Consider the following 71,016-nt stretch of genomic DNA (forward strand, 5'->3'; position numbering starts at 1 on the left):
TTCCTGTAGTTTGTGCCTTCTCGTGTCAAGGCGTTCTTGGTGGATTTCAGGTGTTTTCTGCACAAGGTAAAGCAGGCTTTCCAGTCAAGCCACTCAAATTTTGACTTCCCAGAATCCAAAAGCAACGGTCCATCCTAGTTGTTCAGTGTGCTCACCGGGCATTTCCCATGTCTGCAATGAGAAATGTTCCTATGACAAAGGCATAAGGTGAGGAGAAATAACTGGACTCCAGACGATCCAATGTGAATCAACAGGAGCCGTTTATTAAGCACAGATCATCATCTTTTATACCCTGTGTTGTAGCCGTACACGCAACTCGCTCATTTCTGATTAGCTAGTTACGCTGTCCACGCGCTGTGCATGCAGTTCATTCACAGATCAGATTGGTTACAAGAATTCGCATAGTAAATTGCTTAGTCATTAGCGCAACATGTTTTCTACCTTCTCAGTTCCTGTTTTTCCCATGTACTAATTCCATCTTCTACCACCTGTTTTGCCCTTAATCTGATCTCTCACAGTAGGGAGGCTGGCTCACATGGCCATTTTCTCTCAGATACATTCCTACAATAAGGCACCGGATAATGTCGTGCATGGGTAGAGATAAAATCAAGAAACCGCGGACACAAAATGAATTTTCCTTAGAGCCCCTAATAATTCTTTTGCATTTTAAAAGTAAAAGCCAGGAAGGAAAAGAGAGAAGAAATAGTGGTTGAAACAGTAGTGGCAAATACATTTTTCCTTAGTCTTCACCAGAAAAGGTTGATTGAAACCAGCTTCAGGGAAATTTAGGTCAGTAAAATACCAGGATCATGGGCCAGAGAAAAGAGCATGTTAAACAATGTTTCGGATAAAACTACTGCTTGACTAGTAAGGGTACGAGCCAAAGGGCCTTTTTTAAACCGAGGGATGGTGTTACAGCTCCAGCGACTGAAGAGCAATCCTTGTACCTACCTTCAAAGGGGAAAAGAACTGGAGCGTGTTTACATATTTGTTGTGATATCGCTCCAAATGTGACTGATATTTTATAGTGTATAAACACACAGGAGATAATAGGAGGAGGAACAGTCACGCTCAAACTGAAGAACAAGAGTCAGACCTGGCCCTGTCTCTGCAAACTCTGGCTGTGAGAGCACGGTGTGGAAACCTGAGCGCTGCTGCAGATGAGAACAATGTGTATTTCCATGTTTGTTGGAGTCCTCTGCACAAGAAGGACGTGGATCTGTTGGAAGGGGTCCAGAGGAGGGCCATGAAGGTGCTCAGAGGGCTGGAGCCCCTCTGCTGTGAGGACAGGCTGAGAGAATTGGGGTTGTTCCACATGGAGAAGAGAAGGCGCCGGGGAGACCTTAGAGCCCTTTCCAGTCCCTAAAGGGGGCCTACAGGCAAGGTGCGGAGGGACCCCTGATCAGGGAGTGGAGCCGTAGGACGACAAGAGCCATCAGTGAACAGAGCACACTGTTTCTCATTATCAGAGAGTTTGTTATATGGTGGGGCTTCCTCAGCACGAGACACCGCCTCCTCTGGTGGCATTCCGGAGTCTTTGCCTTCAGGCCAGTTTGTGATCACTTCTACAATTCCTGGACGATCGGGGTTTCCTATTCGAGCTCACTGCGTGATTAAGGCAACCCGCTTACTCCAGGCAGCATCGGTGGCGTGATGAGTAAATGGAACTTTGCCTTGGAACATCCAGCCCAGCACTGGCCATCGGGGCACCAGGAGGAGCTGTGCTCGGGTACCAATTACCTCTAAAGCAGCTCCAACTCCTTCACATGCTGCCAGAATTTCTTCCTCAGCTGGGGCAAGGTTGGCCTCAGAGCCTTTGTATCCTCGACCTCAGACTCCTGGGGGTCGACCTCGACTCTCCCCTGGTGCCTTCTGCCAGAGGCTCCAGGTAGGTCCATTGTCCCCGGCTGCAGTGGAGAGCGCATTTCTAATGCACCATCCTGTTCCGACTGCTCTAAGAGCTACTGCATGCACGGTCTCTTGTTGACTTTCCTCAAAGGCCTGTCGTTGCTCAGGACCCCACCTAAAATCATTTTTCTTTCCAGTCCCTTCATAGAGAGGTTTCACAATCTGACTATAACCTGGGCTATGCATTCTCTAGAAACCCACAACGCCTACAATGGCTTGTGTTTCCTTGTTGTTAGGAGGCGGGGACATAGCTGTTCTTTTGTTAATCAAATCCATAGGGATGTGGCAATGACCATCTTGCCACTTGATTCCCAAAATCTGGGTGTCTCCTGCAGGTCCCTTGACCTTACCTCTTTTTATGGCAAAACCCATTTTCAGAAGGATCTTGGTTATTTTCTGATCTTTCTTGAAACCTTCTTCTGCTCTATTACCCCACACAATCATATCATCAGTGTATTGCAGGTGTCCTGCAGCCCCAGCCTTCTCCAGTGCAGTCTGGATCAGCCCATGGCAAATAGCAGGGCTGTCTTTCCACCCCTGGGGCAGTCCATACTGGATGCCTCTCCAGGTGAAAGCAAACTGTGGCCTGCACTCTGCTGCTGAAGGAAGAGAGAAAAATGCATTAGCAGTGTCAATTGGAGCATACCATTGGGCTGCCTTTGACTCCAGTTCCTGTTGCACTTCTAGCAGGTCTGGCACAGCAGCACTCCGTGGTGGTGTGGCTTCCTTCAGGCCATGGTAGTCTACTGTTAATCTCCCGTCTCCGTCAGACTTCCACACTGGCCATATTGGGCTGTTAAAGGGTGAGCGAGTCTTGCTGAGCACTCCTTGGGTCTCCATCTGACGAACCAGGTTCTGGATGGGAATCAGGGAGTCTCAGTTGGTGCAGTACTATCGTCGATGCACCGTGGCAGTAGCAATTGGCACCTGCTGTTCTTTGACCTTCAGCAGTCCCACCACAGAAGGGTCAGCTGAAAGGCCAGGTAAGGCAGACAGCTGTGTAACGTCCTCAGTCTCTACAGCTGCTACACTAAAAGCCCACCAATACCCTTTCAGGCCTTTGAAATACCCTCTCTAGAGGCAGTCTACACCAAGGATGCACGGAGCAACTGGGCCAGTCACAACGGGATACAGTTCCCATTTATTCCCAGTTAGGCTCACTTCAGCCTCCAGTACAGTCAGTTCTCAAGAACCGCCTGTCCCACCAGAAATAGTGACAGATTTTGCCCCTTTATGATTTGAGGGCAATAGGGTACACTGCACACCAGTGCCCACTATTAGCAGAGGAGTTCCTATCTGGACCGGAGAACCGCTTACCATGGACTGGAGCAGCCACCCTCCTGGAAAAATTCTTTCTTCACTCTGCTTTACCTTGCAACTCAAGCACTCGTGCTCGTGGTACCGGGGTAGATTTTCTACCCCGTTTACTCCTGTGCTCTCCATAGTAGCACAGGCAAAGCCACAGGAAATCCCAGAGCGGGTCCTGTTTCTCTTGGATCGGTGTCGTGGGAGGGCGTTTTTTCTTAATGATCGAGACATGGGAGGGTTCAGGGGAAGAGTGGGATTCTTTCTCCACCTCAGAGAGTTGTAACAAACAGTTTATAAATTTTCTTAGCTCTTTCCTCGTCTTGCTTTCCTGTTGTCTTGGTCATTTCCTTGATTTTCTCGGTCATTTTTTCCACACCTGCCACAGGAAGGGGACAAGAGGGATTGCCTTTGTATTGTCGAACGCTGTTAGCCACTTCATTTACAGTTCACGCATCAGGATAAAAGGTAGAGAAAGTGGCAGGGTCCTCCTCAGCCAGGGGCCATTGACGCAGCCCCAAGCCATTGATGCCTCGCCCTTTCCCCTGAGCGTGGGAGCTGGGAGGGAACACCCCATTGGCCAGTTTGGGTCACCTGACCTGCCCAGGCCTTCCCACAGCTGCCAGCCCTGCCCAGGGGAAACACGCCAGTCACCGCCCCTGCTGGCCACAGCAGGCAGCGTGGGCAAGAGGCTCTCCCTGAGCAGAGAGCTGGCTCTGCTGCGCCCCAGCCCAGGGCCGGTGGTTGCTTGCGTGCAGTCCTGAGGCACAGCTCCCTGTTGCAGTGGCCTCCCCAGCCCATCTGCCAGCTCCCCGGGCACTTGAGGGTGCAGCCCAGCAGGGCCCGGCAGGGACTTGGGCATCTGCCGTTTGCTGAAGTGTTGCCTGAGCTCCTCCTCTGCCAGCTGAGCCCAGCAGATCCTCTCGCCCCAAGGGAAGCTCTTCTCTGCTGGGGCCTTTTGCCCAGGTCTGTGGGGCCTGGTAATTCGGTAATTCAGACAGGCAGAGAGAGTTGGGGTTGTTCAGCCTGCAGAAGATAAGGCCCGGAGGAGACCTTATAGCAGTCTTCCAGTCCATGAAGGGGGCGTACAGGAAGGTTGGGGAGGCTGTCTTCATCAAGGCGTGTAATGATAGGACGAGGGGTAACGCTTTCCCCGGGGTAACTCCGGAAAATGGGGTAACCTCTTGTTGGAGGTGTCCCTGCCTAGGGCAGGGACCTTTGAACTAGATGATCTTGAAGGTCCCTTCCAACCCGAACCATTCTATGATTCTATAAACCCCACCCACGGGACACAAAAAACCCTCAATATCCCCCACAGGGAACCCCAAAGGACCCATGGGATCCTCCCAAGTTGTATTGACCTCTACATGTCTTCCTATGTGCTCCTTTGTGCTAGAATTGTGTGTTTTCTAGAGACTGCCAGCGGCATTGCATTCTGTCTTATTGTATGGGGTTGAAAATGCAAATACTAAATGGGAAGACGATTAGGATTCTGTTGCAGTTCATGTATTTCCAACAAAACTTCCAATCCCGTGTATTCGTGGCATTTTTACTGGCGTCGGTGGAAAGAGGTGGTTTGCATTTTGAGGTTCCATTCAGCTTTCTGGCTGGCTTTGCAAAACTGACTTAAGCAGGTGAACTGAGGAGATGTGGGCCTTGAACCTGGTAGCGTTGCTGCTTCCAACCACTAGCTCTTGAGAGAGCTTCTTTAAAACACAAGTGTTTTTCGGGTACCAAGCTTCCAATGCGAGGCTGGCAAGAAGTTTTCTTTTCTAGCTAGGGTAGATGTTCATGGCAATAAAGCGTTACAATGAGCAGTATATGCTGATACTTGTTTGGAAAGCTTGCTTTCTCTGTCTGTTTTCCTGTTTCCCCAATGTCTCTTTCCCCTTCTTTGCTTTCATTTAAAAGCTTGGAGTCTTTTACAGACGGTGCCTAGTGCTGTGTCCATCTTTTATTTCCTCTCCTGTGTGGAAGTCCACAGAGCCCAGGGACGCCACGGCTCCGCCCCACGGCAACATGGACCACGGGGACCCAGACCTCGGCCCCACAGAGGGGCTGTGGAGAGGCTCATGGCCCGGCCTGGTCCCCCCCACCCCTGTGATGTCATTATGGGGCACGTTCCAGAGCCACCGCACAGGCAGGGGTTCCACTATGATGTTGGAGGGAGGGCAAGGACTAAGTGCTGCAAGCACCCCAGAGAGAAGCATCTCCCAGTGCCTCAGGCGTCGAGGTGGGCGACAGCTTGGCTCGCACCGCATACTCCTGCTCACCCAGGGAGAGGAAGATGAGCGCTGTGGCTTGCACCGCCTTCAGTGGGCTTTGCCCGGAAGGGAAGCTGGGCGATGGGCTCATCAGCGTGGACAGCATTGAATTCATTGCTCACAAGATGATCCTCTCTAGCTGCAGTCCGTACTTCAGGTGAGTGCTTGAAGGAGGAGGGGATGGGGCCAAAGAGTATTTCCTGCTCTGTGCCACACTGTGCCTTCGTGTATCTCCAGCGCTTCCCTCGGCACTCCAACTCTCCTCCAGCAGTTCCCCCTAGTCCTGGTACCTCCCCAGACACCCAAATTCATCCATAAGCTAAGATGGAACAGCAGCGCTGGAAGTGGGGTCTGGCAAAGCCCCAGATACGGTGCAGGGCTGGGAGCGTGGCCAGCCTGGCTGGTCTGCTGCCAGGCGGGAGGTTTTTCTTCCCCACACACCGTTATTCTCTGCTCTTCTTGTTGAAGCGAGGTGCCCGCTCGCCCTGTGGCTCCTTATTAAAACAACCGGCTAGTAAAACATTCCTTCATCAAACTCCACGGCCTCCCAGCATGGCTACTGCTAGTGCCCAAATTGGTGCCCGGGGAAGGAGGCACAGGGGATAATGGGGTCAGGGTGTCACACAGCAAGGCCGCTTTCTTCCCCAGCACTGCTTTGTTTTTTTCAGGGCTTTGTTCTCCAGCAACTGGAGCAATGCCGAGAGGAAGGTCTATCAAATCCCCGGCACTTCCTCTGAAATGATGAGGCTCCTTATGGAATACGCCTACACCGGGACAGTGCTGCTCACGGATGACAACGTTGAAAGTTTGCTAATCGCGGCAGACCAGTTCAACGTCCTGGACATCGTCAGACTGTGCTTCGAGTTCTTAAAATCCCAGCTTTGCCTGGAAAATTGCATTGGCATCTGGAGATTCACCGGCTACTACTACTGTCCTGACCTGCGAGAAGCAGCCCATGAGTTCATCCTGCATCACTTCGAGGAGGTGACCAAGGTGTCCACAGAGTTTCTGGCGCTCTCCTTCAATGAGCTGGAACGCCTGCTGGAGAAGGATGAGCTCCCTGTGAAAGAAGAGGCCGTGTTCGAGGCCGTTCTGAAATGGGTTGCTCAGGACCTGCAGAGCAGGAGGCAGCACGTTGTAGTCTTGCTGGGCAAGGAAGGGTGGAAGTGTGGACAGAAGGGATTTTTTTTCTTTAAATAAACTCAGCGTTACTGACAGTTAAGACTTTGCTTAAAACTTTTGAACTCACACGTGCGCACTGGTGTGAATTTGTAGTCCGTGTTCCCTGTACTTCCACGTCCCTCATGCAAATCTGCAGGTGCCATTTCTATCAGTTTCATAGGAACTAGATTTTCATCAGTGTCCCGGAAGGCCCTATTGACCAGCTCTTTGAAGAGCTGGAAGTTTGCTTTCCTGAAATTCAGGGTCCTGACTTTACTCTCCCCCCTGACGCCCACACCCCTCAGGACTGTGAACTCCACCAGCGCCTGACCACCGCAGCCCAGGCTGCCTCCAATCTTGATGTCACCCATTAGCAGCTCATTTGCATTGGTCCCTTCACGTCCAGTATGGCCGCTCCTCTGGTGGGGCTGTCTGTGACCTGGCTTAAGAAGTTATCTTCAAGGCACACGGCTCTGGGAGTCTCTTGGATTGCCTACAGCTCGCCGTGCTGCTTTTCCAGCAGCTGTCGGGGTGGCGGAAGTCCCCCGGCAGGACGAGAACCTGTGAGCGTGATGCCTGCTGCTGTAGCTGGAGCAAGAAGGCTTTGTCAATAGGCTCCCCTTGATCGGGCGGCCTGGAGTAGACACCAACCCCAGGGCTCCCTTTGTTGCCTGGCTCTCTAATTCTTACCCGTAAGCTTCCAACCTGCTCTTGGCTATTCTTCAGAGACAGCTCTTCACACTCTACCCGTTTCTTGACCCAGAGGGCAGCCCCTCTGCCCCCTCTTCCTCCCCTGTTGCTGGCCATGGATAGTCACACTCCAGTCATGGGATTCGTCCCACCAGGTTTCAGTAATGGCAATTAGGTGTCAGCTTTCCAGCAGCACGGCGGCTGCCAGCTCCTCCCGTTTGTTGCCCATGCTGCATGCATTGGTGTCGAGGCACTTTAGCTGGTCTGTCAGCCATGTCAGCTTCTTAGAGGAACACGCCTTAATTCCTTTGAGGTGGTCACTGGTGTTCCTCTATTTTCTCCTCCCCTCCTGACTCCTCCCCTTTTGGCTCCCCCCCATTACCTCAGGAGCCATTCCCTCATCTCTGGAAGACTTCGAGCGTCCTCCAGTGTTCCCAGCACGTGTCAGAGCAACAGGCTGAGGGCCCTCACTAGCACCCCAACCCTCTGCCTTGGTGTGTTGTCCCACCGCCTGTCACGGGGAAGCCTGATATTGTCCCCCTCCCCTTTCAAGCCTAGTTTAAGGCTCTGTCAATGAGCTCTGCTCACTCGTGAGCAAAGACCCTCTTCTCCCTTTCAGAAAGGTGAATCCCATCTGACGCCAGCAAGCCTTGTGCCGTGCAGGCCGCCCCATTCTCGACAACCCCAAAATTGTGTGGGTGACATCAGCCACGGAGCCACGTATGAATAGACTGTGTCCGTCTATTTCTTCCCGTGTTGCTGCCCACAATGGGAAGGAGAGAGGAGAAAATACCCTGTGGTTCAGATTTCCTTACCAACCATCCCGAGGCCTTGAAGTCTCTTTTGGTGTCCCTTGGACTATGCATTGCGGCACTTGGGAAGGTGGGCTGGGCAAGGAGGGGCTTCTCCATCCACCCTGGGCATGGACTTGCCTCCATTCACTCCTTTCCTTGAAGCTACTGTCTTAGCCTGGCAGGGGGAGGCTGCAGGATCCCCTTGGTCTTGTTGGTTTTTTTCTGGTGGCTCTTCCTGTTTCTGTCTCAGGGAGGACAGAGCATGATTCCACCTTGGAATATCTCTTTCTTGGACTCCCTGATGCTCCTTAACCTTTCTACTACCTGTCGTAGCCCTGTCACCAAGGTGAGCAGATCGTCCACCTGGTCACACCTCACGCTGCTGTTCTCACTGCTGCCCTCCGTTACGAGCCAAATTCCCTGGCAAGCCCTGCAGCCCAAGACCTGCATGACTTCACTGGAGCTCTGTCTGGGTTGCCACATCCATTCCGGTGAGTGCAGAGGACGTGGCTTTCTGCCAGGTGGATACGGTAGCTCTGCTCCTTCTGAGACTGTGATGACCACCAATGGAGCTCACCTTTTGAGCTGGTAGAGTGATGATGCCCTGCCATGCAGACGGTGCCACACCTTGCTTGCAGAGCTCCTGGTTGCTTCTAGTCCCCAGGCTGTTTTTTATCGGTGTGTGGTAGCCGCTGTGGCTCTGTCAATGCCCACACCTTGTCAGCGTCTTCCACCAGAGCTGCTGCCTCCTGGTGGGTCTCTCCACTGCCCTGGCTTTTCCCTGCCTCGGGAGACCCCCCTGTGCATCAAGCTCTGCCGCTCCACTGCGGATCGGGCCAGCGCACCTCGACGACTGACTCCAGTAGCTGGCATTTAGCATTCTAGATTAGAGGAATATAATTTATCATAAGCAGATATGACGCTTCCCTATGTGAACTGCATTCAGGACCTTCAGTGAAAACCTGTTTCTGCGTTGATGATACAGGTGACCCCAAACCAGCATGGACAAGACAAACGTTTATTATTTGGAAGCATCATCCTCTGTTCACAGAAACCATTTTGCTCTATGGACATTTATACACTTTCTGCTTTTTACGGCTGAGTCATTTTAGTTAACAAAAAATGAACAGTTTTTAAAAAGTGACAAGTCTTTTTCAAGTTTTATCTATTTTCTGGTAAAGTGTGATTCTCAAGTACTGTGTTAATTAAAACGTAAGCCAAAATGCTGCAGTTCAGAAAAATCACACAAAGTTTATTCTGTAAAATTTCTATAGGCATTGTTTTGGAAATATTAGAATATGCAGTTACGTTAAATAGCTTACAACCAAGATTTATCAGAATCTCTTCTGACGCAAATGTAAAATTCAGAAAATCTGAGGGGCTATTTTATCATTTTTTTCCTCTGTTTCTTAGGCATAAGCTTTATGACTGCTTTCAGGGTAAGTTGTTCATATGGTAATACTACTTCTAGTGCACGTTGCGTAGACAGACAGACAGCCTTCCTTTTCCCAAAGAAAGCTTATCCATGCTTTATGGTTTTATGTGTCGATCAGCAATGGAATGTTTTATTCTTTGGAAGCACTTTACACGCCACAAGGAAGCGAATCATTACTATTCAGGCTGACGTGAGGGCATGTGAAGCATTCGCTGGTTCAGCGCAAAGTCCTCCCCCAGGCACACTGTCGCTGCCTTCAGCTTTATCCTGAACCTCACACCTTCGCTCAGAAAAGGAAGCTCGATTATTTCTACATGCTGCTGTAATTTGGACAGGAATCTACGGAACTAAAACTGGACGAAGACAGTGCCAGTCCTTTAAGACAGAAATACAATTAGTATTCTCATTTCCAGCCAGCCTAGGGTGTATTGCTCAACCTGAAGAGCTGGTGCTTTAAATGAAGTACTGTCTTCAGCGTCTTCAGCTATAAAATCAGTGACATGCATATGAAATTTTGAATTTAACCATTTTCAGTTGATTAACACCAGTTAGTACTGTCTGTTTTTCTCACCCAGACTGGAATTTCAGGAATGACTAACTGGACTCTAAAGAATATGTCCGTTTCAATTAGTCTGAATGAACAGTGTGTTTTAAAATAGTACCTCAAAACAGTGTTGTAAATTGGTTATTTTGATAGAGAATTAATAAAATACCAAGCCTAAGCAATTTGTATCTTGCACCAACAGCACCTGACCTGCTCTGAATTTAGCTTAAACCAAATTAAACAAGATCTCAATTGCTGTTATTGCAAATGGACAAACCTCTGATGCCAAACCTCAAGGCGACATCTCTTCTCTGTAAGCATGTCATCTTTTTTGTGGATACTGCTGTAACTATACCAGCACAATTTATCAAGAGTTGTGACAGATTGACCATCTGAGGAGTTTTAAGCTTGGGAGCGTGTGTTTGTCTCACCCTACATGTATAACAGTCCAGGGAAACAGTCCAGAGCCTCATACAGGAAGACAAAATTGGTAGGTGTGACGGTTTCTTCTTATTTTATTATACTGGTATTTTAAAATAGAAATCCCAATTTTATAATACTGGCAAGAGCATACAAATGATAAACGAAGGCAATAGTTTACCATTTTTCCTGACGCTTGGCTTCATTGGTAATGCTGAACCAAGAGCGTCATGGAAGTACCAGCCTGAGATTCATTCTTGAGCGTGTCTTGAACCACTGACTGCAGGCTGCAAACGGAAACTTGCTGTGAATACAGGATCCTATTTAATTCTTATTTATGGTAAATATCTATCTGATGGCTCCAGAACTCACAGCCTTTAACAGGGATCTAGGAAAAAAGCTGTGCTGGCATTTACCTTGACTTGCTTACCAAGAAGGAGGTTGACCGGAGCCCAGATGAGGACCAGCATGGCAGTAGGAGGAGAAGCCTTGCAGGAAAGGCTGGCATCTGAAGGAGGCAGAGGGTTTCTGTTTAACACCTGCTTTGTGTAAAAGGAAGCCAATTTGGGTTACTCAGTTGCCTTCTTCACCAAGGAGCCATGCAGGTGGAGCTCACTGGAAGAAAGGGCCTTGTTCCTGCCATGCTTCTTCCACTGCTCGTGGAAGAAACAGATGAATCCTCGTTGTTTTCCCTCTGTAAGATGGATGACATTTTCAATGTAAAAAGGTTTCCAGTGCTCTTCGGTGTGTCAAGAGGAGGTATTTGTGTGAAGAAAGGTTCCAAGCTCTTTTTGCCCACCACAAGGCACGAAGCAGCGTGTTTCCCACGAGATGGCACTATTGCCTTATGCACAGACAAAGCAGGTTTCAGCCTCAACTGCAGTTTTAAAAGCAGATTGCCAAAGTGAGGGTTGCAAACAAATGCATCGATTTTACAGATCCGAGCAGTTATCAACAGATCTCAAAGGGAGAATTAGCTTGCCAATTGATCTATTAAAGGTCGCTGCCTGATAAGGAAGTGAAAAATCCTGACATACGGATGATGAGATGAACATCACCATCAATCCATTATTGGAGAAATGGGTTTGGATTTGGGTTTTTTTGGGTCAATTTTTGGAAATCAATGTGGCTCTCTAAAGTGAGTGGTATTTCCCTGGTCATATTCTGACTGATCTTCTCAAAGGACTTTTCCTTTAAAAAAAAAACACCAGCAACCCCCAAACTGAAAATCAAGTTGAAAATTAACTACTTTTCACATTGGTCCGTTTTTTATGGTTCTTACCTCGTTCAAAAAAAATGTCATCTTGCAAAATTGTTGTATTCTGAGTAATTGTTCAGTTGCGATGGCTGGCTGGCCAGTTGCTCCACTATTCCCTTTCTCTGTGACTGAAAAGAGGTGTTTTCCTAACAAATTCTGCAAAGTCTCTCAATCAGAAAGATACTCCCTGCCTTTAGCTGCACCTTCTGTTGATTTTGTGATCAAAGACAGGGTCAATCGCATCGAACCACCAGGGTAGAGCTGGAAGGAGCCCCGGTGCCACAGCAAGTGCTTTGGATAATCACGTTCTTAATCTTACTAATTGCTGTTTGAAAAACAAGTTTCTTTTGTACCACGCTCTGTCTCTTGTCGCAGTCTTGTTCCAGAATTTCACTCCTCCGATGCTTGCAAAAGTTCTTCTGATTCCCAGCCCAAATTTATTGACTTCCAGGCTATATCTCTTTGCTCTTCTGCCAGTATCATTCTTTACCTTCACAAGTCCTTGTTCCCTCCTTTGGTACTTGCCCCACTGAGGACAGCAATCATCTCTTCTCTTAGTTTCTGTTTCTCTAGGCTAAAAAAGCCAAATCTTTCCATCTCCTCTGAAGAGAGAGGCTCTTCATTCCCTTGATTATCCTGTTTGGGTGGCCCTGGGTATATTTCTGTTTCAATCCATCTGTCTTGAGCACAGATGACTAGAAATAGCGCGCAATATTCAGGATAAGGCCCGACAAGAGCTTTGTATCATACATTTCTCAATTTCATCGCACCATCATAGAATCTCTGTGGTAAGTGGCTCAATATCTGTGATCAATTAATAAGCTTTATTATCCTCAGTTGTTTCAACCTGATGAATCTTTTTCCTCTAGAACACCAATTCATCCCAACGCTTTTTTGCGGGCGCTTGATTTTCCCTCTCTAAATGCCTTTCGTACGGGTGGCACGGTTATTTTAGAAATTCTGAACTTTGGAACTCCACTTGCACACCTACCCTGACAGTGGTGTCTGTGCATGCCGTAATGCACCATGGTGTGTTCCTCTATAACTAAAGGTTACCACAGGGTAAGGCAAGGTAGCCTCGCGTTAAGTTGCCGTAGCAGAGCTTAACAACCAATCTTACAGAGTTTTAGTAGCAATAAAAGAAACTGCCTGGAGCTTGATGGTACCCCAAAACCTCCCTGCCTCCCTCCCTGCCGGCGTGCTGCCCGCTCCCTGCCCAGGCTCTGCAGGCAGGGCAGAGGCCATTCCCAGCATGGCGTGGGCGTGCTGGGGAACCTCTCCTGCCCACCCACGGCACACGGCACCACTGCTCACCCGAAAGTGGCAGCGCAGGAGCCAGTGGGCCAGGCGAAGATGAGGGTGGTGCTGTCCTCACGGCTGCCAAGTCTTTTTTTGCAGTGGTTTGAAAGAGTTTACCTTGGATTAAAAGCAATGCAAAGGGTAACAAGGGATGATGTCCACTGCTGCCATGTGCCCAGCCCTGAGAGCTGAACCCCAGCTAGACCGCTCTGGCCAGCCCAGACAAAGCGTTCCTCCCAGACCTCCTGGTATTTTTTAGCCATCTCTTCTCAGAGAGTTTGTCTGCAGTGCATCAGGCTGGTTTACCCCTGGAGAGCTGCAACCGTCTGTAAGCACGCTTGTCATTAGAGAAATTGCTGTGGGTAAAATAAAGGGGAAGGATGCTTGGAGAAAAGTAGAGATGCCCTCACCGCAGAGCTTACTTTCGCTGTGGAAATGTCATCCATTGCCTCTAATGTTCCTGACTCATTTGCTGGACTGTATTAGTTTTCGTTTAGGTGGCTGTTAAAGATGGGATTCTGAGACGTAAATGTATGCATGAATGCTGTTCCAACCACTTTTCCTTGACACTGTGAATTGATATTGCAGGCACCATGAGATGGTTTGTACTCTACTGGGTAGAGAGCTCCGTTAATAAAAATACACTTAATGCACAGCCTTCATGTTAGCCTTTTTCGGCTCATTTGTGATTGTCTTTAGGCCATTGGAGTCTCTGAAAAAGATTCCAAAATATCCATTGCCTTTTCAGCTGATGCAGGAACCTTCTATAAATCAGGTCTCTAAGAAGGAAGAACGACGCCAAGGTAATTATTTCGTTCTACAGTTACCCAGCCATACCAAGCCTGTCTCTGTAAATTTCAGCAGACATCGGCTGAAAGGTCAGTGCTGAAGGGACATAAAGGCCAATAATCTACCCCTTCAGAAAGGAAAGGTGAGCAGCACTGATGGTGCTAAAGGATCGGGCTGCAATTTACGACTCCGAATTTTCAGCTGTTTCATGCTGGGCTTAGTGTAGGTTTTCTGTATGTTATTTAAGATTGGTGGTCAGAAAAATAAGAGCACGTGTGGTCTCTCGAGAGCAAAAATCACAGCAATTACACGACCAGGCCGTGGCGGGGGCAGAGGCTGCAGCCCCCAAAACAAGATGGCCGCCGGGAGCCCCGTGCCGGGACTACAGCTCCCAGCGTGCCCTGGGGCGCCCCTTCCTGCCCTCTGACCCCCACAGGAACCAGGGCCACCTCCCCGGGGCTGCCCCGGCCCAGGCCCAGGGCCAGGCCCCGGAGCCCCGGTGGAGCCGGGAGGAGGAGGGCAGAGATGGAGAGAGCGGCGGAGAGGGGTGGGAAGGCACAGAGGGAGAACAGGGAGAGCCGGGGGGAGCTGGGCAGGGAGTGGAGGGAGGAGAAATCCCGGTGAGGAATGGGCAGGGGGAGAGAACGGGAAAGAGATGGAGGGCAGGGGACAGGGTCAGGACGAGGAGGCCGAGAAGGACAGAAGAGCGACGGCCTCCAGGGCTGAGGTGGGGGAAGAGCAAAAGGGGACGGGGAGCGGGATGGAGGCCCAGAGGGAAGGCTGAGCCAGACAGGCAGGAAAGGGGACGGGCTGCAGGACAGCGAGGAAGATGAGGCCAGGAAGGTGGACAGAGCGATAGAGAAGGACAGGGAGCGGGGGAGAGAGATGCAGAGGAAGAAAAAAATAGCAATGGGCTATAGGAGAGACAGGGAGCCAGAGAGAGAAAGACAAATACAGAAAGACAAAACCAGGCTGTGTGGCAGAGAGGGAGGGAGGAAAAACATAAGGTCAGGGAGCCGTCCAGAGAAAGAAAGAGAAAGAAAAAAATAGTGAAGGGCTAGAGACAGAGAGGGAGGAATTAAAAGATGGGGGCAGGGAGCGAGACAGAGAGTGATGAGGAGGGACCAAAAATAGCAATCACGGGCAACTGACTCCATTTCTTGAGCACCCCCCAGCAGCCTCAAGGAATTACCAGGCGCCTCAAGGAATGCGCTGCCGGCAAAAGCCCTTCCCTGGGCTCAGTCCTGCTGCCTAAAATTGGTGATGAACGTCGCCCTGCAGAGTGGCCAGGACTGGGGGGAAAAAGCCCAGCTCGGGTCGGCGGGGGGAACCACTCAGCCGGTTTTTTTTTGTTTGCTTATTGGTTTTGCTTTTTAAAATAATACCACTTAAGCTCTAAATAAAACCTGTAAGGAGAAAGGAACCAGGCGTACTAGGATGGGCACATTAGAGCCCAAACCCGTCCAACAGCCACACAAACCACCGCTGGCTCCCGCTGCGCACACTCCACCGCCTGCTTGCAGGTACAGGCAGCCGCCCTGGGTCTGGAGCGCTCCCCAGGGGCGGCCCCGCCAGGCAGCTCAAAAAATCGTACTGCCTGCAAAAACTTGAGCACAGCTTAATTCTGGGCAATTTTCCCTCTTTTTAGGCCTGCTGGTTAAAGACTCATCTGTTGAGACATGGCTCAGGACCACGCCAGGACCAACAGCGCTGCTTTCTGCACCCCGTGGCGACGATGGGCAGAGGGACACGTTCCCAGATTGTGGGACGAGGTACATGTGCGGGGTGTCACGGTCACCCCTGCCTGTTTTTTCCCAGCGAAGCCCCAGCCAGTGCCAGCCCCGAGCTGCAGCCCCGGGGCCGAGGCTCAAGGCGCTGGGCGTTTCTGCGGGCGCTGCACCCTGCCGTTGGCTGCCCTGGGCTTCCCCCGTTGTCTCCGGCTCTGCTTTCTGCCAGCGCCAGGGGCAGCGCAGAACAGCTTGCTGCTCCCCAAAGCAGTCCTGGCCCATGTCTGCAGCTCGTGTGTGGTGTCCACGTCACACAGACGATTTGGGGGTGGCACCCTGGGAATGGGGGCCAAGCAAACCCCATCCCTCCCCTTGGGACTTCATCCCCAAGAAGAACTCAGTGCAGATGTACCGTGCGCTGGAGAGCATCCTGCAGGGAGGTGGCAGCTGTTTGCAGAGCAACGCTGAGACCCGCCTGTTAGCAAAGGCACCTGGTGGCTGCAGAGCAGGCCAGGTGAGCTGGTTCTCTTGGAGGTCACCACAGCAGCCTTCCTCTGTCCCTGGTTTTGGTGAGATGTGGAGCAGTGCAGAGATTTTCCCAGTGCCCCTGTGAGAGATCTTGCTCCCAGGAGGCACCTGGGACAGTGTCAAATGCCTTGCCTGAGTCCAGTCAGATGACGTCAGCTGCTCTTCCCTTATCCACCAACACTGTAACCCCGTTGTAGAAGGCCACCAGATTTGTCAGGCACCGTATGCCCTCAGTGAAGCCATGTTGGCTGTCAGCAATCACCTCCCTATTTTCCGTGTGCCTTAGCAGAGTTTCCAGGAAGATCTGCTCCGTGATCTTGCTGGGCACCGAGGTGAGACTGACCAGCCTGTCTGTGGAGGAAAACCGATTGCCTTTAGGCACAGGAACGAATGTATGGAAGGTTTCAGGCGCAGGACTCCCCTTTTCATCTGTATGGCCCTAAGAGCTCTATCGGCATTTCCAGTCCCCAGCCCCTGGAGAGCGTGTGAGCTTGTCAATAGGTTTGCTCTCCAGGCATAGCCAGGGATCTCCTTTAGACTAGTGACAAACCCGTCTTGGTGGAAGGGTGGTATCCTTCCTTTCCTCAGTGAAAATGGGAAACACAGATGCCTGTCCCGGTACCGATGAGAATTCACTGGGACAGATTCCCAGGAGGGTGTTTCTGGCCGAGGATGGGCTTTTAGTGCATATCCAACAGTGGGGCTTGTTTTCCTCTGCTGCTGTAGTTTGGACTGTGGCGACGGGCGGGTTACGGAATGAATACGTCTAATCCATATTCCACCACAGGCTTATGAACAAGGCTACCATATGAAAACTTGGGCTTCCAAATGACTATTAACAGGAAAAACAGGCACCAATAGCAAAATTAATGATCCCTTTTATAGAGAGGACAGCACACGCAAAAGTCATTTAAAGATCTAAAGCAAGCAGTTGTGGAAGCTCCCTCCTTAGCCCGGCCAGACCACAACGAGCCTTTTATATTTATATTTCTGCTCTGCAAAAAGGGAATTGAAAGAATTCCCGTCCCTTTGGTTAATTCAAACTAGATGACCAACTTAAGAGGGGAGGTAGCACTTTAGCTGCAACCGATTCTGCCCTACTTGTGAAGGTAAGCTCAAGTCCCCAGAACGTCTGTGATCCATATTCTAGCACGGCCAGTTTTGTTTCCATTTAAACGGAAAGCCCTGAGCAGCTGAGAAGTCTGGTTGTCGATGCTCCAAGAAATAGACACAGATGGCGGGCTCTCTTCTGTGTTCAGTCACTCTTGAGCACTAGCAGCATCAGGTGAATGGTTTTTAGGTGACAGCTCTGAAAGCCATGGCGCAGAGCGTTCATGCTTTAGCCAAGGGTTTTGTTGCAGGGCAGGCTGCTCTGACTTCAGGATCTGGTTTGAGCAGGTGAGACTTCGCTGTGGTTTGTTTTCTCCAGAGATCTCTTGGTTTTGTAGCCTAACGGAAGCAAACGCAGCTTAAGCTAGATCAGGAGAGAACCTCGTGCGTTAGCAGGCGCTCCTTTAGCGACTTTTGAGACCAATTTGCTGTTGACATTCAACCTTTTTTACAAAAACGAAGAATATTTTGCTGCTTGTGTTTGATTATCAACCTGAAGATTTCTTGAAAAGTCCTGTTAGTATGTTGAGACGATAACAGTGTGCTGTTCCATATAGAATTTTGCATTTCTATCTGCAAAAGCATTCTCTGGAGTGCTATGTAATTACAAATTAATCTCCATTCTTACAAACTGGCTGATTTTTTTTCTGTGTTTATGTTGTTACAGAATACACAGATAACAATGCCCTGATTGCTAAGAACTCTTTGGTACTTGTTAGAAGAATCCCTGTTGGAGGAATTCAAGCTGCCGGCAAAACGTCTGCTGTGTGAGTGTCCATAAAGCATTGAATTCTTTGTTAGGGGTTTCAACGTGTGAACTTTTTAAATGGATATCAGTTTACGGAGGCATTCCGATTGTATCTCTCTTGTGAAAGCTGCAGTAAATGTTTGTCGTCGTGGGGGAGATGTTACTGTATCTGTCCCGAAGTAGGCTGACGTTTTTAGGCCTGCCGGGAGATGGGGTTCCAACTCCATCAACGGTAACTTTTAAGAGGAGTCTACTGGGTTTGTTCTTGGGGTTGGCTCTTCTGAGACCCAAGTTGTCGATCCTGTTTCCTCTCCGTGGAGAGATCCCGTATTATATGCGTTTGCTTTTATTGCTTTCATAGGAACGACGGATAGCCATTGTAGTGTAAACTCATCATTTGTTTCCATCTCAGAGGAGATGCCTTCAGGCACTCCCTCGTAATTCTGGACACGGCAGCGTTGTGCTTATAAACATGGCCTTGCTTTGGGGGTGAACTTATGTATTTAAATACGTGTGCTTACTGCTACCTTGCCACTGCATCCATCCTCCGTTTCTGGCTGGGTGGCACCCTCCCCAGGTATTGTCATGCTGCCCCAAAATGAGAGGACAGATGCTGCTGGCATCAAAGGTCAAATAAAGACCTGTACGTGGGGATAAGGACAGAACAGCACTGCTGTGCTAATTGGCTGAAAATTAACCAGGCAGGTGAGCTTTCTGTTCCTTCAGCTGGACACAGGGCAGAAACCACTGATAGGGGGGCTGATGTTTGGGAATGATGAAAGTGTGCTGCAATGGTGGAGAGGCCTTCGGGCATGCGTTACTTGCCTTGTAGTATGTTCTTCAAGGTAAATGGATGAAGAAACCATTGTGTGGCAATCTAAAGTATTTCCTTGTGCGTCCTCGCCTTCAGGAGTTAGGTGGCTCTAATTGCGAGCCTCTAATTGCGAGGGGTCAGTGGCTCAAAGGCCCAGAAGGTGCTGCCTGGAGCCTGGGCCAGCACTTGTACATGAGGACGGGCTGGGTTTTTCCTTGGCATGTCAGTACATCCAGACTTCTTCGGAAGGACATGCCGCACTTGCCCCAGCGTCCCAAAGACAGTCTGCAATGCTCTGGACAAACCCACTTGTTAAGTGACGGCACGGTTAGGAAGAACCGCTTAAGAGAGGAAGGAAGTCTAATGTGTTGGGATTATTGACTTTGGGGGGTATGTATGGATTGAGCTGCCCCCCTTTAAGGGGGCTTGTCCCCGTCCCCACTGCGCTCCCGTTGCCATGGCCCGTGTTCCAGCTGCAACTGCCGGTGCCTGGCGACGGGCACAACACAGCACTGCTCCCCTGCTCCCCACGCAGCCCTTCTCCCCTGCTCCTGACGCCTCAGACAACAAACCCAGCCCTTCCCTTCTCCCAAGACCTCTACCCGTGTGCTGATACCATGAACGCCCTAAAGGAGAGGACACTTGTGCAGCCAGAGGTAGGGCCCCACTCCAGGGAGGCGGGCACCCCCCTGCCCGGGCAGGCTGGAGCAGGCACCGCGGGGATGGAGTGGGGTGGGCACCCTGCTCTGGGGAGCTCGGGGGGCCAGGAGCTCGGCTCGCCCTCTCCCCCTACCCCTGCAAGGCCAGGGCCTGGGAGAAGCCTTTCTGGGCTGCTCATGCCCTGCTGGGATCGGGCCTCCCTGCACCGGGGGACACGTCCCCCGGGGAGCCCAGGGTCCCTGGGCTGGTGCCGGAGGGATGCTCGCCGGGAGCAGGCAGGTGCTGCCCGCAGCCTGAGCTGGTGCCTCCGCTGCCCCTTTCCAGGCTGGAGCCCTGGGAGATGATCCCTACCCGCGGAGCAGCACTGAGCCCAAAGGCTGCCTGCAAAGAGGAAGGAGCTTCTGGGTGCCCAGGCGGGCGCTGGACCGGGGTCTGCACGTGGGGTCTGGGGTCTGTGCCCGGGGTCCCCCTGCGGGGCAGGGAGCAGGGCCGCTCACCCCTGCCCGCTCGGGTGCCTTTGTGGGTAAAATCCCTGACACTTTTCTTAACTTCTGCCTGCAGTACAGTTTTGGATCTGGGTGTTCTCAGGGTTGGATGCTGCTTTCCTTGCCCAAAGGTTAAGCCTTTCTTCAGTATACCACCACTTTGAATTTACATTGGGAAAAGGGGCAGCATTTTTCTTCAGGTTTGAAAACGCTGTCGTTCTGCTGCTAAAATCTACATCAGTAACCCAGGGAAATACTTGACAGGTAGTGGTCTAGGTCTGGATTCGGCACTTGGCTTGAATACTCTGTGAAACTGTGCGTTTCAAACTAGCCCTTGTAGCGTAAAACTTACTGTGTGGTGGGTCTAGTTTTTCTTCTTTATTTTATGTAGAACTGCTTTTTCTTCACTAGAATGGTGCGAGGCATTACACTAGCGCTGGATCACTGGATCTGATCACTGGGGTTGGAGTTAGTTGAACTGAGCCAGTGACCCTAGCAGTTAATGTACTGCATTTATGTAAGCCACGTTTATAGTAGTTGGTCTAATTCAGATGGGTTTTTATTTCTTGAGAAGAACTATTTTTCTCGTTGTTTGCTAGCATGTGTGTAAACACAAATCACATGTTCATAAATAAAGTTCCCATTCTTTTAGCCTCGTGAGTTCCCTGGCATGTCTGCGTTATATTTCTAAGTATCAACTTAGCACCAGCTGACAGAGGTGTCTCAAAAAAGCCCCCAAAAAACAAAAGGAGGGAGGGCAGAAGCCTTGCATCGCTCGTTACGTGTCCTCTCTCTCACTGTAAATCAGTGCAGCCTCACGTGCTTCTAGTGTTGGGGACACAATTAGGTTTAATCTTAAATCTACCTCAGGTCTTGGTCAAAAGTGTGGGGATTTTGTTTTGTTTTGATTGAAATACACCTGTTTCTGTATGTATTTCAAAGCAGAACCTGGATCTTAGTGTGGTAGGAACAAATCACTGGAAAGCTTGCCAATTGTTGTTGTACCGTAAAGCGACAAACTCAAAATTAGTTAAGGTTTTTTTAAAAAGGATGCACAAAAGCCTATTCTTTGGCTATTTCTTCATCGCCTTGCTCTTACGTTAGCTGTCATTGCCCTCTTGCAAATGTGTGCTGCCTCCTGCTGTTACTACAGCCAAAGCGAGGAAGGGGATCCTTTTAGTGTGGCTGTGCCAGTGACTGCAAGGATCTCTGTCGTGGTGAACACCTTCGTTTCAGTAATTTGAGCAGCTTATTCTTTTTCTAGACAAAGTGGTGGGTTATTTTTATTGGCTGATGGTTTGGATTGCTGTTTTTGTTTGGGCTTTGTGGGGTATGGCGAGCGTGGCATTTTTAAACTTCTTGAGCGCAGGGGCAGAGTTCATGTTCCAGGGCCGATGTGCCGGTGCTTTATTCTGACAGGCAGCTGTACTCTGTTCCTAGAAGCGTAACCATGTGCCTTTATCAATGATGTGAAATTAACGATGAGTTTACAAACCACACCGAAGAGAAGTTTCCCTCAGTGATGCTTCCTTCTCAAATAAATATATTTTTGAAAACCTTTTCAGCTGAAAATTGACCGCCGCCTTACCCCTTCGACTTTTAAGCAGTTGTGAGCATTTGACAAGGGTCCCGCTCTGAGATATTCGGGAGCAAGCAGCTGATCTCAAGCGGGTTTGATTCATTTAGTTTCTTCTCATTAACCACACGGGCACTCCTAAGCTCTCATAGTTTTGGACTTTGTTTTGGACAAATTACACTGGGTTTGAAACGCCTCTTTCAGTGTCGCTCAGAGGATATAGCGCTGCTCTGAGACTAGAGTAGAGGTGAACTATCGCTGTGTTTTGATTGTGGAACTTGAATATGTGTTTCATTTTTTGTGAACAGATTGATGACTCTCCTGCACCTCTTCCTCTGGCCCAGCTTGTGAAGGTAAATATATATGTATATAATCTTGGCAAATACTTACCCCTCCCAAAAAAAACCCCACAACCCAAGAGTGTTTGCTTTGTATTTTCAAATCTTATCCTGTGGTCTATAGCTGGATAGCTGTTGTAATGTGAACAGAACTTTCATTTAATTTTTAATAATTTAAAGTATTTAATTAACTTTAAAATGCGTGTGTATTTCGATCCTCTCCTGTAAAGAGTAGTTCCCAGTTTGGGCAGAGAGAAGGGGAGTGCCTTATCAGCCTCAACGTGGCGTTGCAGGATTACTCATCTTCAAGACACAAAACAGAAGACCTTCACATGCTGTTTCCTGTTTTTCATACATCTCGTTAATCTTGCGTTGGAAACTAAAACATTTTTTACAGAAGAACGTAATTGGCTGCAAGTTGCGGACATTTCAGGGGGCTTTGCCACAGCCAAAATAGAAGCGTTTCTGTAACAGGGCCACTTGCGTGGCTCTTTCTGAATTGCCAGTCATTATAGTCACAGATCCACTCTTTGAGAGCTGCACAGCTTCATAAATTCACAACACAAAATTTGCGTTGTGAACAACACAAACTAATTGGTTTGCACGCAGACTGTGTAAATTCTGAAAAGGTACCTAATCGTTTATCGGAATATGCCAATGTGCACGTGTGGCGTATTAGCAGATGTGACCTCCTGAAACTGTTGTAATACCGTGTTTTGCTATGGAACTGCCTGCATTTTTTGCTCAACAATGTGTAACTTTGTCTGGGAAAGCGCTAGCGGTTGCACCTGGTGAAAAGGCGTAGTGCTAGCCAATTAAAACACTAGTCTTTAAACTTACAAAGATTAGAGAAGGCAGGGCCTAATGCAGCAGAGCCAGTTCTTTCTTCTGAACGTAAAGGCGGGAGTTCATTTCCAAGAAAGAGAAACCTTTTCCCGCTGGGAACTTCTTCCCTCTCTCACTGCAGCGTGAGACACATTTCCTAATGTGCACAACTGGGGGTGGGTGGGGTGGGGGGTGGAATAAAGAAAAAAAGAAAGGGTTTGGAAGGTAGCCGCCAAAAGACATTGGTCTCCATCAGTGCTGTCCCTAAACGTGTCCTGTCTGTGAGGTTCTGTAACCTCACGTGAAGTTTTACTCTAAAATGTGAAAAACTGTCCCCGTGGGGTACACGTTTAAGCTTTTGAGACAATTTAAGTATTTCAGAAAAATACGGCAGCTCAAAGCTGTTACTTTCTCTAACCTCTTTAGTGCAGACTGGCTTAGCATGGAGGCAATGTGTTATCAGTCTTCTGGTTTGTTATTACGATGTATTAAATGCCGTATTTCAATTTTGGTCTATTCCTAGTAATGCTTTGTGGGTTTTGGATGTGCTTTGTAAACCGTTTGAGTTGTTGGAAACAAACGAGTCAAGCACCTGTAAAGTTTTCTCTAAATGTTAGTGGAAATGATTTCAGAGATGTCCATCTGGATTATGTTACTGTTGAGAAAAAACTACGTCTAAGAAACAACCATTTAATAAAACGTAGAAACTAGTTTGTTGCTTTTGTCAATGAATGCATACAAAACCAAAACCATGAGTGGCTGCTCTGAAGGATGGGTACTTGAAGGTCGAAATCATTGACAGTCACTCCCTTAGACCCTGCTTGTGACTGCATTTGTGTCTAATGAAAGCGTTTCAAGAAATGCTGCTTAAATAAATCCAGCCGGCTTCAATAATTTGAAGATCTAGTGGTACACAAGACTTACATTACAATTTGTATGTTAGAAGGACACAGTCAAGTGGAAAAAACCTGCAGGTTTTGCTTACTGTAGTTAAATCGCTTAATATGAAGAACTTAGTAGGGGGAGAACACGCGGTTTGGACTGCCGAGAGCACACGACGGTCAAACTTCTACTGCAAAGAGTCTTTTGTCTTGCTGAAGGGTTATAAAAAGCTTGATTCCTTTTAACGCTTCTGTGTCTGAAGCTGAATTTCAGCAAGCAGAAACAGCTTCCCCAACTCTTGAGTTGAGTGTCCTTTTAAATTGCAAAGCGTAAATAACGATAGATGCCTACATCTTTCTCCATTAAACGTACAGTGGATATCTCCTCCTTCCAGTAGTCTGGAGCTTAAACATCAGTTGAAGAGTAGTGCATAGCGTAATTTTTTCTACACATGGCTTCAGTGCGCTGGGAAGAAAACTGGAGTGGCTACACGAGTCTTTATGTGAGGTGCAAACAGAGCCCAAGGTTTTGAGTGCCCAAGAACGCTCTTCTCCAGGAGGTTAACGGGCACATCAACATCATGTGATGGTGTAAGGGCTCCCCAGAACATCTTCAGGACAACAGTATTTTCTATAAGCAGCTGTTTTCATGCAGCCCCAGCTAGCGTTGTGCTGCTCTTTACAGGATGGGGTGAGTGGTGTCGTCTCTGGCTGTGTGGGCGCAAATGTGTTTCTAACGCGTGTGTCAAATGCTTACCTGTTAAACAGACAGACAATCTGGCTGAAGCCAATGCTTCCGAAGAAGAGAAAATAAAAGCTATGATGATACAGTCTTGCCGTGAATACGATCCAATCAAGTAAGTGTCGATAATGTCAGATCTGTTCTTTGAAGATTCTGGACAAATTGTAGAGATGCTTGTTTTAACGAGAGAGACACATGCATACCTTTTTCTTCTTTTCTCAAAAATCTTTTAGTTACATGAAGAAACCCTGGGGTACACCTCCGCCATCCTACATATGCTTTCGTTGTGGAAAACCTGGCCACTACATAAAGAACTGCCCAACGACTGGGGTAAGACTGCGGGGGACTTCTGGTGTGACTTCGCTGTTCATTTTTCACGTGGTAGTTACGTAACAAATACATGAACAGTCATATTAGGAATTGTTTCTCTTGGGGTGAAATACAGAGGTTATAGGGCAATGTTGCAAACTCCTTCAAAATTCAAGGGAAACCTGGAATTTAAAATGTAAAATGTTCCTTTTTCTTGGTCATAGATATTATGGACATATGTCCATAGATCTTTCTCAGTGAACTTGCATTCACAGAGATGTCATGTGCATTTTTATATATTTCAATACTATCGAAAATCTTTCTGGTTTTAACGCTTTTCAATGACAGTTCACAGTTTTTAGAATTCTGTATAAAAGGAAGATGTTTCTCTTGACCCCACCTATTGAATATTTGCGTGTTTTAATTACACAAGTCTCTGGTTGAGTATTCACGCCATGTAACGTTAGTTGGGGAATGCATGCGCAACCTTCGTACGGATCGATGCTGAACGTAAGTTTCTCCAGTGACTGCTTCAGAGCCCTGAATTGGGCTCTCCCTCCCTGAATTGCGCTGTGGAGGAGGAGCGGGTTTGCGCCTCTTCTCCGAGCGGATGGTGAGCTAAGCGATGTGTAACGCTTACGGAAGCTGAAGTTAAGCAAAAGAATGTGCACTGAGTTCAAAATGCTGCTCAAGTCTTTGAAACGTCCTGGCTATATTCCCGTAGGAAAATAAGTATTTTAGTCGAGTAACCCTTAGGCTAGGTAAAAGGAGAGGATTAAGGGCTTTTGCTGCTTAAATTAATCATCAAAGTGTCATTTTCAGTGTGGGTCTTCAGGTGAGCTATGTCTGCGTTTCTTTTCTGAACAGGACAAAAATTTTAAGCCTGTTCCCAGAATTAAGAAGAGCACGGGAATTCCAAGGAGTTTCATGACGGAGGTGGAAGATCCCAATACAAAGGGTGCTATGCTGACAAAGAGCGGAACATATGCGATACCAATTATTAATGCGTAAGTATGGAACTAACTGGACTGACCAAAAGGTGAAGGAGAGAAACCATGCGTAAATGCAGCCAAGTTGGCCGGCATCTGTAACCACGGGGGAGGAAGCATTGCCATTGTATGTTAACCGCAAAATCCGTGATACTTCCTCGTACTAAAATAGGGCGGTCCTACTGTTCATGCCCCTGGAACTTCAGAGCTTGGAAAAGTTTTCCTGTACCCATCGTTAACTTTTTTCTTTTTCCTTCCCCGCCCTGCCCTCCAGGGAAGCTTATGCTAGAGGAAAGAAGGAGAAGCCTCCCTTCTTACCAGGGGAGCCATCCTCCTCCTCCTCCTCCTCCTCCTCCTCAGAAGACCCTGTTCCAGCTGAGTTGTTATGTCTCATTTGTAAAGAGATAATGACTGATGCAGCCATTATTCCCTGCTGTGGAAACAGTTATTGTGACGAATGTAAGTGTTCCTGCCCTGTTTGTTCATTCCAAACACCACATCTGACTTTCTGAGAGCAGAAACAGAAGATGACAAATTTCTTTGTTACCAGTTCTATTCCATACTTAAGTGTCCGCTGGACAGGAAAGGACTCTTCTTGTATAAAGGACAAAAAAAAAAGACAGAAAGCTTTTTTCCTTTTTTACGTATCTGGTTAAATCCTCTTTACATGCGGACAAGCACGAGGAGAGTGCCTAGCTGCGCAGGTGATTACAGTGTTAGATATTGAATGCATTTAGGTTTTTTCACAGCCCTTTCTCTCACACAAAATCGTGTAGCCAACTCTGGTTGGCTCAGTACAGCCAACCGTACTGTGGTCTGCCACAAACCGATAGCTAGGCATTTAAGCCACATTCTTCTCCACGGGAGAGCTGGTTAAAACCTTCAGAACTCGAGGCTACGGATGTTCTTTTGAGGTGTGTTTTATTCATTAACCTGGAGGGTGGTGCCTGCACCACCACCACATCTAGTGCACCACCACTGCACTAGAGAGTGCCAAAAAGAATAGTCGAAACATCCAGACGCAGCCGTCTTCAAATGTTACGTTAGTGAAATATCAAAACGGCACAGTTTTTTGCTGCGTCCTAGAGATGTGTTACACTATTGAACATTCATCGCTTCGTGCCCTCAATTTAAGACCATATTCCCCCATTAATCATATATGTCTTTTTACAATTGATTGGAACCCCCAAAATTTCCTTACGTTGGCTAAACCTACTTTGATGATTCTAATTACGCACAGGCATCAGAACAGCATTGCTGGAATCTGAGGAACACACATGCCCAACGTGTCATCAGACAGACGTTTCCCCTGATGCTTTAATTGCCAACAAGTTCCTGCGCAAGGTAACAGGATGACTTTTACGTAAACTGTAAGAAAAGTCTGTTTGCAAAAAGCCAAAAGGGGAGAAAATGTTAATTTACATCTCCTCAAAAACCGCTAAGTTAAATAGGCTGCATTTACTTTTCAAACCCTTTATCTGTTGTTAGAGAAGCTGAGAACTCTTTGGAGACAATGGGGCAAATCCAGGTCGCGCTTTTGTTTAACATGATTGCCTTACTTTCCAATTCGGTGTTAACACTGAAGTATTTTAAATACAGGTACTCTGAGTTACCAGTTGTTACTATCAGCGTTTAAGGCGATGTGTTTGTGTATTTCTATGTGGATTCATTTTAGGATTGACAGCGTGTACAGGACTACACAAGTAATTTTGCTCTGTGGAGGCTTTTGTTCACGCATCTACTGAAGTTTCATATTACCTTGTGGTAAATGTTTTTCTGCCTCTAGGCTGTGAACAACTTCAGCAATGGAACGGGCTACACAAAAGGGCTCCACCAGACCATTCAGCAGCAGCAGCAGCAGCCGCCACCACCTCCACCACCACCTCCACCACCACTCATGACTGTTGCACCTCCTGGACCTTTTCAGTAAGTAAATCTGTAGATCAACATGAATGTGAGAGACACCCAGATGCCAAAGTTAGATTCCTCTTCTTGAGCTTCTCCGCCAGCGATTTATGTCTCATTAGTGACAGTTCCAGATAACTGCGGAAGTTCTGTTTTGTGAAAGTCCTCGCTTTGAATGAGGACACTTTGGTAAGTTGGAAGTGTGCCTCCTGCAAGAATGTTCTCACAAGTATTGCTTGTTTGCTTCCCTTATCAGTCATTGCGTACAGGCTTACCCTGAGAGAGGAACGCTTTTTCCCCAGGAGCCCTTTCATTTGAAGCGGCTAGCAATCCCTAAAGAAACCATTTTGTTATGGCAAACCTTCTTGAGTGCGTTGATTTCTCTTTAGTCCTCAGGAAATAATATTTTCATGAAAAGTGTCAAAGCACAATTATGGGTAAAATAGGCCAGGTGTTTTCACAGTACTTCTTTCTACAGTATTTCTATCATCGATCTCATGATAAGTCAGAGTCACCCTCAGTAATACGCTGCGTAGTCAGCGACGCGTACCGATTGGATAATAAACACTGGAGCACTGTAAATGTGAAGTATTTACAAACATGACCGTCTAAGTGTGCAACCCATGAAGTCATCGGAAAATACGTGAAAAACCTGTGCTGTTGTTCAGGGCTTATATCCTTTGACTGTGTGCCTTGGGTGCAAACAGCCACTCTGTCCAGAAGAGTGTCAGGCTCAGCCGTACCGCTGACTACAAAGGATCACAGTCCAAAAGAACCTCTAAGGCAGCCCCTGAAGTAGCACAGAAACATTTCCTAACAGAATTGCAGTGTTTCCATCTTCCACAACTGAGGCTCTCTCTGGGGGTTAAACGTACTCCAATCCTTTCCTGCGCAGCTACCTGAATGAAATATGTTTCCAGTGAGCTTTCTCTTTAACTGACAGCAGTCCGCATGGACTTCTCGACAGCGCTGCATTTGGAATCGGCCAACTTCACTTTTGTAAATCTGGTGAAGACTATTTTGTAAATTTTTTTGTCCGTTTACAGTAGTCAGCCTTTTCTCACCTTGGACTTCCCATTTCAAGTAGCACTTCAAAAGACTGCTTGAACAATAAAAATCTGGGGTTTTTTTGTAGCAATGCCGCTAGCGTATTACCTCCTGCTGCTCTGGTGACTGCTGCTGAGCCTTCTGCATCTTCCTCGCGGTCAGTCAGCAGTTTGTTGAAAGAGAAGGTAAGTTGTATTTCAACATATGCAGTGATTCTTGCATTTAGTGGAGCTTGTTTTCCAACCGTTTGCATTTACTGACAAGGCCCGTCAGGTTCCTGTACGAAGACAACCAGCATTCCCAAGTCTTCCGGGCCCCCAAGGACAATCAGTGCCCACGACTGGTACGTGACTATAACTTCAGAATTTCTTTAAAAAGATTGCCTTCAGATACACTGAATGGGATTTTCCTCTTTTTCCTCTCCCGACTCCAAAAGGTCATCCAACGAGAGCCAGTACACCTCGCTCAGCAGGTGGCGGACCAGGCTGGGAACTGTAAGTATTCCACAGCAATTCCATACATTACTGCTTGTAACGAGGCCATAACACCTAACTTACACAACCGCTGATTTACAATGAAGAAAGTATGGCCAGATAGCTGTGGAGAATACAAGTGGTCATTAATTTTTAAATGGCTTAATTTGAATTGGCTTTGACAGAGGGAGTCTGTGCTTGCCGTGACATTATTTAACATAAAACCCCGGTACATGATTGAAAAGAGGACTCGGAAAAATGAACGGTTTTGGAGGAAACTGTAGTTACATATAAAAAGGAAATAGAATCAAAGGAAAGCCACCCTTTTGATTGCTGGCCGAACAGAGCTGAAAAAATTGATTTTAGCTGCGATGGGAGTTTCCTATGTAGGGTACTAGCTCACATAGGGCAGAAGTTACAGTAGACAGATGGATAGAATTGGGCAGCAGTTGTTAAGGAGCAGGTGTCTCTCTTACTAAAGCTCTCTTACTAAAGGGGAGGAATGATGCTAAGGAACATACACGGAATAATGTGAAATGGTTCTTTAAAAAATAATAAAAGCAAAACTTGTGAAGAGAAAGCTCAGGGTAGCTGACGTCTTCGATCCCCAAAAATCATGCGGGCGGCAGTCTGAATAGCTCTATTAGTGACGCTGCCAGTACCTTTCCTAGAGTAACGGCAATGGATCATAGTACTAGAGGCTGAGTTCAGAAGCCGTCACTATCCTTGGTTAGAGCTATGATGTGCAAAATTTTGCTAGGACATCTGGCTAGAAGTGCCCTGTATGTCGGATTGCCGCACAATCCGTCTTTTGCCGTATTTTGCATCTTGTACAAATTGCCAAATCAGTAGTGAAGTTAAATCGACTGAGCGGGCATTTTAAAATTGACCTTTACTGTCTTCAGGCTGAATCGTGTCTTCTTGATGTTTGATAGTGCACTGTAACCATTAAGACTTGCTCTCTTGGCATCTTACTGCACCAAAAAGGATTTGCACTGCGTGTCGTGCCCGAGTAGTGAAACACGTGTGCCTCCACGTACCAGCAGAAGCCAGTATACGGCACCTTCAATCAATAGCTGCGGTCGTTCATGTGACAGAAATGAGTGGATATAGACTTACCCTTCCTCTATGCTTTTACACTATCAAAGCAGCAGGTGTTCTGTCTTGTAAGCAGAAACTTTTACATGTTATCACGTTCTTCAATCGGCAGTAGCGTTATGTCAGCAGCTGAAAGCAGCTTTGACATAAGCATATGGAGAGGGGAAAAAAAAACCCAAACAACTAATTTTGGGAGGAAAAAAACCAAACGGGAGAGTGACTGGTGTGAATTAACTTCATTTATTGTTTTTGTGTTGTTTTTTTTTCTTAGGTCCAATTCTCCCTATAGGGCTTCATTTCACTCTAGAAGTTCGTATACCCACGCCAAGTCAAGATCAGGTTCTTCCCGTTCTGGCTCCTACTCTCGATCCATTAGTCGTTCCCGTTCTCCTTCCTTCTCACGATCACCACCCTATCCAAGAAGAGGCAAAGAGAAGCGTCGTAACTATTGCTCTAGGTCAAGGTCACACGGTTATCACCGTTCAAGGTCACGGTCACCCCCATACAGAAGATACCATTCACCATCAAGGTCTTCAGCGTTTAGAGGCCAGTCTCCCACTAAACGGACTACACCTCAAGGGGATGGAGAAAGGCAGTACTTTAACAGATACTGAGAAGTTCCCCCCTATGATATGAAAGCTTACCACGGCAGATCTGTTGACCTCAGAGATCCATCTGAAAAGGAGAGTTACAGAGAATGGGGAAGGAACTATAGAGAATGGTACAAAAACTTTTACAAGGGCTTTGCTGTTGGCGCTCAACCTCGACCACCAGTAAATAGAGAGACCATTTCTCCAGATAGGTTTGGTCCACCTGGGACCGGACAAGAGAATTTGCCATATGCTCAGGGACGCAGGGAAGGCTATCCTGGTGGGCAAAGCCACAGAAGTCGTAATGGAGATGGACATGACCCTGAAAAACCTCCTGGAAGAGAGCGCCACGGCATCAAAGATCCACCAAAATCAAATAAGAAGGACATGGAATATCCACTGGAAGATGGCAAAGGAAACGAATGTAAAAAACACCGGAAGAGAAGGAAAGGGGACGAGAATAAAGGATTTCCCAATGCTGAGTTTTTAGAAGGTGCAAGAAAAGCAAGAGAGCCAGTAACAGCAGAAGACGTTAAAACAGGCTCTCTGTTCACACTCCCAGACAGAGATGACACCACCCCTGTGTGAGACGAGCCTTTGGAAGCAGATTCTATTGCTTTCCAATTGGTGTCTGAAAAGGAGAAAAAAGAGAAGGACACGACAAAGATGAAAGTAGAGGTGGCCGTTCCTCCCAAGAAAGACAATAGAGCTAAAGCTTCCCAAGAGAAGCTGGACACCGATCGTGAAGAACCTCCCAGTATTTCACAGGAACCTCCTGTGAAAAAAGTGAAGGAGGGGTTGCCAAGGACAATGAGAAGGCTTTTGTTACCCCATGGAAAGTTCAATCAGAACTGACAAAAATGACCCAGAAACCAGGCCAGCCAAGGAGGAAAAGGCCAAGAAAGACCATCCAAAAGAAACCAAGTCGGACAAGCCCTCCAACAAAGAGCATAAGTCAAAAAACCTGCTGAAAACAGCAAACCTTCTGATGCAAAACCCGAAAAAAGAAGAAGAGAAGTAGATAAAATGTTTGATAAGGACCATCATTGTGTTTTGCCATCAAGACCATGGAGCTGTATAATAATGACATAACAGCCCCCGCTGAAGACGTCTGTTGAAGTAAGGTGTCTGCAAAAGATGAGGAAGCTGCAGGAAAAAATCCTAAAGAGCCAAAAGACAAGGCTGTTGCTAAGGCGAAAGAGGATACAGCGGCACCTCCTGCAGTTGACCAGCCTGATGCAAGCCAAAGTCAAAGTCAAAGCGGTCCCAGCGTTAGCCACAGCCACAGTCAAAGCCCTTCTGAGAGCTGGACTCGAAGCCACAGCGGCAGTGCCAGCTCAGGAGAGAGTCAAGACAGCAAGAAAAAGAAAAGGAAAAAAGAGAAGAAAAAGCACAAGAAGCATAAGAAACACAAGCAGCGTAAGAAACACATTGGACACGGAACAGAATTCGCAAAGAGCCAAAAACACAAACACAAGAAGAAAAAAATCGAAGAAGAGGAAAGACAAGGATGACCAAAAATTGAAATCTGTCACTCCATGGAAGGACAGATAATGAAAAACTGGCTGAATTCTTCAGTCATCTGTATCCCATTTTGTTAAAATGGAAACAAATTCAGGCGTTGCAAGTAACGGCATGAAGGAGACTGTGCTGCCCGTAAAGTATTGCAGCTGGATTATTAGATTTTTACATCGGAGCTTTATAGAAGTGAACATTTGGTACAGAATTGTGAGTTGTGACAATGCAACGTGAAAGGTTTTGCTGGGGCATCTTAGTTTTAACCACCGTTCATTACTTTGGGTGGAGTTTCAGGTGCTCTGAACATTTTCATGGTGCAGTGTGTTTTTTTTAATTGCCTGTCAGAAGAACTGATTTTAAAACATCGTCAGAATGATTTGCAGAATACACAGAGCCCTGTTACGTCACTTTTTGATTACAATAAAATGTTTTCAGTAAACCGTCCAACGTGATGAGATTTCCAGTGACAGCGGGACATTAGCAGAGAAAAGACTAGTGACGGAAAAATGTCAGCAGTAAAAGCTTGCTGGTAGCTAACGTGTGTGAAAAATAACATAGCAACGCGTTTAGTTTTGAAAAGACTGGTAGGACTTTAAATCTTTTGAACTGATGCAACGGGGGGAGGTATTGCCAAGAGGTGCACGTTGTTCACGTGCCAAGTGGACTTGAGTTTATATTGTAAAAGGTAGCATACGGCCCCAAACGTACAGCCAGTAGTAACAGCTGGGACCGACTATTTTAAAATAACGTTATGTGTGAAGCTGTCACATTTCAACATTGTTCCAGTTTGTTTAGAAAGCTGTTGTCATTTGCCAGCAAACATTTACACACATGCTTTAAGATGCCCTGTAGTCTCTGTTTCCTCTCATAACTCTGCTGATCCCCAAGGTGCTTGTGTTTTTGAAATAGAAGCTTTAGTAGTAGCATTTTCACATGGTGGTGCCGTGATACAGAACTAACCCTTCCATTAATAGTGGGGCTCAGCAGATGAGTTTGGCAGAAGAAGAAAGCCCACTAGAAAGTCAGGCTTCTGCTTTAAACTGCTCTGAACAGTGACAATCTGGAAAGCGTAAATTTAATTAGCTCGATCTTTTTAAGGCAGACGTTATTTAAAAAAAAAAATAAAAAGGTGGCAGTTGTGGGTGTTGCTCAACTGCCAGGAAGCCAGCATGGTACGAAATACTTCTCGTTGTGCATTAAGGGCATAACGTCACGGTAACGGTTGAATTCCGTAGGGAAAGCCCTCGGCTGTTTGGCTGCTGGGATTTGCCCCAGAGGAGTTCTGTTTGAAAGTACGATAAATTAAAGCAGCATTTGAGGGCTTCCATTCGCGGAGACTATTTTGTTCAGAAAGTGTCATAGTTTATAGGTACTGTTACTGGGGTATTTAGTAGTACAGGAATAGTAAATAGTAAATAGCAGTAGTGATAATTTTTTCAGTGGGGTGACTATCACATTTTAAATATTGGGTTAGAGACTGGGCATCCTCTACTTCTGGTGGTTAAAACAAGAACAAACCAGAATTAGTCCTGGATTTCACTTCCTGTAGTTTGTGCCTTCTCGTGTCAAGGCGTTCTTGGTGGATTTCAGGTGTTTTCTGCACAAGGTAAAGCAGGCTTTCCAGTCAAGCCACTCAAATTTTGACTTCCCAGAATCCAAAAGCAACGGTCCATCCTAGTTGTTCAGTGTGCTCACCGGGCATTTCCCATGTCTGCAATGAGAAATGTTCCTATGACAAAGGCATAAGGTGAGGAGAAATAACTGGACTCCAGACGATCCAATGTGAATCAACAGGAGCCGTTTATTAAGCACAGATCATCATCTTTTATACCCTGTGTTGTAGCCGTACACGCAACTCGCTCATTTCTGATTAGCTAGTTACACTGTCCACGCGCTGTGCATGCAGTTCATTCACAGATCAGATTGGTTACAAGAATTCGCATAGTAAATTGCTTAGTCATTAGCGCAACATGTTTTCTACCTTCTCAGTTCCCGTTTTTCCCATGTACTAATTCCATCTTCTACCACCTGTTTTGCCCTTAATCTGATCTCTCACAGTAGGGAGGCTGGCTCACATGGCCATTTTCTCTCAGATACATTCCTACAATAAGGCACCGGATAATGTCGTGCATGGGTAGAGATAAAATCAAGAAACCGCGGACACAAAATGAATTTTCCTTAGAGCCCCTAATAATTCTTTTGCATTTTAAAAGTAAAAGCCAGGAAGGAAAAGAGAGAAGAAATAGTGGTTGAAACAGTAGTGGCAAATACATTTTTCCTTAGTCTTCACCAGAAAAGGTTGATTGAAACCAGCTTCAGGGAAATTTAGGTCAGTAAAATACCAGGATCATGGGCCAGAGAAAAGAGCATGTTAAACAATGTTTCGGATAAAACTACTGCTTGACTAGTAAGGGTACGAGCCAAAGGGCCTTTTTTAAACCGAGAGATGGTGTTACAGCTCCAGCGACTGAAGAGCAATCCTTGTACCTACCTTCAAAGGGGAAAAGAACTGGAGCGTGTTTACATATTTGTTGTGATATCGCTCCAAATGTGACTGATATTTTATAGTGTATAAACACACAGGAGATAATAGGAGGAGGAACAGTCACGCTCAAACTGAAGAACAAGAGTCAGACCTGGCCCTGTCTCTGCAAACTCTGGCTGTGAGAGCACGGTGTGGAAACCTGAGCGCTGCTGCAGATGAGAACAATGTGTGTTTCCATGTTTGTTGGAGTCCTCTGCACAAGAAGGACGTGGATCTGTTGGAAGGGGTCCAGAGGAGGGCCATGAAGGTGCTCAGAGGGCTGGAGCCCCTCTGCTGTGAGGACAGGCTGAGAGAATTGGGGTTGTTCCACATGGAGAAGAGAAGGCGCCGGGGAGACCTTAGAGCCCTTTCCAGTCCCTAAAGGGGGCCTACAGGCAAGGTGCGGAGGGACCCCTGATCAGGGAGTGGAGCCGTAGGACGACAAGAGCCATCAGTGAACAGAGCACACTGTTTCTCATTATCAGAGAGTTTGTTATATGGTGGGGCTTCCTCAGCACGAGACACCGCCTCCTCTGGTGGCATTCCGGAGTCTTTGCCTTCAGGCCAGTTTGTGATCACTTCTACAATTCCTGGACGATCGGGGTTTCCTATTCGAGCTCACTGCGTGATTAAGGCAACCCGCTTACTCCAGGCAGCATCGGTGGCGTGATGAGTAAATGGAACTTTGCCTTGGAACATCCAGCCCAGCACTGGCCATCGGGGCACCAGGAGGAGCTGTGCTCGGGTACCAATTACCTCTAAAGCAGCTCCAACTCCTTCACATGCTGCCAGAATTTCTTCCTCAGCTGGGGCAAGGTTGGCCTCAGAGCCTTTGTATCCTCGACCTCAGACTCCTGGGGGTCGACCTCGACTCTCCCCTGGTGCCTTCTGCCAGAGGCTCCAGGTAGGTCCATTGTCCCCGGCTGCAGTGGAGAGCGCATTTCTAATGCACCATCCTGTTCCGACTGCTCTAAGAGCTACTGCATGCACGGTCTCTTGTTGACTTTCCTCAAAGGCCTGTCGTTGCTCAGGACCCCACCTAAAATCATTTTTCTTTCCAGTCCCTTCATAGAGAGGTTTCACAATCTGACTATAACCTGGGCTATGCATTCTCTAGAAACCCACAACGCCTACAATGGCTTGTGTTTCCTTGTTGTTAGGAGGCGGGGACATAGCTGTTCTTTTGTTAATCAAATCCATAGGGATGTGGCAATGACCATCTTGCCACTTGATTCCCAAAATCTGGGTGTCTCCTGCAGGTCCCTTGACCTTACCTCTTTTTATGGCAAAACCCATTTTCAGAAGGATCTTGGTTATTTTCTGATCTTTCTTGAAACCTTCTTCTGCTCTATTACCCCACACAATCATATCATCAGTGTATTGCAGGTGTCCTGCAGCCCCAGCCTTCTCCAGTGCAGTCTGGATCAGCCCATGGCAAATAGCAGGGCTGTCTTTCCACCCCTGGGGCAGTCCATACTGGATGCCTCTCCAGGTGAAAGCAAACTGTGGCCTGCACTCTGCTGCTGAAGGAAGAGAGAAAAATGCATTAGCAGTGTCAATTGGAGCATACCATTGGGCTGCCTTTGACTCCAGTTCCTGTTGCACTTCTAGCAGGTCTGGCACAGCAGCACTCCGTGGTGGTGTGGCTTCCTTCAGGCCATGGTAGTCTACTGTTAATCTCCCGTCTCCGTCAGACTTCCACACTGGCCATATTGGGCTGTTAAAGGGTGAGCGAGTCTTGCTGAGCACTCCTTGGGTCTCCATCTGACGAACCAGGTTCTGGATGGGAATCAGGGAGTCTCAGTTGGTGCAGTACTATCGTCGATGCACCGTGGCAGTAGCAATTGGCACCTGCTGTTCTTTGACCTTCAGCAGTCCCACCACAGAAGGGTCAGCTGAAAGGCCAGGTAAGGCAGACAGCTGTGTAACGTCCTCAGTCTCTACAGCTGCTACACTAAAAGCCCACCAATACCCTTTCAGGCCTTTGAAATACCCTCTCTAGAGGCAGTCTACACCAAGGATGCACGGAGCAACTGGGCCAGTCACAACGGGATACAGTTCCCATTTATTCCCAGTTAGGCTCACTTCAGCCTCCAGTACAGTCAGTTCTCAAGAACCGCCTGTCCCACCAGAAATAGTGACAGATTTTGCCCCTTTATGATTTGAGGGCAATAGGGTACACTGCACACCAGTGCCCACTATTAGCAGAGGAGTTCCTATCTGGACCGGAGAACCGCTTACCATGGACTGGAGCAGCCACCCTCCTGGAAAAATTCTTTCTTCACTCTGCTTTACCTTGCAACTCAAGCACTCGTGCTCGTGGTACCGGGGTAGATTTTCTACCCCGTTTACTCCTGTGCTCTCCATAGTAGCACAGGCAAAGCCACAGGAAATCCCAGAGCGGGTCCTGTTTCTCTTGGATCGGTGTCGTGGGAGGGCGTTTTTTCTTAATGATCGAGACATGGGAGGGTTCAGGGGAAGAGTGGGATTCTTTCTCCACCTCAGAGAGTTGTAACAAACAGTTTATAAATTTTCTTAGCTCTTTCCTCGTCTTGCTTTCCTGTTGTCTTGGTCATTTCCTTGATTTTCTCGGTCATTTTTTCCACACCTGCCACAGGAAGGGGACAAGAGGGATTGCCTTTGTATTGTCGAACGCTGTTAGCCACTTCATTTACAGTTCACGCATCAGGATAAAAGGTAGAGAAAGTGGCAGGGTCCTCCTCAGCCAGGGGCCATTGACGCAGCCCCAAGCCATTGATGCCTCGCCCTTTCCCCTGAGCGTGGGAGCTGGGAGGGAACACCCCATTGGCCAGTTTGGGTCACCTGACCTGCCCAGGCCTTCCCACAGCTGCCAGCCCTGCCCAGGGGAAACACGCCAGTCACCGCCCCTGCTGGCCACAGCAGGCAGCGTGGGCAAGAGGCTCTCCCTGAGCAGAGAGCTGGCTCTGCTGCGCCCCAGCCCAGGGCCGGTGGTTGCTTGCGTGCAGTCCTGAGGCACAGCTCCCTGTTGCAGTGGCCTCCCCAGCCCATCTGCCAGCTCCCCGGGCACTTGAGGGTGCAGCCCAGCAGGGCCCGGCAGGGACTTGGGCATCTGCCGTTTGCTGAAGTGTTGCCTGAGCTCCTCCTCTGCCAGCTGAGCCCAGCAGATCCTCTCGCCCCAAGGGAAGCTCTTCTCTGCTGGGGCCTTTTGCCCAGGTCTGTGGGGCCTGGTAATTCGGTAATTCAGACAGGCAGAGAGAGTTGGGGTTGTTCAGCCTGCAGAAGATAAGGCCCGGAGGAGACCTTATAGCAGTCTTCCAGTCCATGAAGGGGGCGTACAGGAAGGTTGGGGAGGCTGTCTTCATCAAGGCGTGTAATGATAGGACGAGGGGTAACGCTTTCCCCGGGGTAACTCCGGAAAATGGGGTAACCTCTTGTTGGAGGTGTCCCTGCCTAGGGCAGGGACCTTTGAACTAGATGATCTTGAAGGTCCCTTCCAACCCGAACCATTCTATGATTCTATAAACCCCACCCACGGGACACAAAAAACCCTCAATATCCCCCACAGGGAACCCCAAAGGACCCATGGGATCCTCCCAAGTTGTATTGACCTCTACATGTCTTCCTATGTGCTCCTTTGTGCTAGAATTGTGTGTTTTCTAGAGACTGCCAGCGGCATTGCATTCTGTCTTATTGTATGGGGTTGAAAATGCAAATACTAAATGGGAAGACGATTAGGATTCTGTTGCAGTTCATGTATTTCCAACAAAACTTCCAATCCCGTGTATTCGTGGCATTTTTACTGGCGTCGGTGGAAAGAGGTGGTTTGCATTTTGAGGTTCCATTCAGCTTTCTGGCTGGCTTTGCAAAACTGACTTAAGCAGGTGAACTGAGGAGATGTGGGCCTTGAACCTGGTAGCGTTGCTGCTTCCAACCACTAGCTCTTGAGAGAGCTTCTTTAAAACACAAGTGTTTTTCGGGTACCAAGCTTCCAATGCGAGGCTGGCAAGAAGTTTTCTTTTCTAGCTAGGGTAGATGTTCATGGCAATAAAGCGTTACAATGAGCAGTATATGCTGATACTTGTTTGGAAAGCTTGCTTTCTCTGTCTGTTTTCCTGTTTCCCCAATGTCTCTTTCCCCTTCTTTGCTTTCATTTAAAAGCTTGGAGTCTTTTACAGACGGTGCCTAGTGCTGTGTCCATCTTTTATTTCCTCTCCTGTGTGGAAGTCCACAGAGCCCAGGGACGCCACGGCTCCGCCCCACGGCAACATGGACCACGGGGACCCAGACCTCGGCCCCACAGAGGGGCTGTGGAGAGGCTCATGGCCCGGCCTGGTCCCCCCCACCCCTGTGATGTCATTATGGGGCACGTTCCAGAGCCACCGCACAGGCAGGGGTTCCACTATGATGTTGGAGGGAGGGCAAGGACTAAGTGCTGCAAGCACCCCAGAGAGAAGCATCTCCCAGTGCCTCAGGCGTCGAGGTGGGCGACAGCTTGGCTCGCACCGCATACTCCTGCTCACCCAGGGAGAGGAAGATGAGCGCTGTGGCTTGCACCGCCTTCAGTGGGCTTTGCCCGGAAGGGAAGCTGGGCGATGGGCTCATCAGCGTGGACGGCATTGAATTCATTGCTCACAAGATGATCCTCTCTAGCTGCAGTCCGTACTTCAGGTGAGTGCTTGAAGGAGGAGGGGATGGGGCCAAAGAGTATTTCCTGCTCTGTGCCACACTGTGCCTTCGTGTATCTCCAGCGCTTCCCTCGGCACTCCAACTCTCCTCCAGCAGTTCCCCCTAGTCCTGGTACCTCCCCAGACACCCAAATTCATCCATAAGCTAAGATGGAACAGCAGCGCTGGAAGTGGGGTCTGGCAAAGCCCCAGATACGGTGCAGGGCTGGGAGCGTGGCCAGCCTGGCTGGTCTGCTGCCAGGCGGGAGGTTTTTCTTCCCCACACACCGTTATTCTCTGCTCTTCTTGTTGAAGCGAGGTGCCCGCTCGCCCTGTGGCTCCTTATTAAAACAACCGGCTAGTAAAACATTCCTTCATCAAACTCCACGGCCTCCCAGCATGGCTACTGCTAGTGCCCAAATTGGTGCCCGGGGAAGGAGGCACAGGGGATAATGGGGTCAGGGTGTCACACAGCAAGGCCGCTTTCTTCCCCAGCACTGCTTTGTTTTTTTCAGGGCTTTGTTCTCCAGCAACTGGAGCAATGCCGAGAGGAAGGTCTATCAAATCCCCGGCACTTCCTCTGAAATGATGAGGCTCCTTATGGAATACGCCTACACCGGGACAGTGCTGCTCACGGATGACAACGTTGAAAGTTTGCTAATCGCGGCAGACCAGTTCAACGTCCTGGACATCGTCAGACTGTGCTTCGAGTTCTTAAAATCCCAGCTTTGCCTGGAAAATTGCATTGGCATCTGGAGATTCACCGGCTACTACTACTGTCCTGACCTGCGAGAAGCAGCCCATGAGTTCATCCTGCATCACTTCGAGGAGGTGACCAAGGTGTCCACAGAGTTTCTGGCGCTCTCCTTCAATGAGCTGGAACGCCTGCTGGAGAAGGATGAGCTCCCTGTGAAAGAAGAGGCCGTGTTCGAGGCCGTTCTGAAATGGGTTGCTCAGGACCTGCAGAGCAGGAGGCAGCACGTTGTAGTCTTGCTGGGCAAGGAAGGGTGGAAGTGTGGACAGAAGGGATTTTTTTTCTTTAAATAAACTCAGCGTTACTGACAGTTAAGACTTTGCTTAAAACTTTTGAACTCACACGTGCGCACTGGTGTGAATTTGTAGTCCGTGTTCCCTGTACTTCCACGTCCCTCATGCAAATCTGCAGGTGCCATTTCTATCAGTTTCATAGGAACTAGATTTTCATCAGTGTCCCGGAAGGCCCTATTGACCAGCTCTTTGAAGAGCTGGAAGTTTGCTTTCCTGAAATTCAGGGTCCTGACTTTACTCTCCCCCCTGACGCCCACACCCCTCAGGACTGTGAACTCCACCAGCGCCTGACCACCGCAGCCCAGGCTGCCTCCAATCTTGATGTCACCCATTAGCAGCTCATTTGCATTGGTCCCTTCACGTCCAGTATGGCCGCTCCTCTGGTGGGGCTGTCTGTGACCTGGCTTAAGAAGTTATCTTCAAGGCACACGGCTCTGGGAGTCTCTTGGATTGCCTACAGCTCGCCGTGCTGCTTTTCCAGCAGCTGTCGGGGTGGCGGAAGTCCCCCGGCAGGACGAGAACCTGTGAGCGTGATGCCTGCTGCTGTAGCTGGAGCAAGAAGGCTTTGTCAATAGGCTCCCCTTGATCGGGCGGCCTGGAGTAGACACCAACCCCAGGGCTCCCTTTGTTGCCTGGCTCTCTAATTCTTACCCGTAAGCTTCCAACCTGCTCTTGGCTATTCTTCAGAGACAGCTCTTCACACTCTACCCGTTTCTTGACCCAGAGGGCAGCCCCTCTGCCCCCTCTTCCTCCCCTGTTGCTGGCCATGGATAGTCACACTCCAGTCATGGGATTCGTCCCACCAGGTTTCAGTAATGGCAATTAGGTGTCAGCTTTCCAGCAGCACGGCGGCTGCCAGCTCCTCCCGTTTGTTGCCCATGCTGCATGCATTGGTGTCGAGGCACTTTAGCTGGTCTGTCAGCCATGTCAGCTTCTTAGAGGAACACGCCTTAATTCCTTTGAGGTGGTCACTGGTGTTCCTCTATTTTCTCCTCCCCTCCTGACTCCTCCCCTTTTGGCTCCCCCCCATTACCTCAGGAGCCATTCCCTCATCTCTGGAAGACTTCGAGCGTCCTCCAGTGTTCCCAGCACGTGTCAGAGCAACAGGCTGAGGGCCCTCACTAGCACCCCAACCCTCTGCCTTGGTGTGTTGTCCCACCGCCTGTCACGGGGAAGCCTGATATTGTCCCCCTCCCCTTTCAAGCCTAGTTTAAGGCTCTGTCAATGAGCTCTGCTCACTCGTGAGCAAAGACCCTCTTCTCCCTTTCAGAAAGGTGAATCCCATCTGACGCCAGCAAGCCTTGTGCCGTGCAGGCCGCCCCATTCTCGACAACCCCAAAATTGTGTGGGTGACATCAGCCACGGAGCCACGTATGAATAGACTGTGTCCGTCTATTTCTTCCCGTGTTGCTGCCCACAATGGGAAGGAGAGAGGAGAAAATACCCTGTGGTTCAGATTTCCTTACCAACCATCCCGAGGCCTTGAAGTCTCTTTTGGTGTCCCTTGGACTATGCATTGCGGCACTTGGGAAGGTGGGCTGGGCAAGGAGGGGCTTCTCCATCCACCCTGGGCATGGACTTGCCTCCATTCACTCCTTTCCTTGAAGCTACTGTCTTAGCCTGGCAGGGGGAGGCTGCAGGATCCCCTTGGTCTTGTTGGTTTTTTTCTGGTGGCTCTTCCTGTTTCTGTCTCAGGGAGGACAGAGCATGATTCCACCTTGGAATATCTCTTTCTTGGACTCCCTGATGCTCCTTAACCTTTCTACTACCTGTCGTAGCCCTGTCACCAAGGTGAGCAGATCGTCCACCTGGTCACACCTCACGCTGCTGTTCTCACTGCTGCCCTCCGTTACGAGCCAAATTCCCTGGCAAGCCCTGCAGCCCAAGACCTGCATGACTTCACTGGAGCTCTGTCTGGGTTGCCACATCCATTCCGGTGAGTGCAGAGGACGTGGCTTTCTGCCAGGTGGATACGGTAGCTCTGCTCCTTCTGAGACTGTGATGACCACCAATGGAGCTCACCTTTTGAGCTGGTAGAGTGATGATGCCCTGCCATGCAGACGGTGCCACACCTTGCTTGCAGAGCTCCTGGTTGCTTCTAGTCCCCAGGCTGTTTTTTATCGGTGTGTGGTAGCCGCTGTGGCTCTGTCAATGCCCACACCTTGTCAGCGTCTTCCACCAGAGCTGCTGCCTCCTGGTGGGTCTCTCCACTGCCCTGGCTTTTCCCTGCCTCGGGAGACCCCCCTGTGCATCAAGCTCTGCCGCTCCACTGCGGATCGGGCCAGCGCACCTCGACGACTGACTCCAGTAGCTGGCATTTAGCATTCTAGATTAGAGGAATATAATTTATCATAAGCAGATATGACGCTTCCCTATGTGAACTGCATTCAGGACCTTCAGTGAAAACCTGTTTCTGCGTTGATGATACAGGTGACCCCAAACCAGCATGGACAAGACAAACGTTTATTATTTGGAAGCATCATCCTCTGTTCACAGAAACCATTTTGCTCTATGGACATTTATACACTTTCTGCTTTTTACGGCTGAGTCATTTTAGTTAACAAAAAATGAACAGTTTTTAAAAAGTGACAAGTCTTTTTCAAGTTTTATCTATTTTCTGGTAAAGTGTGATTCTCAAGTACTGTGTTAATTAAAACGTAAGCCAAAATGCTGCAGTTCAGAAAAATCACACAAAGTTTATTCTGTAAAATTTCTATAGGCATTGTTTTGGAAATATTAGAATATGCAGTTACGTTAAATAGCTTACAACCAAGATTTATCAGAATCTCTTCTGACGCAAATGTAAAATTCAGAAAATCTGAGGGGCTATTTTATCATTTTTTTCCTCTGTTTCTTAGGCATAAGCTTTATGACTGCTTTCAGGGTAAGTTGTTCATATGGTAATACTACTTCTAGTGCACGTTGCGTAGACAGACAGACAGCCTTCCTTTTCCCAAAGAAAGCTTATCCATGCTTTATGGTTTTATGTGTCGATCAGCAATGGAATGTTTTATTCTTTGGAAGCACTTTACACGCCACAAGGAAGCGAATCATTACTATTCAGGCTGACGTGAGGGCATGTGAAGCATTCGCTGGTTCAGCGCAAAGTCCTCCCCCAGGCACACTGTCGCTGCCTTCAGCTTTATCCTGAACCTCACACCTTCGCTCAGAAAAGGAAGCTCGATTATTTCTACATGCTGCTGTAATTTGGACAGGAATCTACGGAACTAAAACTGGACGAAGACAGTGCCAGTCCTTTAAGACAGAAATACAATTAGTATTCTCATTTCCAGCCAGCCTAGGGTGTATTGCTCAACCTGAAGAGCTGGTGCTTTAAATGAAGTACTGTCTTCAGCGTCTTCAGCTATAAAATCAGTGACATGCATATGAAATTTTGAATTTAACCATTTTCAGTTGATTAACACCAGTTAGTACTGTCTGTTTTTCTCACCCAGACTGGAATTTCAGGAATGACTAACTGGACTCTAAAGAATATGTCCGTTTCAATTAGTCTGAATGAACAGTGTGTTTTAAAATAGTACCTCAAAACAGTGTTGTAAATTGGTTATTTTGATAGAGAATTAATAAAATACCAAGCCTAAGCAATTTGTATCTTGCACCAACAGCACCTGACCTGCTCTGAATTTAGCTTAAACCAAATTAAACAAGATCTCAATTGCTGTTATTGCAAATGGACAAACCTCTGATGCCAAACCTCAAGGCGACATCTCTTCTCTGTAAGCATGTCGTCTTTTTTGTGGATACTGCTGTAACTATACCAGCACAATTTATCAAGAGTTGTGACAGATTGACCATCTGAGGAGTTTTAAGCTTGGGAGCGTGTGTTTGTCTCACCCTACATGTATAACAGTCCAGGGAAACAGTCCAGAGCCTCATACAGGAAGACAAAATTGGTAGGTGTGACGGTTTCTTCTTATTTTATTATACTGGTATTTTAAAATAGAAATCCCAATTTTATAATACTGGCAAGAGCATACAAATGATAAACGAAGGCAATAGTTTACCATTTTTCCTGACGCTTGGCTTCATTGGTAATGCTGAACCAAGAGCGTCATGGAAGTACCAGCCTGAGATTCATTCTTGAGCGTGTCTTGAACCACTGACTGCAGGCTGCAAACGGAAACTTGCTGTGAATACAGGATCCTATTTAATTCTTATTTATGGTAAATATCTATCTGATGGCTCCAGAACTCACAGCCTTTAACAGGGATCTAGGAAAAAAGCTGTGCTGGCATTTACCTTGACTTGCTTACCAAGAAGGAGGTTGACCGGAGCCCAGATGAGGACCAGCATGGCAGTAGGAGGAGAAGCCTTGCAGGAAAGGCTGGCATCTGAAGGAGGCAGAGGGTTTCTGTTTAACACCTGCTTTGTGTAAAAGGAAGCCAATTTGGGTTACTCAGTTGCCTTCTTCACCAAGGAGCCATGCAGGTGGAGCTCACTGGAAGAAAGGGCCTTGTTCCTGCCATGCTTCTTCCACTGCTCGTGGAAGAAACAGATGAATCCTCGTTGTTTTCCCTCTGTAAGATGGATGACATTTTCAATGTAAAAAGGTTTCCAGTGCTCTTCGGTGTGTCAAGAGGAGGTATTTGTGTGAAGAAAGGTTCCAAGCTCTTTTTGCCCACCACAAGGCACGAAGCAGCGTGTTTCCCACGAGATGGCACTATTGCCTTATGCACAGACAAAGCAGGTTTCAGCCTCAACTGCAGTTTTAAAAGCAGATTGCCAAAGTGAGGGTTGCAAACAAATGCATCGATTTTACAGATCCGAGCAGTTATCAACAGATCTCAAAGGGAGAATTAGCTTGCCAATTGATCTATTAAAGGTCGCTGCCTGATAAGGAAGTGAAAAATCCTGACATACGGATGATGAGATGAACATCACCATCAATCCATTATTGGAGAAATGGGTTTGGATTTGGGTTTTTTTGGGTCAATTTTTGGAAATCAATGTGGCTCTCTAAAGTGAGTGGTATTTCCCTGGTCATATTCTGACTGATCTTCTCAAAGGACTTTTCCTTTAAAAAAAAAACACCAGCAACCCCCAAACTGAAAATCAAGTTGAAAATTAACTACTTTTCACATTGGTCCGTTTTTTATGGTTCTTACCTCGTTCAAAAAAAATGTCATCTTGCAAAATTGTTGTATTCTGAGTAATTGTTCAGTTGCGATGGCTGGCTGGCCAGTTGCTCCACTATTCCCTTTCTCTGTGACTGAAAAGAGGTGTTTTCCTAACAAATTCTGCAAAGTCTCTCAATCAGAAAGATACTCCCTGCCTTTAGCTGCACCTTCTGTTGATTTTGTGATCAAAGACAGGGTCAATCGCATCGAACCACCAGGGTAGAGCTGGAAGGAGCCCCGGTGCCACAGCAAGTGCTTTGGATAATCACGTTCTTAATCTTACTAATTGCTGTTTGAAAAACAAGTTTCTTTTGTACCACGCTCTGTCTCTTGTCGCAGTCTTGTTCCAGAATTTCACTCCTCCGATGCTTGCAAAAGTTCTTCTGATTCCCAGCCCAAATTTATTGACTTCCAGGCTATATCTCTTTGCTCTTCTGCCAGTATCATTCTTTACCTTCACAAGTCCTTGTTCCCTCCTTTGGTACTTGCCCCACTGAGGACAGCAATCATCTCTTCTCTTAGTTTCTGTTTCTCTAGGCTAAAAAAGCCAAATCTTTCCATCTCCTCTGAAGAGAGAGGCTCTTCATTCCCTTGATTATCCTGTTTGGGTGGCCCTGGGTATATTTCTGTTTCAATCCATCTGTCTTGAGCACAGATGACTAGAAATAGCGCGCAATATTCAGGATAAGGCCCGACAAGAGCTTTGTATCATACATTTCTCAATTTCATCGCACCATCATAGAATCTCTGTGGTAAGTGGCTCAATATCTGTGATCAATTAATAAGCTTTATTATCCTCAGTTGTTTCAACCTGATGAATCTTTTTCCTCTAGAACACCAATTCATCCCAACGCTTTTTTGCGGGCGCTTGATTTTCCCTCTCTAAATGCCTTTCGTACGGGTGGCACGGTTATTTTAGAAATTCTGAACTTTGGAACTCCACTTGCACACCTACCCTGACAGTGGTGTCTGTGCATGCCGTAATGCACCATGGTGTGTTCCTCTATAACTAAAGGTTACCACAGGGTAAGGCAAGGTAGCCTCGCGTTAAGTTGCCGTAGCAGAGCTTAACAACCAATCTTACAGAGTTTTAGTAGCAATAAAAGAAACTGCCTGGAGCTTGATGGTACCCCAAAACCTCCCTGCCTCCCTCCCTGCCGGCGTGCTGCCCGCTCCCTGCCCAGGCTCTGCAGGCAGGGCAGAGGCCATTCCCAGCATGGCGTGGGCGTGCTGGGGAACCTCTCCTGCCCACCCACGGCACACGGCACCACTGCTCACCCGAAAGTGGCAGCGCAGGAGCCAGTGGGCCAGGCGAAGATGAGGGTGGTGCTGTCCTCACGGCTGCCAAGTCTTTTTTTGCAGTGGTTTGAAAGAGTTTACCTTGGATTAAAAGCAATGCAAAGGGTAACAAGGGATGATGTCCACTGCTGCCATGTGCCCAGCCCTGAGAGCTGAACCCCAGCTAGACCGCTCTGGCCAGCCCAGACAAAGCGTTCCTCCCAGACCTCCTGGTATTTTTTAGCCATCTCTTCTCAGAGAGTTTGTCTGCAGTGCATCAGGCTGGTTTACCCCTGGAGAGCTGCAACCGTCTGTAAGCACGCTTGTCATTAGAGAAATTGCTGTGGGTAAAATAAAGGGGAAGGATGCTTGGAGAAAAGTAGAGATGCCCTCACCGCAGAGCTTACTTTCGCTGTGGAAATGTCATCCATTGCCTCTAATGTTCCTGACTCATTTGCTGGACTGTATTAGTTTTCGTTTAGGTGGCTGTTAAAGATGGGATTCTGAGACGTAAATGTATGCATGAATGCTGTTCCAACCACTTTTCCTTGACACTGTGAATTGATATTGCAGGCACCATGAGATGGTTTGTACTCTACTGGGTAGAGAGCTCCGTTAATAAAAATACACTTAATGCACAGCCTTCATGTTAGCCTTTTTCGGCTCATTTGTGATTGTCTTTAGGCCATTGGAGTCTCTGAAAAAGATTCCAAAATATCCATTGCCTTTTCAGCTGATGCAGGAACCTTCTATAAATCAGGTCTCTAAGAAGGAAGAACGACGCCAAGGTAATTATTTCGTTCTACAGTTACCCAGCCATACCAAGCCTGTCTCTGTAAATTTCAGCAGACATCGGCTGAAAGGTCAGTGCTGAAGGGACATAAAGGCCAATAATCTACCCCTTCAGAAAGGAAAGGTGAGCAGCACTGATGGTGCTAAAGGATCGGGCTGCAATTTACGACTCCGAATTTTCAGCTGTTTCATGCTGGGCTTAGTGTAGGTTTTCTGTATGTTATTTAAGATTGGTGGTCAGAAAAATAAGAGCACGTGTGGTCTCTCGAGAGCAAAAATCACAGCAATTACACGACCAGGCCGTGGCGGGGGCAGAGGCTGCAGCCCCCAAAACAAGATGGCCGCCGGGAGCCCCGTGCCGGGACTACAGCTCCCAGCGTGCCCTGGGGCGCCCCTTCCTGCCCTCTGACCCCCACAGGAACCAGGGCCACCTCCCCGGGGCTGCCCCGGCCCAGGCCCAGGGCCAGGCCCCGGAGCCCCGGTGGAGCCGGGAGGAGGAGGGCAGAGATGGAGAGAGCGGCGGAGAGGGGTGGGAAGGCACAGAGGGAGAACAGGGAGAGCCGGGGGGAGCTGGGCAGGGAGTGGAGGGAGGAGAAATCCCGGTGAGGAATGGGCAGGGGGAGAGAACGGGAAAGAGATGGAGGGCAGGGGACAGGGTCAGGACGAGGAGGCCGAGAAGGACAGAAGAGCGACGGCCTCCAGGGCTGAGGTGGGGGAAGAGCAAAAGGGGACGGGGAGCGGGATGGAGGCCCAGAGGGAAGGCTGAGCCAGACAGGCAGGAAAGGGGACGGGCTGCAGGACAGCGAGGAAGATGAGGCCAGGAAGGTGGACAGAGCGATAGAGAAGGACAGGGAGCGGGGGAGAGAGATGCAGAGGAAGAAAAAAATAGCAATGGGCTATAGGAGAGACAGGGAGCCAGAGAGAGAAAGACAAATACAGAAAGACAAAACCAGGCTGTGTGGCAGAGAGGGAGGGAGGAAAAACATAAGGTCAGGGAGCCGTCCAGAGAAAGAAAGAGAAAGAAAAAAATAGTGAAGGGCTAGAGACAGAGAGGGAGGAATTAAAAGATGGGGGCAGGGAGCGAGACAGAGAGTGATGAGGAGGGACCAAAAATAGCAATCACGGGCAACTGACTCCATTTCTTGAGCACCCCCCAGCAGCCTCAAGGAATTACCAGGCGCCTCAAGGAATGCGCTGCCGGCAAAAGCCCTTCCCTGGGCTCAGTCCTGCTGCCTAAAATTGGTGATGAACGTCGCCCTGCAGAGTGGCCAGGACTGGGGGGAAAAAGCCCAGCTCGGGTCGGCGGGGGGAACCACTCAGCCGGTTTTTTTTTGTTTGCTTATTGGTTTTGCTTTTTAAAATAATACCACTTAAGCTCTAAATAAAACCTGTAAGGAGAAAGGAACCAGGCGTACTAGGATGGGCACATTAGAGCCCAAACCCGTCCAACAGCCACACAAACCACCGCTGGCTCCCGCTGCGCACACTCCACCGCCTGCTTGCAGGTACAGGCAGCCGCCCTGGGTCTGGAGCGCTCCCCAGGGGCGGCCCCGCCAGGCAGCTCAAAAAATCGTACTGCCTGCAAAAACTTGAGCACAGCTTAATTCTGGGCAATTTTCCCTCTTTTTAGGCCTGCTGGTTAAAGACTCATCTGTTGAGACATGGCTCAGGACCACGCCAGGACCAACAGCGCTGCTTTCTGCACCCCGTGGCGACGATGGGCAGAGGGACACGTTCCCAGATTGTGGGACGAGGTACATGTGCGGGGTGTCACGGTCACCCCTGCCTGTTTTTTCCCAGCGAAGCCCCAGCCAGTGCCAGCCCCGAGCTGCAGCCCCGGGGCCGAGGCTCAAGGCGCTGGGCGTTTCTGCGGGCGCTGCACCCTGCCGTTGGCTGCCCTGGGCTTCCCCCGTTGTCTCCGGCTCTGCTTTCTGCCAGCGCCAGGGGCAGCGCAGAACAGCTTGCTGCTCCCCAAAGCAGTCCTGGCCCATGTCTGCAGCTCGTGTGTGGTGTCCACGTCACACAGACGATTTGGGGGTGGCACCCTGGGAATGGGGGCCAAGCAAACCCCATCCCTCCCCTTGGGACTTCATCCCCAAGAAGAACTCAGTGCAGATGTACCGTGCGCTGGAGAGCATCCTGCAGGGAGGTGGCAGCTGTTTGCAGAGCAACGCTGAGACCCGCCTGTTAGCAAAGGCACCTGGTGGCTGCAGAGCAGGCCAGGTGAGCTGGTTCTCTTGGAGGTCACCACAGCAGCCTTCCTCTGTCCCTGGTTTTGGTGAGATGTGGAGCAGTGCAGAGATTTTCCCAGTGCCCCTGTGAGAGATCTTGCTCCCAGGAGGCACCTGGGACAGTGTCAAATGCCTTGCCTGAGTCCAGTCAGATGACGTCAGCTGCTCTTCCCTTATCCACCAACACTGTAACCCCGTTGTAGAAGGCCACCAGATTTGTCAGGCACCGTATGCCCTCAGTGAAGCCATGTTGGCTGTCAGCAATCACCTCCCTATTTTCCGTGTGCCTTAGCAGAGTTTCCAGGAAGATCTGCTCCGTGATCTTGCTGGGCACCGAGGTGAGACTGACCAGCCTGTCTGTGGAGGAAAACCGATTGCCTTTAGGCACAGGAACGAATGTATGGAAGGTTTCAGGCGCAGGACTCCCCTTTTCATCTGTATGGCCCTAAGAGCTCTATCGGCATTTCCAGTCCCCAGCCCCTGGAGAGCGTGTGAGCTTGTCAATAGGTTTGCTCTCCAGGCATAGCCAGGGATCTCCTTTAGACTAGTGACAAACCCGTCTTGGTGGAAGGGTGGTATCCTTCCTTTCCTCAGTGAAAATGGGAAACACAGATGCCTGTCCCGGTACCGATGAGAATTCACTGGGACAGATTCCCAGGAGGGTGTTTCTGGCCGAGGATGGGCTTTTAGTGCATATCCAACAGTGGGGCTTGTTTTCCTCTGCTGCTGTAGTTTGGACTGTGGCGACGGGCGGGTTACGGAATGAATACGTCTAATCCATATTCCACCACAGGCTTATGAACAAGGCTACCATATGAAAACTTGGGCTTCCAAATGACTATTAACAGGAAAAACAGGCACCAATAGCAAAATTAATGATCCCTTTTATAGAGAGGACAGCACACGCAAAAGTCATTTAAAGATCTAAAGCAAGCAGTTGTGGAAGCTCCCTCCTTAGCCCGGCCAGACCACAACGAGCCTTTTATATTTATATTTCTGCTCTGCAAAAAGGGAATTGAAAGAATTCCCGTCCCTTTGGTTAATTCAAACTAGATGACCAACTTAAGAGGGGAGGTAGCACTTTAGCTGCAACCGATTCTGCCCTACTTGTGAAGGTAAGCTCAAGTCCCCAGAACGTCTGTGATCCATATTCTAGCACGGCCAGTTTTGTTTCCATTTAAACGGAAAGCCCTGAGCAGCTGAGAAGTCTGGTTGTCGATGCTCCAAGAAATAGACACAGATGGCGGGCTCTCTTCTGTGTTCAGTCACTCTTGAGCACTAGCAGCATCAGGTGAATGGTTTTTAGGTGACAGCTCTGAAAGCCATGGCGCAGAGCGTTCATGCTTTAGCCAAGGGTTTTGTTGCAGGGCAGGCTGCTCTGACTTCAGGATCTGGTTTGAGCAGGTGAGACTTCGCTGTGGTTTGTTTTCTCCAGAGATCTCTTGGTTTTGTAGCCTAACGGAAGCAAACGCAGCTTAAGCTAGATCAGGAGAGAACCTCGTGCGTTAGCAGGCGCTCCTTTAGCGACTTTTGAGACCAATTTGCTGTTGACATTCAACCTTTTTTACAAAAACGAAGAATATTTTGCTGCTTGTGTTTGATTATCAACCTGAAGATTTCTTGAAAAGTCCTGTTAGTATGTTGAGACGATAACAGTGTGCTGTTCCATATAGAATTTTGCATTTCTATCTGCAAAAGCATTCTCTGGAGTGCTATGTAATTACAAATTAATCTCCATTCTTACAAACTGGCTGATTTTTTTTCTGTGTTTATGTTGTTACAGAATACACAGATAACAATGCCCTGATTGCTAAGAACTCTTTGGTACTTGTTAGAAGAATCCCTGTTGGAGGAATTCAAGCTGCCGGCAAAACGTCTGCTGTGTGAGTGTCCATAAAGCATTGAATTCTTTGTTAGGGGTTTCAACGTGTGAACTTTTTAAATGGATATCAGTTTACGGAGGCATTCCGATTGTATCTCTCTTGTGAAAGCTGCAGTAAATGTTTGTCGTCGTGGGGGAGATGTTACTGTATCTGTCCCGAAGTAGGCTGACGTTTTTAGGCCTGCCGGGAGATGGGGTTCCAACTCCATCAACGGTAACTTTTAAGAGGAGTCTACTGGGTTTGTTCTTGGGGTTGGCTCTTCTGAGACCCAAGTTGTCGATCCTGTTTCCTCTCCGTGGAGAGATCCCGTATTATATGCGTTTGCTTTTATTGCTTTCATAGGAACGACGGATAGCCATTGTAGTGTAAACTCATCATTTGTTTCCATCTCAGAGGAGATGCCTTCAGGCACTCCCTCGTAATTCTGGACACGGCAGCGTTGTGCTTATAAACATGGCCTTGCTTTGGGGGTGAACTTATGTATTTAAATACGTGTGCTTACTGCTACCTTGCCACTGCATCCATCCTCCGTTTCTGGCTGGGTGGCACCCTCCCCAGGTATTGTCATGCTGCCCCAAAATGAGAGGACAGATGCTGCTGGCATCAAAGGTCAAATAAAGACCTGTACGTGGGGATAAGGACAGAACAGCACTGCTGTGCTAATTGGCTGAAAATTAACCAGGCAGGTGAGCTTTCTGTTCCTTCAGCTGGAAACATGGCAGAAACCACGTTTCTGCCACAAGGCGTTACTTGCCTTGTAGTATGTTCTTCAAGGTAAATGGATGAAGAAACCATTGTGTGGCAATCTAAAGTATTTCCTTGTGCGTCCTCGCCTTCAGGAGTTAGGTGGCTCTAATTGCGAGCCTCTAATTGCGAGGGGTCGGTGGCTCAAAGGCCCAGAAGGTGCTGCCTGGAGCCTGGGCCAGCACTTGTACATGAGGACGGGCTGGGTTTTTCCTTGGCATGTCAGTACATCCAGACTTCTTCGGAAGGACGTGCCGCACTTGCCCCAGCGTCCCAAAGACAGTCTGCAATGCTCTGGGCAAACCCACTTGTTAAGTGACGGCACGGTTAGGAAGAACCGCTTAAGAGAGGAAGGAAGTCTAATGTGTTGGGATTATTGACTTTGGGGGGCATGTATGGATTGAGCTGCCCCCCTTTAAGGGGGCTTGTCCCTGTCCCCACTGCGCTCCCGTTGCCATGGCCCGTGTTCCAGCTGCAACTGCCGGTGCCTGGCGACGGGCACAACACAGCACTGCTCCCCTGCTCCTCATGCAGCCCTTCTCCCCTGCTCCCCACGCAGCCCTTCTCCCCTGCTCCTGACGCCTCAGACAACAAACCCAGCCCTTCCCTTCTCCCAAGACCTCTACCCGTGTGCTGATACCATGAACGCCCTAAAGGAGAGGACACTTGTGCAGCCAGAGGTAGGGCCCCACTCCAGGGAGGCGGGCACCCCCCTGCCCGGGCAGGCTGGAGCAGGCACCGCGGGGATGGAGTGGGGTGGGCACCCTGCTCTGGGGAGCTCGGGGGGCCGGGAGCTCGGCTCGCCCTCTCCCCCTACCCCTGCAAGGCCAGGGGCTGGGAGAAGCCTTTCTGCGCTGCTCATGCCCTGCTGGGATCGGGCCTCCCTGCACCGGGGGACACGTCCCCCGGGGAGCCCAGGGTCCCTGGGCTGGTGCCAGAGGGATGCTCGCCGGGAGCAGGCAGGTGCTGCCTGCAGCCTGAGCTGGTGCCTCCGCTGCCCCTTTCCAGGCTGGAGCCCTGGGAGATGATCCCTGCCCGCGGAGCAGCACTGAGCCCAAAGGCTGCCTGTAAAGAGGAAGGAGCTTCTGGGTGCCCAGGCGGGCGTGGGGCCGGGATCTGCACGTGGGGTCTGGGGTCTGTGCCCGGGGTCCCCCTGCGGGGCAGGGAGCAGGGCCGCTCACCCCTGCCCGCTCGGGTGCCTTTGTGGGTAAAATCCCTGACACTTTTCTTAACTTCTGCCTGCAGTACAGTTTTGGATCTGGGTGTTCTCAGGGTTGGATGCTGCTTTCCTTGCCCAAAGGTTAAGCCTTTCTTCAGTATACCACCACGTTGAATTTACATTGGGAAAAATGGCCATACGGCTGGAGATGGGTCCCCCGCCCAAAGAGCCAGCAGGGAAAACTATGCCTTGTTCTAAAGCTCTTTGGGAACCGCTTGCGTAGCCCCACAGACCTGGGGGCTGCGGGCTTTCCTGCTGCCTTCAGCCTCGACACCACCATTTCCCACTTGGCGCCGCGCCAGGCCCAAAAATGGCCATACGGCTGGAGATGGGTCCCCCGCCCAAAGATCCAGCAGGGAAAACTATGCCTTGTTCTAAAGGTCTTTGGGAACCGCTTGCGTAGCCCCACAGACCTGGGGGCTGCGGGCTTTCCTGCTGCCTTCAGCCTCGACACCACCCTTTCCCACTTGGCGCCGCGCCAGGCACGAAAATGGCCATACGGCTGGAGATGGGTCCCCCGCCCAAAGAGCCAGCAGGGAAAACTATGCCTTGTTCTAAAGCTCTTTGGGAACCGCTTGCGTAGCCCCACAGAGCAAGGGGCTGCGGGCTTTCCTGCTGCCTTCAGCCTCAAAACCACCCTTTCCCACTTGGCGCCGCGCCAGGCACAAAAATGGCCATATGGCTGGAGATAGGTCCCCCGCCCAAAGAGCCAGCAGGGAAAACTATGCCTTGTTCTAAAGCTCTTTGGGAACCGCTTGCGTAGCCCCACAGACCTGGGGGCTGCGGGCTTTGCTGCTGCCTTCAGCCTCGACACCACCCTTTCCCACTTGGCGCCGCGCCAGGCACAAAAATGGCCATACGGCTGGAGATGGGTCCCCCGCCCAAAGAGCCAGCAGGGAAAACTATGCCTTGTTCTAAAGGTCTTTGGGAACCGCTTGCGTAGCCCCACAGACCTGGGGGCTGCGGGCTTTCCTGCTGCCTTCAGCCTCGACACCACCCTTTCCCACTTGGCGCCGCGCCAGGCACAAAAATGGCCATACGGCTGGAGATGGGTCCCCCGCCCAAAGAGCCAGCAGGGAAAACTATGCCTTGTTCTAAAGCTCTTTGGGAACCGCTTGCGTAGCCCCACAGACCTGGGGGCTGCGGGCTTTCCTGCTGCCTTCAGCCTCGACACCACCCTTTCCCACTTGGCGCCGCGCCAGGCACAAAAATGGCCATACGGCTGGAGATGGGTCCCCCGCCCAAAGAGCCACCAGGGAAAACTATGCCTTGTTCTAAAGGTCTTTGGGAACCGCTTGCGTAGCCCCACAGACCTGGGGGCTGCGGGCTTTCCTGCTGCCTTCAGCCTCAAAACGACCCTTTCCCACTTGGCGCCGCGACAGGCACAAAAATGGCCATATGGCTGGAGATGGGTCCCACGCCCAAAGAGCCAGCAGGGAAAACTATGCCTTGTTCTAAAGCTCTTTGGGAACCGCTTGCGTAGCCCCACAGACCTGGGGGCTGCGGGCTTTGCTGCTGCCTTCAGCCTCGACACCACCCTTTCCCACTTGGCGCCGCGCCAGGCACAAAAATGGCCATACGGCTGGAGATGGGTCCCCCGCCCAAAGAGCCAGCAGGGAAAACTATGCCTTGTTCTAAAGCTCTTTGGGAACCGCTTGCGTAGCCCCACAGACCTGGGGGCTGCGGGCTTTCCTGCTGCCTTCAGCCTCAAAACCACCCTTTGCCACTTGGCGCCGCGCCAGGCACGAAAATGGCCATACAGCTGGAGATGGGTCCCCCGCCCAAAGAGCCAGCAGGGAAAACTATGCCTTGTTCTAAAGCTCTTTGGGAACCGCTTGCGTAGCCCCACAGACCTGGGGGCTGCGGGCTTTCCTGCTGCCTTCAGCCTCAAAACCACCCTTTCCCACTTGGCGCCGCGCCAGGCACAAAAATGGCCATACGGCTGGAGATGGGTCCCCCGCCCAAAGAGCCAGCAGGGAAAACTATGCCTTGTTCTAAAGCTCTTTGGGAACCGCTTGCGTAGCCCCACAGACCTGGGGGCTGCGGGCTTTCCTGCTGCCTTCAGCCTCGACAACACCCTTTCCCACTTGGCGCCGCGCCAGGCACAAAAATGGCCATATGGCTGCAGATGGGTCCCCCGCCCAAAGAGCCAGCAGGGAAAACTATGCCTTGTTCTAAAGCTCTTTGGGAACCGCTTGCGTAGCCCCACAGACCTGGGGGCTGCGGGCTTTCCTGCTACCTTCAGCCTCGACACCATCCTTTCCCACTTGGCGCCGCGCCAGGCACAAAAATGGCCCATGGCTGGAGATGGGTCCCATACCCAAAGAGGCAGCAGGGAAAACTATGCCTTGTTCTAAAGGTATTTGGGAACCGCTTGCGTAGCCCCACAGACCTGGGGGCTGCGGGCTTTCCTGCTGCCTTCAGCCTCGACACCACCCTTTCCCACTTGGCGCCGTGCCATGCACAAAAATGGCCATACGGCTGGAGATGGGTCCCCCGCCCAAAGAGCCAGCAGGGAAAACTTTTTCTACAGTCAGTCAAGGTCGACGTACACAACACTGATAAGAAAGATCACATGTGTTCTTGTGGTGAGGGATATCAAGTGGAAATCCTTCTCGCGGAGTGATCAAGTGATTTAAGCTTTTATCATAATCCAAAGTCTAACATGCAAAACAATTGTCTAAGCAAAGCACAATACAGTGGGTATTAATAAAACAACAACAGAGTGAAGCATCTTGTTATAAAGTCCTGTAACTTCGGTGACCATCCAAAAAGAGTATCTCCCCATCTATGTCCTCCGCCTTTCTTCACTCTTTCCAACGCTTGGTGTATTTCTTCAACCTGTGATGGACGGTAATCAAAGTTGTCTGTCCATTTCCTTGGGCCTCTTTCAAGAGTCGCTTCAATTCATTGTGTTTTAGCAGCTTCTTCACCAGGGAGAGATTCATTCCGATAGGGGTAGGCAACAATCTCGAATCAACGTATAATTAGGTTGTAGCAATTGAAAAGACGTAACAGGAGCTTAATAATTGAAGTCGCATCCCGTAACTTTGGGTTAGTAAAGTTCAAACAGAAAGATTTGAGTGATTACTGTGTCATCTATGAATACAAGACTACAGGGAGACCTCATGCTAACGCACCCTTTCCCAACATAGTCAAGCACAGTCTCTGGGGTTTCATCGGGATGTGTCTCAAAGTGACAAACGTTCTGGTTGGTGTCAAGACAAAGGTCTTGTGCTTTGAGAGTATTACTCTCACAAATGAATCCTTGTTGGTCTCATGAAACGCATGCGTCAACATCAGCAGTTTGCCATTTAGTCTCATTTTGTCGTGCCCAACCTCTGTGCTGTGTTGGATAGAGTAGAGCTCCTTGGTGATTCAACCCCAGTGCGATGATTGGGTATATGGTGTACACTGAGGCATTGCGTATCGTTAAGACAAAAGCTGTGGCTTTGCTCTCAGTGGGATCGTAGGTGAAATTAACCAGATACCACCTGGACTGAAATTTTTTCTCAAATTCAATTGCGTTATCCCATATTACTTTTCGAATTTCGGTGGGCAAGGTGCCTTCTTCACCTTCCCTTATGATTGCGGCTGTCATAGATTGCATCCACAATTGGGCTTGGATACAACTAAGAGCCAAGGAAACATTGGTTTGGGTTGTACCAAGTGCATCTGTGATCAGCTGATGGTCTTTTTCACCCGTTTCTTCCCATTGAGGCAATATATTCGATAAAAGCCCTTGGTGGTTTCCCAATGCTAATAGAGAGGACCGTAGGGGATGTCTTCATTTGTCCAGATCAGTAGTGGTTGTGACTAGTTTGTTTACAAGTATCTCAGCATCTATACTATTCAAGACTCCCAGGCCTGTTCCTAAGATACCAGTCGCATCCCTCTTCCATCCGTGTGAAGTGGCAAGAGTTCGTTTGCGTAACCATGCTGACCATCCTGCATAAGATGTACTCAGGAACGGTAAGCAGGTGGGTTTGATCGCAGAGATTTTAATCTGCATTGACAATTCTGCTCGTTTGAGGGAATATGTGGGATTAAACAGTACCTGTTGTTGACCTGTGTGTGTTTAATAACGTAAGGGCCAATGTTGAAAATGTAAGGAGTTAGTCTAATGGAGGGCTTAGAAAAGAGAGAGGTGGTTTTTTTTCTCTTAGAAGAGAGAGCCTTTGAGAGTTTGTGGGGTGTAGGTTCTGGATTCATTTCAGCAAGTTCAGGTGTATTTGAGTCAATCATAAATGCAAATAACAATTCTGTGCCCTTGTAGCCCCAAATACAGTACACTACTGTAGGTTTGATGAAAGTGAAATTGTGCCAGCAATCTGAATTTGGCTCCATAATTTTGTAACAATCAGTGTTGTATTTGTCCGCTTTGGTAGAGTCTACATAGATGGTTTTAATTACAGTTGGCCTGTGGTGATTAGACCCGTTGATAAATCGGCAACCAATGTGTGTTCTTGTGGAATAATTACTAAATTGGCCAAGAATACAAAAATACAGCATTGTTCACACATTAAGGAAAGTCATAAAATCAAGAGGCTTCTGAGGTAGAATACAGCCGCAGCTAGCACAGGAAGAATGCAACAGCTGTGATTCCCTGTACAAGGTTGTTTGCGAAACTACACGAGGGATGGAACGGAACGCGCTTGTTCCGTGGCCTTCCCTTGTGACGAATAGCAGATATGGGGACGAGATGGTACTACGGAACTGATAAGCGGCCTACACGCTACCCGAGCCAACATTTCGTCAAATGTTGATGAAATGCTGTCCTTTTGTGCGAACTTTGCTCACCACAATGTACCAAAACACACCTCCATCCCGGAGGCTATCCGCCCCCGAGGTGTGAACACTCCTCCTTGAGTACATTAATCATAATAAAAGTACATATGACTAAAGTCACTCAAACTCCACTTTGAAGATAAAAAAATAATATAAAAATAGCCCAAGAGAGAGGGGATGTCAGGGAAGACACCATCGCGAAGAATCCCACCGCTGTTTTCTGGGATCAGTCGACGGGCTGAGCCTTTCTTCCCCCCCATAAGGACGCCTTTGGGTAAGACTTTGATTACACCGAGTGCTTTCTCGGGGACTCTAGAAATTTCTCTAGAGAATCTCTACCCTACATTTATAGCCAGCCTGTATCGTTTATAATTTTGTCGCGCGTTTGTATACTTAACAATGTCTTTATTTGCACGTGCTTTGCAGACAGTGTATTTATCACCGGCAATCCTAAAGAACCTGTATATCTGTTGTTTAAATAAACTGCACTGTTTCAGTAGCTAGTCGTTTCGCTTTCTCACTGAACGCGACCAAAACTTGAGAGAGGCCGTGCTGGTTCAGGAGCACGACTAGACTGAAGGTGCAGCCCACTATTAGTGTCTCCAAATCGTACTAGTTTAACACATATTAAACGCGATTGGCCTGATAGTGCTGAATTGGGCATCACTCAGAATTGAAACCCAGCCGCACCTGGCCTCCCACCTCGGTGAGGAGTGTTAGAACGCAAGGGGGTTTATCTTCTGCCAAAACCGCTTGGCCCCGTTTCACGCAACAGAATTTGGCGTAGTCGGCAGGATTGCCATGGATAAACTGCTGCAAAAATATGATTGTGCCCCTTCCCAGGCTGGGAAGGAGTGGGCCCAAAAATTTTGGAAGGATGAAGAGAAAGTGGTGGAACGTATTGAAGAGCGTCGGGTTTCACAGAAGCTCAGAGCGGGGAAAGGCAAGGGTGTGATTTGTGCTGTGTTAGGCGCCTGTTTATCTTGTGCACAACAAGAAGCTAGAGAAACCCCTGCTCCTAATCTGATTTCAGCTGTAGAATATGCAACCCTGAAATCGGAGAATGAGGTGCTGAAGTCATCATTAGCCTTGCAAAAGGAGACAGGAGAAAAATTAAGAACTCAAGTCGATAAGCTTGTGAGTGAGAATGAATGTTTAGGAAACCGGAATGCTCAACTTGGGAGTGAAAATCGCCAACTTAAAATGTTATTGAAAGGGTGACCGGGCTCTTAGATAAAATGCAGCCCTCGACCCAGGTCCAACAGATTCGTAAGTTAATGTGTTATCCAAATTCCGGAACCCAGACCGGAGACTTTTTTGTCTAATAGTGAGGATGACGAAGAAGATGAGGAGGAAAGGACTTTTACTTTGAAATCCCAAGTTTTTCCTTTACGTCCTCTGGTTAAAACTGAAACTGCAGTTGATGATGGTGATGAAATTCACACCACTGTGCGTACCGTTCCATGGACACCAACCGAGTTAACAAAAATAAGGGAGAAATATTCGAGGCGACCAGAAGAGTCAGCTGTTGAGGACGTGTGGCGAGTTTCTTCTGAAGGGGGGGACAGAATTATGCTGAGTGAGGAAGAAGCAGGAGACTCTTGGGACCAGGAGTGTTTTTAACCACTATGCCTGGGGATCATAATTATTCCCTAACCGCTCGAGCAGCCTATTGGGCAGGGGGTATGGATCCGCGAGAGAGGGGGGAGCCGTTAGAGATTAGAGCTACAGGCTACTCTGATCTGTTTGCGGCTGTACGGAAAGCAGCTTGTCTGCAAGCCATGTATGACAGAGAGGAATTTTGGAAATCCCCAATGTCAGCCCCTATCGACCCGGATCGATTAGCCCCTCTCATCCGTGGTCTTCCCGATTGCCTGAAACCGTTCCTTGTTTGCACTCAAGATCGTATACGGGATGCTCGGGGTGCTCATGGGCGGGGCCGTCGTCACTACATGCCCACCTGGAATGTACAGGAAATAGATCAATATGGGCGCCGAATGGGCTGGGCCAGCCAAACTAGTGAGAAATCCTCCGAACACACGCGAAAGGTTCGCCAAGTCCAAACTCACACTCAAAACCCTAAATCAGAGGGAAGGTTTAAGCCTGATAAGGACCGAAATGAGTTGTGGCGTAAAGCCCTACAATTAGGGGTGCCCCGACAATTCTTGCACGGTGACCCTACGGGAGATCTCCATACGCTAGTCCAATCTCTACCTAGAAAGAATAATGCGGCTGGGGAGAAAAGTCTAACCAGAGAATCCCCAAGCCGTGAGAAAATTGTGCCTTCTGCACCGGAACGTAACTTGATTGATTTGACAGCGTCCCAGCCAAAACACTCCTATCCCCGGGGAGGGCAGTGAGCCACCCTGTCCGGCAGGTACTAGCAATCCAATGGCGCTCTCATAAAGACTCCGAACCCGTTATTGTCATTCCTGTTGGACCCCCGGAAGATATTGGTAAATTTTATTATTGATACCGGAGCCCAAATGTCTGCAATCACTAACGAAACAGCACAACTTCTAGGTATAAATCCCACCCGACGCAGAGTCAACTTCACAGGAATTGATGGTGTGGTAAAAACATGCCCCACTGCAAAAATTAACCTCTGGTTGCCGGGAGAGCAGCGAATGACTAGGGCAGAAGCGTTAGTGGTGCCTCACGTACTAATCTCCTAGGATTTGACGTACTGCGTGGGCGAATGTGGAAACTCCCAGATGGAGATGGAACTGTGTGGAGTTTTGCAGGACGCAAAAAAGGATTAGACACAGTTAAATTGGGGCTATTAGAAACATCTATACTTTTACCTCCTTCTAAAATTACCAACGTCCGACAGTACCCACTGCCTGCAGCTGCACTTGCAGGAGCAGACAGGGTGGTATCAGATTTAGAAAAAAGGGACATCATTAAGAGGATTCACTCGCCTTATTTTTCACCGGTGTGGCCAGTAAAGAAACCAAAAAGGCAATGGCGTTTCACAGTAGATTACGGAAAATTAAACGCCAACACTGCACCCCTGACCGCTGCGGTTCTGAATATCGCGGAAATTGTGACAATGATAAAAGGAGCTGCCCATCCTTGGATGGCTGCCTTAGATGTTAAAGACATATTTTTTTTTATGATTCTCCTCCTTGAGCAGAACAAAGCGCAGTTTGCGTTCACATGGAAAGGAGTCCAATATACCTTTAACCGCTTTCCACAAGGATACAAACATTCCCCCACTATTGCCCATAATGCTTTGGCTAAAGTGCTATCAGAGATTCCTGTTTCACAGGGATGAACGGTATACCAATATATTGACGACATCTTAATGGGGGAGAGAGCCAAGAAAGTGTACAAGACATGATGGAAAACATCCAAAAAACATTATCAGATTTGGGATTGGAAATTCCCGACTCAAAGTGTCAGGGACCCGCAGAGGAAGTTAAATTCCTGGGGGTCTGGTGGATTAAGGGAGCTGCTTCCGTCCCTCAGGATACCCTGAAAAAATAGAACATGGACAGAATCCATCCAGCGTGAAGGAGTTACAGCAAGTCCTAGGAACTTTAAGTTATTGGCGTAAACACATCCCTGGCTTTTCCATCATTGCTCGCCCCCTTTATTGTTTGCTCAAAAAAGCACTAGAATTGCTAATAAAAGAGCTAAGGTTATTCCAACAACTTGGCCCCATACATCCAACTGACCCTGTCCATGTAGAATGGGGGTTCAGCGAACATGGTTCCCGTTGTAATTTATGGCAAAAGGGACCAGCAGGACCGGAGAGACCATTAGAATTTAGCTCTCACGCCTTTAATGATACTGAGAGCAGATATTCAGACCTGGAGAAGGGTTTACTGTCCCTGGTGCGAGCACTGTAACGAGCAGAGCAGATAAGGAGAGAACAGAGTGTGATCATTCGGGGACCTTTTCGCCTTCTAGATGTGGTCCGTAAAGGGACAGCACCGCCAGCTGGCATTGCCCAGAAGCCCACAGTTTGAAAGTGGTATGCTTATTTAGAAGGCATTAATGATATCATGCCAATCTCTGAAGGTAGTATCAAAGTATGCATGCTCCAGAAGGATATAGATGGTGCCCTAGTGTTCCAATCCCCACCAAACAGACCATCTCCAATCCAAGAAGCACCTCCTCTGAAAGAAGGCAGTGATCTTACAGGAGTGTGGTTTACTGGTGCGTCATCTCACCGTGAGAACAGCAAGTGGAAATACAAGGCCGTAGCACTGGAAGTAGCAACGGGGGAAAGAGCGATTGAAACAGGAGAAGGTAGGGCACAAGTAGGGGAACTCAGAGCCGTCCTACTAGCTGCACAACATGGGGCTACTTACATTTACACTGACTCATATGCTGTTTTTAAAGGAGCCACTGAATGGCTAGGACACTGGGCAGCCAATGATTGGCAGGTGAATAGAGTCCCAATCTGGGAGACAGATAGCTGGAAGCAACTGTTGGAAATAGGAGGACAGAGAACATTGCACATTGCTTGGGTAAAAGGCCACGATCGTTCAAACTCGATGACTGCTCAGTTCAACCAACAGGTAGATGGCCTCACGCGGCTACACCAAATTGACATTGTAGATGATGGTCGGGAATGGGAACGCTTACTTGAATCGTTACATGTTAAACGTGGCCGCACAGGCCGTCCTGACCTGTGTCGGGAAGGTGGGTGGCTTGTGTCGGTTAAGCTGTGCGAACAACTAGTAACTGCCTGGTCACAATGTCGCCTACGACTCAGCAAAGATCATCCGAGTAAGGCGCCTCCCTTACACATGCGGGACAAGAAAGCGTTGTGGCATTCATGGCAGATTGATTATATTGGGCCCTTGAGATCATCAGGTGAGAAAAGCTATGTCCTAGTCGGAGTGGAGATTATCTCCAGCCTCAGTATGGCCACCAGCTTCAAATCAGCTGCTGGGGACAACACAGTGAAAGGCCTAAAAGGGTGGTTCAGCACACTTCCCCTTCCTGAGGAAATCCAAAGTGATAACGTTTCACACTTTACCGCTTCGGTGGTACATACAAGATTGGGCCAAAGAAGAAGGGATTCGATGGGTATTTCATACTCCCTATTATCCCCAGGCTAACGGCATTGTTGAATGCACCAATAGATTGGTTAAGCGTTTTGCAAAAAGTCATGAACCTGGTTGGCATTTGCGATTGGATGATGCCATCTATCAACCAAATAACAGATGAAGTGGAGACGGCTGTCCTAAAATGAAAGCTTTCTGTGTACCTGCCAATATTATCTCTCCAAAGGCTGCCAATGAACCGGGAAAATACCCCGGAAGATTTCACCCTGGACTACCTGTGCTAGTGAAAATGCCTCAAAATGGGACGGTGCCAATGGTGCTAGCTACTCCCAAAAATCCCTATGCATGGGAAGCCAAGGATTGTTCAGGGAAGATACACCGGATCAGCACCCGGTGGATCGCACCTTCTTTTTAACCCCGTCGGTCGAATAAGACCGAGCAGATTTTCTTTTCCTTTATGTCTTACAGGAACCTTGGATGAGCTGTACAGACGGATTGGCCTACGCGACCTTTGAATGTCTCCAGGGAATCCTGACATTGATCCTGGCAATAATACTACTTTTATGATGTATGGCTACCTGGAGGCCCAAATTCTAAAATGACGAATTGGCAGATGGAATTGATGCTATTCAGTTTTACCTTTTTATTCCCTGTTGTTTGTAGTCAAAGAGACCCAGAGTGGCCATGGTCTCAAGCCTTTGTCGTCTGTAATACAAGACTACAGGGAGACCTCATGCTAACGCACCCTTTCCCAATCTAGACAAGCACAGTCTCTGGGGTTTCATCGGGATGTGTCTCAAAGTGACAAACATTCTGGTTGGTGTCAAGACAAAGGTCTTGTGCTTTGAGAGTATTACTCTCACAAATGAATCCTTGTTGGTCTCGTGAAACGCATGCGTCAACATCAGCAGTTTGCCATTTAGTCTCATTTTTGTCGTGCCCAACCTCTGTGCTGTGTTGGATAGAGTAGAGCTCCTCGGTGATTCAACCCCAGTGCGATGATTGGGTATATGGTGTATACTGAGGCATTGCGTATCGTTAAGACAAAAGCTGTGGCTTTGCTCTCAGTGGGATCGTAGGTGAAATTAACCAGAAACCACCTGGACTGAAATTTTTTCTCAAATTCAATTGCGTTATCCCATATGACTTTTCGAATTTCGGTGGGCAAGGTGCCTTCTTCACCTTCCCTTATGATTTATGAGTTTTTGCAAAACGCTTAACCAATCCGTTGGTGCATTCAACAATGCCATTAGCCTGAGGATAATGGGGAGTATGAAATACCCATCGAATCGAATAAAGTGTGAACCGTTATCACTCTGGATTTCCTCGGGAAGGGGAAGTGTGCTGAACCACCCTTTTAGGCCTTTCACTGTGTTGTCCCCAGCAGCTGATTTGAAGCTGGTGGCCATACTGAGGCTGGAGATAATCTCCACTCCGACTAGGACATAGCTTTTCTCACCTGATGATCTCAAGGGCCCAATATAATCAATCTGCCATGAATGCCACAACGCTTTCTTGTCCCGCATGTGTAAGGGAGGCGCCTTACTCGGATGATCTTTGCTGAGTCGTAGGCGACATTGTGAACAAGCAGTTACTATTTGTTCGCACAGCTTAACCGACACAAGCCACCCACCTTCCCGACACAGGTCAGGACGGCCTGTGCGGCCACGTTTAACATGTAACGATTCAAGTAAGCGTTCCCATTCCCGACCATCATCTACAATGTCAATTTGGTGTAGCCGCGTGAGGCCATCTACCTGTTGGTTGAACTGAGCAGTCATCGAATTTGAACGATCGTGGCCTTTTACCCAAGCAATGTGCAATGTTCTCTGTCCTCCTATTTCCAACAGTTGCTTCCAATTATCTGTCTCCCAAACTGGGACTCTATTCACCTGCCAATCATTGGCTGCCCAGTGTCCTAGCCATTCAGTGGCTCCTTTAAAAACAGCATATGACTCAGCGTAAAAGGAGGTGGCTCCATGTTGTGCAGCTAATAGGACAGCTCTGAGTTCCCCTACCCTCCCCTGTTTCAATCGCTCTTTCTCCCGTTGTTACTTCCAGTGCTACGGCCTTATATTTCCACTTATTTTTTTCACGGTGAGATGACGCACCAGTAAACCACACTCCTGTAAGATCACTGCTGTCCCTCAAAGGAGGTGCTTCTTGGATCGGAGATGGTGTATTTGGTGGGGATTGGAACAATAGGGCACCATCTATATCCTTTGGTATCCTTGTGAAGTAGCCTTGGATACTTTAACACTGCCTTCAGAGACTGGCATGATTTCATTAATGCCTTCTAAATAAGCATACCACTTTCGAACTGTAGGTCTCTGGGCAATGCCAGCTGGTGGTGGTGTCCCTTTAAGGACCACACCTGGGAGGCGAAAAGGTCCCAGGAAAGATCACACTCTGTTCTCTTCTTATCTGCTCTGCTCGTTGCAATGCTCGCACCAGGGACAGTAAACCCTTCTCCAGGTCTGAATATCTGCTCTCAGTATCATTGAAGGAGTGAGAGCTAAATTCTAATGGTCTCTCCGGTCCTGCTGGTCCCTTCTGCCATAAATTACAACGGGAACCATGTTCACTGAACCCCCATTCTACATGGACAGGGTCAGTTGGATGAATAGGACCAAGCTGTTGGAATAACCTTAGCTCCTTTATTAGGAATTCTAGTGCATTAGTATGTTGTTCAGTCCACACCCAGGATTTACCCTTTTTTGGCAAGCTATGAAGGGGGCGAGCAATGATGGAAAAGCCAGGGATGTGTTTACGCCAATAACTTAAAGTCCCAGGACTTGCAGTAATTCCTTCACGCTGGATGGATTCTGGCCGTGCTCTATTTTTTCCAGGGTATCCTGAGGGACAGAAGCAGCTCCCTTAATCCACCAGACCCCCCAGGAATTTAACTTCCTGTGCTGGTCCCTGACACTTTGAGTCTGGAATTTCCAATCCCAAATCTGATAATGTTTTTTGGATGTTTTCCATCATGTCTTGTACACTTTCTTGGTTCTCTCCCCTATTAAGATGTCATCAATAATATATTGGTATACTGTACATCCCTGTGAAACAGGAATCTCTGATAGCACTTTAGCTAAAGCATTATGGGCAATAGTGGGGGAATGTTTGTATCCTTGCGGAAAGCGGTTAAAGGTATATTGGACTCCTTTCCATGTGAACGCAAACTGCGCTTTGTCCTGCTCAAGGAGGGGAATCATAAAAAATATGTCTTTAACATCTAAGGCAACCCTCCAAGGATGAGCAGCTCCTTGTATCATTGTCACAATTTCCGCGATATTCGGAACCGCAGCACTCAGGGGTGCAGTGTTGGCATCCAACTTTTGGTAATCTACTGTGAAACGCTATTGCCTTTCTGGTTTCTTTACTGGCCACACCGGTGAAAAATAAGGCGAGTGAATCCTCTTAATGATGTCCCTTTTTTCTACATCTGATACCACTCTGTCTGCTCCTGCAACAGCAGCTGCAGGTAGTGGATACTACAGGACAGCAGAGATTTAGAGGGAGGGAAAGGTACGGAAGTTTCCAATAGATTCAATTTCACTGTGTCTAATACTTTTTCAAATCCTGCAAAACTTCACACTGTGGAGACATCATTAAGAAAAATCATTAAGAAAACCTCGGGCAGCAGGCTTTCGTGGCGCCTTCAGCCTCAAAACCACCCTTTCCCACTTGGCGCCGCGCCAGGCACAAAAATGGCCATACGGCTGGAGATGGGTCCCCCGCCCAAGGAGCCAGCAGGTAAAAAGATGCCTTGTTCTAAAGCTCTTTGGGAACCGCTTGCGTAGCCCCACAGACCTGGGGGCTGCAGGTTTTCCTGATGCCTTCTCAATCAAAAACACCCTTTCCCACTTGGCGCCGCGCCAGGCACAAAAATGGCCATATGGCTGGAGATGGGTCTCCCGCCAAAAGAGCCAGCAGGGAAAACTATGCCTTGTTCTATAGCTCTTTGGGAACCGCTTGCGTAGCCCCACAGACCTGGGGGCTGCGGGCTTTCCTGCTGCCTTCTCACTCAAAAACACCCTTTCCCACTTGGCGCCGCGCCAGGCACGAAAATGGCCATACGGCTGGAGATGGGTCCCCCGCCCAAAGAGCCAGCAGGGAAAACTATGCCTTGTTCTAAAGGTCTTTGGGAACCGCTTGCGTAGCCCCACAGACCTGGGGGCTGCGGGCTTTCCTGCTGCCTTCAGCCTCGACACCACCCTTTCCCACTTGGCGCCGCGCCAGGCAGAAAAATGGCCTATGGCTAGAGATGGGTCCCAAGCCCAAAGAGCCAGCAGGGAAAACTATGCCTTGTTCTAAAGCTCTTTGGGAACCGCTTGCGTAGCCCCACAGACCTGGGGGCTGCAGGTTTTCCTGCTGCCTTCAGCCTCAAAACCACCCTTTCCCACTTGGCGCCGCGCCAGGCACGAAAATGGCCATAAGGCTGGAGATGGGTCCCCCGCCCAAAGAGCCAGCAGGGAAAACTCTGCCTTGTTCTAAAGCTCTTTGGGAACCGCTTGCGTAGCCCCACAGACCTGGGGGCTGCAGGCTTTCCTCTGCCTTCAGCCTCAACACCACCCTTTCCCACTTGGCGCCGCGCCAGGCACGAAAATGGCCATACGGCTGGAGATGGGTCCCCCGCCCAAAGAGCCAGCAGGGAAAACTATGCCTTGTTCTAAAGCTCTTTGGGAACCGCTTGCGTAGCCCCACAGACCTGGGGGCTGCAGGCTTTCCTGCTGCCTTCTCACTCAAAAACACGCTTTCCAACTTGTAACCGCGCCAGGCACAAAAATGGCCATATGGCTGGAGATGGGTCTCCCGCCCAAATATCCAGCAGGGAAAACTATGCCTTGTTCTAAAGCTCTTTGGGAACCGCTTGCGTAGCCCCACAGACCTGGGGGCTGCAGGTTTTCCTGCTGCCTTCTCAATCCAAAACACCCTTTCCCACTTGGCGCCGCGCCAGGCACAAAAATGGCCATATGGCTGGAGATGGGTCTCCCGCCCAAAGAGCCAGCAGGGAAAACTATGCCTTGTTCTAAAGCTCTTTGGGAACCGCTTGCGTAGCCCCACAGACCTGGGGGCTGCGGGCTTTCCTGCTGCCTTCTCACTCAAAAACACCCTTTCCCACTTGGCGCCGCGCCAGGCACAAAAATAGCCATACGGCTGGAGATGGGTCCCCAGCCCAAAGAGCCAGCAGGGAAAACTATGCCTTGTTCTAAAGCTCTTTGGGAACCGCTTGCGTAGCCCCACAGACCTGGGGGCTGCAGGCTTTCCTGCTGCCTTCAGCCTCAAAACCACCCTTTCCCACTTGGCGCCGCGCCAGGCACAAAAATGGCCATACGGTTGAGATGGGACCCACGCCCAAGGAGCCAGCAGGGAAAACTATGCCTTGTTCTAAAGGTCTTTGGGAACCGCTTGCGTAGCCCCACAGACCTGGGGGCTGCGGGCTTTCCTGCTGCCTTCAGCCTCAAAACCACCCTTTCCCACTTGGTGCCACGCCAGGCACGAAAATGGCCATACGGCTGGAGATGGGTCCCCCGCCCAAAGAGCCAGCAGGGAAAAATATGCCTTGTTCTAAAGCTCTTTGGGAACCGCTTGCGTAGCCCCACAGACCTGGGGGCTGCAGGTTTTCCTGCTGCCTTCTCAATCCAAAACACCCTTTCCCACTTGGCGCCGCGCCAGGCACAAAAATGGCCATATGGCTGGAGATGGGTCTCCCGCCCAAAGAGCCAGCAGGGAAAACTATGCCTTGTTCTAAAGCTCTTTGGGAACCGCTTGCGTAGCCCCACAGACCTGGGGGCTGCGGGCTTTCCTGCTGCCTTCTCACTCAAAAACACCCTTTCCCACTTGGCGCCGCGCCAGGCACAAAAATAGCCATACGGCTGGAGATGGGTCCCCAGCCCAAAGAGCCAGCAGGGAAAACTATGCCTTGTTCTAAAGCTCTTTGGGAACCGCTTGCGTAGCCCCACAGACCTGGGGGCTGCAGGCTTTCCTGCTGCCTTCAGCCTCAAAACCACCCTTTCCCACTTGGCGCCGCGCCAGGCACAAAAATGGCCATACGGTTGAGATGGGACCCACGCCCAAGGAGCCAGCAGGGAAAACTATGCCTTGTTCTAAAGGTCTTTGGGAACCGCTTGCGTAGCCCCACAGACCTGGGGGCTGCGGGCTTTCCTGCTGCCTTCAGCCTCAAAACCACCCTTTCCCACTTGGTGCCACGCCAGGCACGAAAATGGCCATACGGCTGGAGATGGGTCCCCCGCCCAAAGAGCCAGCAGGGAAAACTATGCCTTGTTCTAAAGGTCTTTGGGATCCCCTTGCGTAGCCCCACAGACCTGGGGGCTGCAGGCTTTCCTGCTGCCTTCTCAATCCAAAACACCCTTTCCCACTTGGCACCGCACCAGTCACAAAAATGGCCATACGGCTGCAGATGGGTCTCCCGCCCAAAGAGCCAGCAGGGAAAACTATGCCTTGTTCTAAAGCTCTTTGGGAACCGCTTGCGTAGCCCCACAGACCTGGGGGCTGCGGGCTTTCCTGCTGCCTTCAGCCTAGACACCACCCTTTCCCTCTTGGCGCCGCGCCAGGCACAAAAATGGCCATATGGCTAGAGATGGGTCCCCCGCCCAAAGAGCCAGCACGGAAAACTATGCCTTGTTCTCAAGCTCTTTGGGAACCGCTTGCGTAGCCCCACAGACCTGGGGGCTGCAGGCTTTGCTGCTGCATTCAGCCTCAACACCACCCTTTCCCACTTGGCGCCGCGCCAGGCACGAAAATGGCCATACGGCTGGACATGGGTCTCCTGCCCAAAGAGCCAGCAGGGAAAACTATGCCTTGTTCTAAAGGTCTTTGGGAACCGCTTGCGTAGCCCCACAGACCTGGGGGCTGCGGGCTTTCCTGCTGCCTTCAGCCTCGACACCACCCTTTCCCACTTGTAACCGCGCCAGGCACGAAAATGGCCATACGGCTGGAGATGGGTCCCCCGCCCAAAGATCCAGCAGGGAAAACTATGCCTTGTTCTAAAGCTCTTTGGGAACCGCTTGCGTAGCCCCACAGACCTGGGGGCTGCAGGCTTTCCTGCTGCCTTCTTACTCAAAAACACGCTTTCCAACTTGGCGCCGCGCCAGGCACAAAAATGGCCATATGGCTGGAGATGGGTCCCCAGCCCAAAGATCCAGCAGGGAAAACTATGCCTTGTTCTAAAGGTCTTTGGGAACCGCTTGCGTAGCCCCACAGACCTGGGGGCTGCGGGCTTTCCTGCTGCCTTCAGCCTCGACACCACCCTTTCCCACTTGGCGCCGCGCCAGGCAGAAAAATGGCCTATGGCTAGAGATGGGTCCCAAGCCCAAAGAGCCAGCAGGGAAAACTATGCCTTGTTCTAAAGCTCTTTGGGAACCGCTTGCGTAGCCCCACAGACCTGGGGGCTGCAGGCTTTCCTGCTGCCTTCAGCCTCAACACCACCCTTTCCCACTTGGCGCCGCGCC

At 49.1% G+C, this 71,016-nt stretch overlaps 2 protein-coding genes and 1 pseudogene across 2 annotated transcripts; all 3 read left to right on the forward strand.

Moving 5' to 3' along the window:
* Window positions 1-4,384: 4,384 nt before the first annotated feature.
* On the forward strand, window positions 4,385-6,620 carry LOC128918468 (kelch-like protein 10; the record flags this gene model as incomplete). The annotated part of the gene is made up of 3 exons (XM_054222691.1): window positions 4,385-4,389; window positions 5,491-5,634; window positions 6,146-6,620. Coding segments are annotated over exons 1-3 (624 nt in total), but the record flags the coding sequence as incomplete, so codon positions are not given.
* Window positions 6,621-24,363: 17,743 nt separating this feature from the next.
* On the forward strand, window positions 24,364-31,804 carry LOC128918469 (E3 ubiquitin-protein ligase RBBP6-like; annotated as a pseudogene).
* A 6,350-nt stretch (window positions 31,805-38,154) lies between these two features.
* On the forward strand, window positions 38,155-40,390 carry LOC128918470 (kelch-like protein 10; the record flags this gene model as incomplete). Its single annotated transcript, XM_054222692.1, has 3 exons — window positions 38,155-38,159; window positions 39,261-39,404; window positions 39,916-40,390. Coding segments are annotated over exons 1-3 (624 nt in total), but the record flags the coding sequence as incomplete, so codon positions are not given.
* Between the last annotated feature and the right edge of the window lie 30,626 nt (window positions 40,391-71,016).

This window comes from Rissa tridactyla, chromosome 16 (genome assembly GCF_028500815.1).
Source record: "Rissa tridactyla isolate bRisTri1 chromosome 16, bRisTri1.patW.cur.20221130, whole genome shotgun sequence".
Classification (NCBI taxonomy): Eukaryota; Metazoa; Chordata; class Aves; order Charadriiformes; family Laridae; genus Rissa; species Rissa tridactyla.